This window comes from Apium graveolens, chromosome 2 (assembly GCF_009905375.1).
Source record: "Apium graveolens cultivar Ventura chromosome 2, ASM990537v1, whole genome shotgun sequence".
NCBI lineage: Eukaryota > Viridiplantae > Streptophyta > Magnoliopsida > Apiales > Apiaceae > Apium > Apium graveolens.
The window spans coordinates 29072057-29144145 of record NC_133648.1 but is presented as its reverse complement, the minus strand read 5'-3'; the positions used below and the strand labels follow the sequence as shown (position 1 = coordinate 29144145).

Genomic DNA, 72089 nt, shown 5'->3' with positions numbered 1-72089 from the left:
ATTACTCATGGTCAGAGCATTATGAAAGAATTATGTTCACATCTCCAACCACTACACTAAAGAAATTTATGATACTTTTTAAAAAAATCATCAACTACATGCTCAAAAAACTCAACACTTGCATTCAATTTTATATTTTTCAATATTTAATAAATTTAAAATTATCAGAACATTCTTCCCCGCTAATAATTAAAAATCTATTTAAATGAATTATTTTGCTCATATATTCTATTTAGTATAGGCCAACATGATTTTTTATTAGTTATGACAATACTAATATACACATTTTACAAATTTAAATCATGACTTTTTGATCAATTATAAAAATATTAATGGAGACAAATTTGTTTGAAGTAGTTGCTAAAATGGTGGATTGGTGGACAATTCGGTGATACGAAGGAATGGCCGAGGGAAGATGGTGTACACAAACAATCTACATATGTATGTATGTAAGAAGAAAAGTCATGACGATGAGGATGTACAAGCGGAGGATATGTGATGATAATGTCACTTTTGCCAAAAATGGTGTAAAAGATGGAGGTTGCGTAAGGATGAAGCTAAAGTGTATATTAGATCTGAATGTGTTGTTATGATTAAATTCTTGTTTAAATAATAAGAGTACATGATTAGTCTTTACTTTAGTTTGAGCACTTACACAAACCACACACGCCATTCTACTAACTTAATGATATATTTAAAAAAAATATGTATTATTTTGTCTTTCTACGTTACACTTTTTTCTAATTATTTACAAAATTCCTTATAAATTCTTAAATTAGAGTATTTTGTTATTATTACATATAAAATTCAAATAAGAAGCTCAAGTTAGTATCATTTTTCATAAAAATATTTTTGCAAAATATATCACACTAAAAATATATAATATTTCAAAATTTACGAGTTATCAATTTCAAAAATCAAAAATATCAAATTATATGATTTAAATGGTGCTCGTGTTTTACACGAACTATCATGCTAGTTTGAATCTAAAGATCCAAATTTTAATCCGAATTATGTAATTCTTATAAAACTTAGATCAAGAGATTATTTGTCATCACTGCTCCCCAAATTGAAGGGTTTTTAGCACATAAACGCAGCGAAAACGTAAATTTAATCTTTAAAAAAAAATCGAAACCCTCCGCAGGATCTATTCGAAAAATAATATTTAATTCGTAGTTCAGTATGTTTACCTTAAGAAGCTTTACGTTAATGGAAAGATGGAGGTCTTTAATAGCGATCCAAGAACGATGAACGGAGATCCTTAACAGCTGCTCCTCAAATGTGAAGCACTCCACCGGTATCCACCAAGAAAACGATGTAATGAAGGAGGAGGAGATAGAGAGAATTAGGGTTTTGTAAATCTTTTTGGTTGAGGCAAAATAGGGTTTATAATAGTATATTTATAGGCAAAATTTTCAGCTGAAAATTTTCCCATAAAATATTATTATTATTAACCCTTTATTATTCTCACTAATAATTAAAACACCTTTTAATTATTAATCCTTTTTCTAAACTCTTTAGAAATAATTCTCTCACTTGATTTAATTTCCAAAAATTAAATTCTTAATTAATAATATTAAGAAACTTTTCTTAATTAATTTATAATCAATTAAATCTCATTTAATCAATTACTAAATTTGCCAATTACTTATTTATTTCATAAATAAATAATTATCAGCCATTATTAATTAATTCCTCCACCATTAAATTATTCTCTTTTATGGTGTGACCCTGTAGGTTCAATATTAAGCCGGTAGTAGAAATAAATAATAATAAAACTATTTTATCATTATTTATATAAATTCTCTAATTTATTAAATATGATTAATTAATTAATCATATTTATTCTATATCGTGAGGGATACTTCTCAGCATATCGCGACTATCCGGATAATACGAATTCACTGCTTAGAATACCAAGAACCTATTCAGTGAGTAGTTACCGTACAATTAATTCCTTCTACCCTGCAATATCACGATTAAATATAAGGCATGAAACTTGTGTCAAGCCTATCTTATTTAATCACTTGCTTTCCCAGTCACTGTGCTTAGTTCTATTTAATGTAAATTAGAAACTCCTTTCTAATTTCATTCACTCTGGCCAGAGATTCCTGAACTAACATAAGTGGATCAGCATTGAACATTATCTTCCTACAGTGGAAGGGGTAGATCCTTTATTGATCATACACTATCTTCGTGTACAAATTCCTATACCCAGTAGAGCCCTTATAATTGTCCCTTGGGACTAAGAACTAAACCAAAGCATAGTTCAGTGTACACAAGATGACTATGATGACCTCAAGTCTAAGGATACTTGTACAACTATCACTATGTGAACAACTGCTGATACGTGAGTGAACTTCATCAGTTGTTCAGCTGTGTGAGTCATGTTCAGTGAACTTATTCTATAATAAGCACCTACATACTAGCTATAGTGTCACCACACAAATGTCTATGAGAACAGACATCCTTCATAATGAAGCAAGCATAGTATGTATCGATCTTTGCGGATTATTAATTACCAATTAGTAATCCTACGACCAGGAACTATTTAAGTTTATAGTTATCATCTTTTAGGTCTCATTATTATGATCTCATCACAATCCATAAAAAGCTTTACTCTAAACTGTGGTATATCTTATTTAAACATTTAAATAGATAAAACCTGCAATAAAAACAAAACAAGCCTTTTATTAATATCAATGATATCAAAACAGATTACATAAAAGTTATTCTTAAATCCTCATACATGATTGGACTTAGGACATATCTCTTTCACAAATAACTTTTGAATTTTAATGATAATTTTGGAGAACATACTGACACATTCATTAAGCTGAAAACATAAATTTTTAAAACTGCACTAAAAATTATATGTCATTTTTTGTGTTAAGTTATCAAGAAATTATTCAATTTGAATAATCAGATACTGCTCTTGCTCTTGATAAATCATTTCGTCCAAATTAAAATAAATGTCATTCTTTCACTTGGGTGAAGGACATAAAGGTGAACAAGAATACCAGTGAGCGTGGAAGAAGGCCATTAATACCTTCATATTACGCATTCTTGAAATGGTTAACAACTGATACGCAATTTTATCAATGCATATTATGTTTAAATTCTAATAAAAGTAATGTTACACATATGAAGGATGAGTAATACGGCTAATACGTATTAGCAGATGGGGTATCTTAAATATGCATACCTCAAGTGCGTATTACATTCAAATCTTTTTGGGGAAATAGGTTATCTTAAATTATTTTTTTTGAAAAAGCATTAACTGATATGTATTTTGATATGTATGTAATATTTATTTTTAATATTTTTAAAACCCAAATTAGAAATTGTTGAATCCTAAAATATTAAAAAATAAATTAGGTTCCAAGTTAAATTAGAGTTTGGTTACTAGGGCCCTAAACCCTAGATTAAATTAGGGTTTAGGCCCTCAACCCTAAATCATAAACCCTGAATTGTTGTGTTATTTTTTTTCTAAATATTTTTTAAAATCTAAAAAGGAAATTATTGAACCCTAAATGTTAAAAATTGTTTAAATAGGGCTATGTTTTAATTTTAAAAAATTAATTTAAACTTGTATTTTTTTAAACTAAAAATATATATAAGAAATTATAAAATATCAATAAAAACTAATAAAACATATTTTTAAATTATATTTATGTTGTGAATATGTTGTGTACTTGATGATTTTATTAACAAAACACCTTAGTAGATTTTACTTAGTGAAAAATGTAGCACTCGACGGATAAGGATTATAGTCCCGTCGGATGATGATTTATTATCCATCGAGTGAGTAGCTTGTGTAACAATAAGTCTGTAGCACATTTCTGCATACACATTGTTTAGATTCTGTAAGTAGTACTCAAGTCATGTTGACTTTAACTAGATATGCTGAATAGGTTGATTAATTGTACATAGATGATGTCTTATAATTCTGCATAAATGAAATGAAGTCAAGTGCTAGATTGCTACCCGACGGATAAACAACAATGCCACTCGACGGATGATCAACAAGGCAACCTGACGGAAGATCATGAACCCGACGGATAAAGAATTCAAATATCTGTTGACAGTGACAACACAGTCACATGCGTCGAGTGTATGCTAATGGAATGTGGAAGCCTATTCAACTGGGTTTTAGAGAACAAAGAAGCATTATCATTTCCATGCTATTATGAAGATATTCAAAGATGCTGGAATAGAGTAATGAAGCAGCATAGTATTAGACTTGATAGGTTTTGTTTTATTATCTTGTCTTATTACTTTGTAATCTTGGTGATATATAAACCAAGAAGTAGCAAATAGAACAACAAGCAACTGAGCAAGATAATTATTCTCAGAGAAACATTTGTAAGCTGTATTCTAAGGATTTCTCTGTAAACTTAGTTGTTTAAATTTATAAGCAGTTGTGAGCTAATTGCTACACAGAGTTCTCTTGATATAATATATATCTATGGTGGATACATTCAAATCCACCAGAAAGTTTTTGAAGACTTGTGTTTTTAATTACTTGTGTATTGATTCATTCCAAGTTTTTATTCCGCAGTTTGTAAATCAATTCACACAATTATATAATATTAAGATAGAACATTTTATATCTTTGTGAAAAAGTTTCAAGAATTCCATTCAACCCCCCTTATGTAATTCTTGTTGTATTGTTAGGGACTAACAATTGGTATCAGAGCAAGCTCTTGAAGAACAAAGAGTTAAAAGATCACAACAAAATAGCAAGATGAACAAGAAGGATGTTGGAGTCAAGATTACTTTTCTGGATAAAGATAATTACCATCACTGGAAGGTAAAGATGCATCTTCATTTACTTTCTCAAGATGAGGCTTATGTAGATTGCATAGAGAGAGGCCCTAATGTACCAATGAGAGCTGCAACTGGAAATGAGCCATTTGTCCCCAAGCCAAGGCATGAATGGTCTGATCCTGATATTGAACAAGTCAGGAAAGATAAGAAGGCCATGAATATCTTGTTCAATGGAGTTGATGGTGACATGTTTGACAACATCATCAATTACAAAACTAACAAGGAAGTTTGGGATACAATACAGATTATCTGTGATGGCACTGAGCAAGTTAGAGAAAACAAGATACAACTACTAATTCAGCAATATTAGCATTTTCATAGTGAAGAAAGTGAGTCTTTCACTGACATTTTTAGTAGGTTTCAAATACTACTAAATGCTCTGAAGTTGCATGGAAGGGTCTATCAGACAAAAGACTCCAATCTGAAGTTCCTTAGATCTCTTTCAAAGGAATGGAAACCTATGACAGTCTCATTGAGAAACTCTCAAGATTACAAGGAGTTTACTTTGGAGAGACTGTATGGCATCCTGAAAACTTATGAGCTTGAAATAGAGCAAGATGAGAGGATGGAGAGAGGAAAGAAGAAAGGAGGATCCATTGCACTAGTAGCTGAGTTAGAGAAAGAGAACGAGATGAAGATGGAAGCTGTTGAATCAACTTCAAAGGTCTGTGAAACAAGGGTAAGGGGCTGGTAGCAGAAAATGAAGATTCTTTGAGCCAAGATGACATGAAAGATATTGATGAACATCTAGCATTTCTTTCCAGAAGATTTGCCAAACTCAAGTTCAAGAAGAACTTTAGAGCAGCCAAGCCAAATAAAAACATGGTGGATAAATCTAAATTCAAATGTTTCAAATGTGGCTTGGCAGGGCACTTTGCCAGTGAGTGTAGAAAGTCAGATTCCAACAAAAATAAGTTTGAGCCTGTGGATTATAAACAGAAATACTTTGAGTTGCTCAAATAAAAGGAAAGGGCTTTCATTACACAGGAAAATGACTGGGCAGCAGATGGTCTGGATGAAGATGAAGATGTCAGCTATGTCAATCTAGCCCTAATGGCCAAGTCTGATGAAACAGAGACAAGTTCTTCAAGCAATCAGGTAATCACCACTAACCTTGCACATTAGTCTAAAGCTGAGTGTAATGATACAATAAATGACATGTCTACAGAATTATATCATTTGCGTGTTACACTTAAGTCTCTTACTAAGGAAAATGCTAAAATCAAAGAAAACAATTTATTTTTAAGTGAGAGGAATAATGTGCTAGAGTCTCAGTTCATTGAATTTGAAAAATTAAGAATTGAGTGTAAAATTGCTAAGGATGAATTAATTGAGTCCTTGAAGAAATAAGAGATCTTGAAGAAGCAACTTGAACGAGAACAGGAGGTGATTAAGGCATGGAAAACATCAAGAGATGTTCATGCTCAAATCACCAAAGTTCAAGGTATTGAGTCCTTTTGTGATGCAGCTTGGAAGAAGAACAAGGAGAAGCTAGAATCCAATTTGGTGGAAGGATTGCTAATAGATGTAGACTCGACGGATGATGAGGGTCATCCGTCGGATAACAAAAAGGGTTATCCGTCGAGTGATATAAATCCTCATCCGTCGACTGTGAGCAAGCCTGTGATAAAGCCAAGCTTGTCAAGTTAAATGAAATATATGGATCAGTTTCCAAGAATTTTGTTCCAGGAGAATCTAATCAAGTGAAAAAGGAGAAGAAGGCTAATGTTGGTCATATGACTGTCAAGCAATTGAGTGACAGACTTGAAAAGATTGAGGTTAAAACAGAGGCTAAAAAGAAAAATAATAGAAATGGTAAAGTAGGGATTAACAAACACAATAACTACACACCTGATAAATATGCTCCTAGAAAAATCTGTGTCAAGTGTGGTAGTGTAAATCATTTGTCTGTTAATTACAAATCTGTCATGCCTACTTCCATATTTGTGCCAATTCATTTTCCCAACATGAATGCCATGCCTTCTATGCCTATGAATGCTTTGTCTACACAGAATATGAATGCACAGTTTTCTAATATGCCATTTGCACCTAATCCTTATTATGCTGCATTTAGTATGCCATAAATGCCATTTAGCATGCCTTACTGGAATAACATGTTCGTTAGTAGCATGTCATTCCCTGTTAATTAAAATATGCATGATAATTCTGTTGCAAAGAATGGTTTCAAAGGTCCAACTCAAATGACTAAGGATAAATCTGATATCCCCAAGTCAAATGAGATAAAGCCTAAGAAACAGAAAAAGAAAGCTAACAAGGCAGGACCCAAGGAAACTTGGGTACCAAAATCAACTTGATTTGATTTTGATGTGTGCAAGGAAACAGAAAGAATCTATGGTATTTGGATAATGGTTGTTCAAGACACAGGACTGGTGATTCTACCCTGCTCACAGAGTTCAAGGAGAGAGCTGACCCAAGTATTACTTTTGGAGAAGACAGCAAGAGTTATACTGTGGGATATGGCTTGATTTCAAAAGACAATGTCATCATTGAGGAGGTTGCCTTAGTGGATGGTCTCAAGCATAATTTTTTGAGTACCAGTCAGCTTTGTCTTAAAGGCAATTTAGTAACCTTCAATTCACAAGCCTGTGTTGTGACTAACAAGAGGAGCAACAAAGTGGTTCTCACTGGTGTGAGAAAATGAAATATGTATCTAGCTGACTTCAACTCATCAAATACAGAATCTGTTACTTGTCTTCTCAGCAAAGCAAGTCAGGATGAAAGTTGGCTATGGCACAAGAAGCTATCCCATCTAAATTTCAAGACCATAAATGAACTAGTAAAGAAAGAACTGGTAAGAGTCATTCCTCAAGTGGAGTTTTCTAAGCATGGATTGTGTGATGCCTGGCAAAAAGGAAAGCAGATCAAAGCATCATTCAGGAAGAAGCTTGATTCAACAATTGAAGAACCTTTACAACTGCTACACATGGATTTGTTTGGACCAGTCAACGTGTTGTCCATTTCAAGGAAAAGATTTTGCCTAGTAATTGTAGATGATTTCTCAAAGTTCTCTTGGACATGTTTCCTAAAGTCTAAAGATGAGGCTAGTGAAATCATCATCAATCACATAAGGCAAGTCAATAATCATCCTGATTTCAAAGTTAGAAGAATCAGAAGTGACAATGGAACTGAGTTCAAGAATTCTGTCATGAGAGCATTTTATAAAAAAAATGGGATTTTGCATAAGCTTTCAGCAGCCAGAACTCCACAACAAAATGGAGTAGTAGAAAGGAAGAACAGATCACTTATTGAAGCTGCAAGGACAATACTTGAAGAATCTAAGTTACCAACATATTTCTGGGCTGAAGCTGTAAATACTGCATGCTACATTCAGAATATTTCTCTGATTAATCAAGCAAAATACATGACTCCCTACCAATTATTCAATAACAAGAAGACAACTCTAAATTTTCTTCATGTCTTTGGCTGTAAATGTTATATCTTGAGAAATCAAACTGATCAGAATGGAAAGTTTGATGCTAAAGCAGATGAAGGAATTTTTATTGGATATGCTGTTGGTAAAGCATATAGAGTCTACAATCTAAGAACCAACATTGTTGTGGAATCAATACATGTTGTGTTTGATGACAAAAAGATTGAAGGACTGTAAGATGGAGATTACCATGAGAGTCTCAAATTTGACAATGTGGAGATGGTTAGTGATGACAGTGATGATGAAAGTGATCAAGAAACAGTATTAAAGGATAATGCAGAAAAATCTCCTACCAATGAAGCACAAAATTCAATATCTGCCGCGTTACAAAATGCTTCATCCGTCAGGAGACAATCTGCTTTATCCGTCGGGAGACAACCAGCTTCATCCGTCGGTACTTAAGATCCACCATCCGTCGGGTCATCAAAAGAAGCTGGAAGTCAGAATAGATCACTTACAGAAAGCTCCCCTTTCACAAATCAAAGATCCATTAACTCAGGGGGATTTCTAATTATCAAAACTCAATCACACATCAAGACAACAATGAAGCCTCTTCATCTAGAGCTAATCTACCTCAACAAAGGAAATGGACAAAGGATCACCCCTTTGAGCTCATCATTGGTGATGTATCTTCTAGAGTTCAAACAAGGAGAGCAACTCAAGAAGAATGTCTATACAACAACTTTCTTTCTAAGGAAGAACCAAAGAAGGTAGAAGAAGCTTTGTTGGATCCTGATTGGATTTTAGCTATGCAGGAGGAGCTAAACCAATTTGAGAGGAATAAGGTATAGAAGCTGGTGCCCAAGCCTAGAGGAAAGAATCCAATTGACACCAAATGGGTATTCAGAAACAAGATGGATGAAAATGACATAGTAGTCAGGAACAAAGCTAGATTGGTTGCTAAGGGCTATTGTCAACAAGAAGGAATAGATTTTGATGAAACATTTGCTCCTGTTGCAAGACTTGAAGCCATCAGAATCTTCTTAGCCTATGCAGCCCATGCCAATTTCAAGGTCTATCAAATGGATGTCAAAAGTGCCTTTCTGAATGGAGACTTGGAGGAGGAAGTCTATGTCAGTCAGCCTCCTGGTTTTGAAGATCCAAATTTTCAGAATATGTCTACTATCTTTTGAAAGCACTTTATGGACTTAAGCAAGCACCTAGAGCCTGGTATGATACTTTATCAAAGTTCCTTTTGGAAACTCACTTCACAAGAGGTACTATAGATAAAACTTTATTCTTTAGAAATGTTAATAGATCTAGTATACTTGTTCAAATTTATGTAGATGACATTATTTTTGGCTCTACAGATGAAAAAATATACAAAAAGTTTGCCAAACTGATGCAAAGTAAGTATGAAATGAGTATGATGGGAGAACTAACTTACTTTCTTAGTTTGCAAGTTAAGCAAGTTAGTGATGGAATATTCATTAGTCAAACTAAATACATTTATGATCTTTTAAAGAAGTTTGATCTAATGGATTGCACATCTGCAAAAACTCCCATGGCCACTGCAACTAAGCTTAAATTAAACATTACTGAAAAGCCTGTGGATATTTCAAGTTATAGGGGCATGGTTGGCTCACTTCTATACTTAACAGCTAGTAGGCCAGATATAATATTTGCTACATATTTGTGTGCTAGATTTCAAGATGATCCTAGAGAATCTCACTTAGTGGCTATTAAGAGAATTTTCAGATATCTTAAGGGAACACCAAAACTTGGCATTTGGTACCCTAGAGATTCTGGTTTTGATCTAACTGGTTATTCAGATGCAGATTATGCAGGTTGTAGAATTGATAGAAAAAGTACAACAGGAACCTGTCAATTTCTAGGAAACAAGCTTGTGTCCTGGTTCAGTAAAAAGCAAAATTCAGTTTCTACTTCTACAGCTGAAGCTGAATATATTGCTGCTGGTAGTTGCTGTGCACATATTTTATGGATGAAAAACCAATTGCTAGATTATGGCCTGTAAGTGGAAAGAATTCCCATTTTCTGTGATAACACAAGTGCAATTGCCATCACTGAAAATCCAGTACAGCATTTAAGGACAAAACACATAGACATCAAGTACCACTTCATAAGGGAACATGTAATGAATGATACTGTGGAACTACATTTTGTTCCAAGTGAAAAGCAGCTTGCAGATATATTTACCAAGCCACTGGATGAATCCACCTTTTTAAAATTGGTAAGTGAGTTAGGTATGCTAAATTACTCTTAAATCTTTTCAGATAATTTGCAAGTTGTAATGCAGCCAGAAATTTAATTGATTTTTCAGTCTTGGATGAAATTTTGGCTAAGTCAAAATTTACATCTCGACGGATGATCATTATCCATCGAGTTTGATCATCCGTCGGTATACATTTTATTAATAAAAATCAATTATTTTTCTGGAATATTTTATAACTCGACGGATAACAGTTTATCCTCATCCGTCGAATTGTCTGAATCCTAGCCGTTAATTCCCTGAATATTATCCATCGAGTATATTTATAGTTTGTAAGCATAACACGACGGATAATTGAAGGAATTTTTACAGTTTATTTTTTAAACGGCTATTTTGGGCAATTCTTATTGGTTACTTTATTTTACTTTATTATTTTTGACAGTTATTTTTGAGATAGTAAAAAAGCTTATTTCATTTCCATTGCTTTTCTTTTATCATTCTCAAATTATCTACTCTAAATTCTCTCTCTCAAAAGCAATTATCATCTCTATCTCTGCAATTTCCACTCTCTAACAATGGCACCAGTAGTCAAGATCATGTCACAAACTGGATACATCTATGAGAAGAACAACTTCACGGCTCTAGTAAATAAGGGGATTCAACATTCAAGTGACTACCGCAAAATGATGGATTTTGTGAAGAACTGCAAACTCAGCTATGTAATGCTAGAATCACCCACCATCTTCTGTGAGGTTGTTGAAGAGATGTGGACGACTGCTACATACTACTCTACTGATAAGACCATCACACTCACTATTAAAGGTAAGAAATTTTGTATCAATAGTGATGTTATTAAAGCATGTTTTAAAATTCCTGATAATACTGTGACCTCACCACACACATATACTGATTTTGTTAATATGCTTAATTCCATGAACTATACACTCTCTACTTCAAAGTTAAGTGATATTAGGAGGTTGGGTCTTAGGAAAGAATGGAGTTTCATGTGTGATGTAGTTACCAAGGTCTTTTCTGGTAAAATCAGTAATTTTGATTTTGTCAATATTTCTATGCTTACCATGCTCCACATGCTAGTTACAGATAAGTTCTTTAATTTTAGTGATCTTGTTTTGTTCGAGTTGGGGTTTAAATTAGGGGAGTTAAATAATAGGGGTAAAAATGTTTATTATGTTAGATTTTTCATGATGTTAGCTAACCACCTCTTTGAGAAAATTGTGCTTGAGAACCCAAACAACAAATTAGATTGTTGGGTTCAAGAGAGAAGAATTATTGCAGATTTGAACAGGACAAATCATCACAAGGAGAGGCCACTCTTTTATTTCCCTGTAATGGAAGCACCTCAGGTAAGTGAGGTAAGTTCATCTATCCCTACTATTCCAACCTCACAAATTTCTTTGAATTTTAGTGTAGTTATTGAAACTATGTCAATGACCCAACAGTTGCCTACCCAAGCTGCCAAACCATCAAAAGTTTCAAAATCCAAATCAAAGAAAACCCCTTCTGGTATCTCTCAAAAGATGCCAGTTGTAAAATCCACCAAAACCAAAGAGGGGAGTGTGAAGGTGGGAAAGGTAGGTGAGGGACAGGGTGAACATAAAAGATACCCTAAGGATAATATTGGAGAGGTGAGTGTTTCCCAGCCTAGCCACACTGCAGTTTCCCAACAAACTACAGTGCTTAAAAGGACAAAAGCTCATTTCTAGCTGCATCCTCCCAAAAGGATGTGGCTATTGAACAAAGCTCTCAGCCAAGAGCACATGCCAAAAGGGTAAGGGACACTAGCTCACCCCAAACTTATGCCAGAAAGAAGAAATCAAAAACCATTGGGGATGCACAGGGTTCACACACTGTGCAAACTGGTGCTAAAGACACATTCACTGCAACCTTCACAAATTCAGCTTGATGTGGCTCCAATAAATATGGAGTCACGACCAAGATCATTAGTTATAGAAGCATCTCAAATACCAAATTCTTCCACAAACTCTCTGGATGTGGATATGATCAACACATCAATTCCTGATTCCCCTTCTTTAACTTTATTGGGGAAGCCAAAATCTAGTGCAAGTGAGCATCATCTTTTGGATGATTTGTTGGCTCCCTTGCCAATTCTTTCAGGAACTGTTGAAACATCTGTGCTCAAAATCTCATCAATCAGCACAGAGTCCACAATAGTTTCAATTCCAAGTTCATTCATTTCTACTCTCTCGATGGATATTTCTCATCCGTCGAGTAGTGATTGTATCCCGACGGATAAGCTTAACAGCATTTATCCGTCGGATAGTCAAACTGCTAACCCGATGGATATTCCTCATCCGTCGGGTGTCTCTGCACAACTTCAAATTTCATCTATTATCTCTAGTGCAGAAGACTTAGTGGTTGTACAATCACTCTTAGGATTGAGGGAAAGAGTGTTATGAGTGAGAGTCTGGGTTGCTCCCAGGAAAAAGGAGAGGAAAAGAGTGAAAATATGCAATCCATTTCTTCAGGATTGATAAAAGATAGTGAGATGAGTCCCACCTTAGATGGTGAAGGTGAGGGTGTGAGGGTGGGGAGCCAGGGTGAGACCCTGATGCAACAAAAGAGAGAACAAGAGAGAAATGCAGGTACATGAGCTATAAGGATGGATGTCATTGCTAGTGAGTTAATGAATGTCCCGGATGCAGACAGGAAGGGACTATCTCAGCAACCTCAAGCTGTTATAGATTCCACCTCCCTTGATGCTGAGACATTTACTCACCCTGTTCTATCTTATCAACTTTTAGCTGAACAGGGCAATGATAATGCAGAAAGGATGCTCAATTTGGTGCATACCACTCAGTCAATGCTAAGAGCTAAGGATACCATCACAGTTTTGCCCTCTACAGCTGGTGATGTTGATTATGAGACTGGTGGTTCAGCAGATTTCTTTGGAGATGAAGGTGGAGATAGTGAAGAAGAGCCATTGGACATAGGGGAGAAGTAGGTTCCAGTTCAAGATCAGGCATGCCATCATGGGCATTTTTAAAACATAGTGATGAACACTACTTCAAGACAACCCTGATCCAACTCATAAATCAGACAAATTCTGCTCTTCAAACCACCATAAATGCCAACACCAAGAAGCTCCTTCAAGCACATCTTGCTTCTCTACAACTATAACAGATTCAAGGCTTCCAACATGCTAGAGATGTCAACACCATCAAGGGTGATATTGATGAAATGAAAAAGGCTATTTCCGATAAGATGAACTATAAGCTTCCAGAAGCTACAATGCTTGACATCAAGAGACAACTTAGGAAAAATTCTGATCTTGCCACAAAGATAGATGCCTTGGATACAAGAATATCAGCTATGGAAGCATCTCTAACAGCCATTCATCTGCATCAATCTCAATATACAGACTTGCTTCAGAAACTGGTGGCTGCACAAACCTCCTCCTCTACTCAACTTGATGATAACAAAAAGGGGGAGAAAGGACAACATGAGGGGGAAAAACAACTTAACATTCAAATCAGTAAAGTAATTGTGCCTACAATTGGTTTTCCCAAGCCACCGGTTACAGACAACATTGATCTGATAAATGAAGCAGCAGCCAATTTAAGAGCAGCTGAAAAGAAGCAGTTGAAGCCAATAAACTGGGAGAAAATTGATGAGGACATTCAAAAGAAGTTTGGGCTAGTAAAGAAGCCAGAAAATTCAGCCATTCATCACTCTCAAGTCAGGAAAATCTCTGTGAATGAAATGAGCATGAACTATCTGGAAAGGGGACAGCCATCCTGCATCAAATCTCCAAAGGCTGAAATAATTCTGAAGCCAAGGGTGAACTATACAAAATCATCATTAAAGAACCCTTTGGATACAGTGTATGAGACACCTCAGCCTGATGAGAAGAAGTTTCTGTCAAGATCAATTGCCTTCGACAAGGATCCAGCTGATTCAGCTTTAAAAAGGAGAATTGCTAAAGTTTTCAGAAATGGTAAAGAAATTTGTGTGGTGGCTGGACATCCTCAATTTGCTCAAGCAAAGAGAGAAGAAAATGCAAGACTAAAGCAAGAAAATAAGCAAGCTGCTCTAGATACCAAAAAGGCTAAGCAAAAGAAAGAGCAAGCAGCTATCTTGGCCAAACTACAAGCTGTAAAACCAACACAACAAATTCCTACTTAGCCATCTGAAATCACTGAATCTCAAGATCCAAAGAAGCAAGTTGAACCACAACAGAAGAAACCTCAAAGATACAAGGAATTGGCCAAAAGAACCAAAAGGAAATTGGACTTTGTTGATGAGGAATTGGAGGATCAGTTTTCCAAGGAATCCACTCCAACTATAACTCAAGCATCAAAACCCTCTGTGGTATTTGAAGACATTAAAGTGGTGGATCCTTACAGGAACATTCATGGTGAACCTATTGTGCCTAAGGATGAACCAATAGACTGGGAAAGTCTACCAATTCCTGACTTCAATCTGTCAATCCTTAGCAAGCCAAAAAGAACAAAGTCAAGAGAAGTCAAGAAAGTGAAGTTGTCACCTCTCAAATCCAAATCTCTAACTAAAGCTCAATCCAAAGTCAACAAGGGAGATTGCATGTATTTATGTGACAGCAAGGAATTCTCTGATCTAAATCTCTATCTAGATGAACTAGAAGAAGTGAGAGGAATTGATGCCTACAGAAATCTACCTGAAAGGTTGGTTTTCAAGTACAAGGGAGGAAATGAGATTCAATGGCCACTTCAGAGGATCCCTCAAGAAAGCCAAGCTGTACTGATAAAGGTTTATTCATCATTCAAGAAGAACTTTGGATTAAATGTAACTGCAAGAAGACTGGTTTCAAAGAAGATTAAAGAACTGAGGAGTATTAGAGCTAAAGATGCACTCCCAAAGACTCTAATCATTCCCTACACAGGGAAAATAGTGCATCTAAGGCCCTACTGGCTGATGGAGTTCATGGATGACAAAGGAGTGAGAAGATTTTTCAGATTAGAAGACCAATTGAGCATCTCTAGCAATGAGACTCTTTTGGAAATGCAAGAAAAGCTAAATCTCTCAGAATCTGATGAACTAGAATTCCACAGACAGCTCCAAAATCAGATAGAAGAAAACAACAGAAAGCTTGGAAAGAGATCCAGATCTTCAAGGAAATAGGTTAATCTGATCAGGCTAGAGGAGCACCTTGAAAATGACTGTGAGCAAATTCTTGTACATTTTGTTAATTGAAGCACTTTACAGTTTTATCTACTTACTTTCAAAGTTGTATTTTTAGGGTGTTTTGTTATCATCAAGTTTCTCTTAATTTATGGCTACAATTCCAGTAGACATAAATTGGGGGAGATTGTTGTGAATATGTTGTGTACTTGATGATTTCATTAACAAAACACCTTAGTAAATTTTACTTAGTGAAAAATGTAGCACTCGACGGATTAGGATTATAGTCCCGACAGATGACTCAATATAGTCCTGACGGATGATGATTTATTATCCATCGAGTGAGTAGCTTGTGTAACAATAAGTCTGTAGCACATTTCTGCATACACATTGTTTAGATTCTGTAAGTAGTACTCAAGTCATGTTGACTTTAACTAGATATGCAGAATAGGTTGATTAATTATACATAGATGATGTCTTGTAATTCTGCATAAATGAAATGAAGTCAAGTGCCAGATTGCTACCCGACGGATAAACAACAATGCCACTCGACGGATGATTAACAAGGCAATCCGACGGATAATCATGAACGCGACGGATAAAGAATTCAAATATCTGTTGACAGTGACAACACAGTCACATGCGTCGAGTGTATGCAAATGGAATGTGAAAGCCTATTCAACTGGGTTTTAGAGAACAAAGAAGCATTACAATTTCCATGCTATTATGAAGATATTCAAAGATGCTGGAATAGAGTAATGAAGCAGCATAGTATTAGACTTGATAAGTTTTGTTTTATTATCTTGTCTTATTACTTTGTAATCTTGGTGATATATAAACCAAGAAGTAGCAAATAGAACAACAAGCAACTGAGCAAGATAATTATTCTCAGAGAAACATTTGTAAGCTGTATTCTTAGCATTTCTCTGTAAACTTAGTTGTTCAAATTTGTAAGCAGCTGTGAGCTAATTGCTACACAGAGTTCTCTTGATATAATATATATCTCTGGCGGATACATTCAAATCCACCAGAAAATTTTTAAAGACTTGTGTTTTTAATTACTTGTGTATTGATTCATTCCAAGTTATTATTCCGCAGTTTGCAAATCAATTCACACAGTTATATAATATTAAGATAGAACATTTTATATCTTTGTGAAAAAGTTTCTAGAATTCCATTCAACCCCCCTTCTGTAATTCTTGTTGAATTGTTAGGGACTAACAATTTAATTGTTAAAAACATAACATCAAGCATTAGTTTACGATATTTTAAGGATACCGGAGCGAGAACACCCGTATAATGTTCGTATATATAGGGGCAAGGCGCCCGTGTTAGGCAAAGTAAATTACTAGTTTAAGCATCTCGATCAGGTTGGGTAACCAAACCAAACCAAACATACCCAGTATATCCCGCTTAACGCAGGGTCTGGGGAGGGTAAGATGTACGCAGCCTTCCCCTCATTTCGAAAAATGAAGAGTCTGTTTACCGAAAGACCCTCGGCTTGTGTGTGCGTGTCAAAATACGTAATAAGTGAAAATAACAATTTAACATATACACAAGAATCAATACCAACTTCAAACAGACAAAAATCTGATCACTTAAATTGAAAAGCGTTGAGACAAATCTTAGCCCATGGTATTATTCACATGGGATTTACCTAATTATTTGTTACTTGTTGCTTTTTCGCCCACAAGTTGCAGATTTCAGATTTTGATATCCGGAATCGAAACTCAACTAATGGGACAAAGTATGTGTATTAAATATGGATAATGAAACAGTATAGAAAAGTTTATAAAATAAAGGAATAAGAAGATATGATAGTTAGAGAAAAACGGTTACAAAAATGCACGATAAACATATAAAAATAATAAAAAAATGATTGATACAAACCTGAGCCCATGGTTTTTATTCATATGGGACGTACGAAACGATTTTCTAAAATTTAAATGCTTTATATATCTGTTGGTTCGATTTTGTACCGCGAAATGGTGGTGAATAGAACGATTCATCATTCATCTTATTCTCTGTATCGAATACCGACACCACAAATCGTAATTGACAATCTCGCCTTTTTTCACATCATAATCTTGTTGTCAATGTCCTTTAAAAACAACAACTGCTAGCTGCTAGCAGAGGATGAGACAATTCGCTAAACAATAGGTTTAAATATATGTGTGATAAATGTCAAATTATTGAATTCGTTTTGAATTTAAACCCGAAATTCAAATTTCACTCGAAAACCCCATAGAACCGTTAAACACTAATGTAATAAATTCAAAAAACTAGAGAAATTTGAAAATGGTTCTCTCTACTCGATCAGGCTGGGTATTTCTTTTATTACGCATTTCACAAAGACTTATTGAGAAGGTATAATTGCCCATCAATCCTAAAAAGTGGTATTTATGTAATGGATGAGGCAAAATGAGGTAAAAATGTCATTTTTTTCACTTCGAATCATACACCCTTCCTCCACTTTCAATCACGAGAAGCAACGCGACATTCATGCGATTAAAAATAATTCAAATTTAAATTTTAAAACAGCAATTCGAAATAAAGTCTCGACGTAAAATAACTACACAAGGGGTTCAACAATTTTTTTTTAAAAAAAAGTATCCCTAGTCGCCTTCCCAACACTCCCCCAACAAATCTCTCTCTCTCTCTCTCTCTCTCTCTCTCTCTCTCTCTGTTGCCATTTGATACAATTCAACACCAGATCCTTGCCTATCTTCATCTTAATTCTCGCTCGTTAAGGTATGTATGTAGTATATACACATCTTTACATAATTAATTCTTGCTGCTTTCGATTTATGAATGGTGACTCTTTCTGCTTTTAATTGTTATTATAATTGGGAGTTTATTAACTCGGACTGAGTTGACTCGTCTACGAGTTGAGATTATTTGAAATTCGTTGAGTCTACATTTCATTTCTGTTCTTGTAATTGCGTGTTGTGTGTAGTCTATATATATGTATTAGTGTGTGTGTTTGTGTGTTTTAATTTGAATCTGACCTAGGTTTGTAATTACATATAAATTTGTTATAGTTGGAGTTTGAGTCTGTTTTTTTTACCTGAATTTGTAATTATACGAATTTGAATTTCATCGATTTCAGATGATAGTATGCCAATTGAAATTACTGGCTGTTTTTGACTAAATTTGATTCGTTCTGTTTGGAACGTAATTGTATGAGTGTGTGCGTGTGTGGGTGCGTGTACGTGCTTACTTGTGTTGATTTGAGATGCTTACTTGTTAATGTATCCAAGTTTGATTTGAATTATAAATAATTGCGGTCGAGTTTGTTGGTTTGTGCATGTATGGAAATAGTTTTTTTTAAAAAATTATTTAGAGATGCTAAAATGCCTTACGGAGGCGTTGAGTTTGTGTTTGACTATAATATTGAGTTTGTCGATTTTGAATTTTGTCATATAGTAGTTAATGATATGAGATGCTTTACAGGTGAATTTGTGTGAGCAGAGCAGATAATTGGTGAATTTAGGGGGTACTAATCTGTTTGGGATTTGGGAGAAACTTTTTTGCCTATGAAGTAGGAGTGGATGCCAGTTGTAAGAATGAGGAGTACGAGAGGGTTTAAGGTTTTGCGGTCAGGAAAGCGGGTGTGGACTGATCAACTGGAAGAGATTGGAAAGAAACGACGACGTACTAAAGCTAGGGCCAAGGACAACAAGGTGTTGAGTGAAAAGTTTGTGGAGGAGGCATCAGTAGTAAAAGATGATGGGAAGTTGGATGATGGTTTTGTTTTGAGTCTAGTAAAAGCTAAAACGGACGTTGATGAGAAAGCGGGGGGAGCTGTTTATGAGAGGATAGATGAAATGAGTACAGATGGTTCTCCGGTTAGCTGTACATTTGGCTCTTTTGGTGTCCATAAAAGGAGAAGTCTTAGGTTGAGGAAGGGTAGAATGTGTTCGCCATTGGTCATGGAGAACACAAAAGGTGCTCTGCCTAGTGGTTCGTCTCTCGGACGTGATACCATCCAATGCTCTTCTTTAGAATCTGGTCTGCAGGATATTAGTCCTGTTGTAGAAAATTCCATTACAAAAGTCAGAAAATTAAAATCTCCATTTGCCGGATTAGTAGAGAATATTGATACTTCCACCTGCTTTGCAAATATATTGGTTATTGAATTAGATAGATGTTACAGGGAAGAAGGAGCTACTTTTAACTTGGTAAAATCAGATCCAAACCAGTGGTTTGTTGCAATTGAGAAAGATGGCACAAGGAGATACGACGTTATGGTGCAGCCGGTTATGAAGACATGTAGTTTCAACAGAATTACTCATGCAGTTATATGGACTTGTGATAGTGGCTGGAGGCTAGAGTTTCCTAACAGGAGGGATTGGTTGATCTTTAAAGAGCTTTATAAAGCATGTGCTGAACACAATATTAAGTCTCCTAAAGTGTACGGCATTCCTGTTCCTGGGGTGCATGAAGTACCAAGCTACGGTCTAAGCAGTCGTGGTTCCTTCAAAAGACCACATTCATACATCACCTGTAAAGATGATGAATTGACTAGAGCACTGGTGAAGGGGACTGCAAACTATGACTTGGATTGTGATGATGAACTCTGGCTTGATAAGTTCAATAATGAGTTTTTTCAAGATAAGCAAATCGATGACGATGAGCATGTGTCAACTGTTGCTTTTGAGCAGATAATTAACTCTTTTGAGAAAGGTCTGTTCTGCAGGCAACATGATTATTCTGACGTCAGAGTTGCAGTTGATCTTTCAATGAATCTAGAAAGAAAGGAGGTTCTTGAAGCTGTGCACAATTATTGGATGAGAAAGCGGAAGCAGAAAAAGTCAGCCCTGGCTAGAGTTTTCCAGGTAAATATTGCTTTGTGCAAAATTATGGATGTAATTGAAAAATAACTTCAAATAACAATGTGCTGCACAGTGGTGATATAAAAGAATATTTAAACGTTATGATTACAGCATTATTTTACTTACATTATTTGCTTCCACATATGTTTTATAAACTCGCACATAAATCCCTCTATCTGTAGAATTTTACATGTAACTTGTTGTGTAGTATTTGTTCTTTATAAAGATTGCTTCTCGAGTCAATAATAACACAAATTAAGGTGTTGTCAAAATTTTAGTGCTATGATTCCAGAGTCATGGCATCCTATACATTTCTATCATTTAGTGCTATGATTCCAGGGTCATGTCATCCTATGAACTTCTATCATTGCGCTTGCATGTGGACCAAAATTGATCTTTGTTATGTACAAATTTGGCAAATGAGAAGATATGTGTGGGAGGGAGGATACTAAATAAATGAAGTCAAGAAAATAGGAACCTCAATCAAGTTCTTGGAACCTCGTTTTCTGACAGCAGTTAAAGATTTATATTTTAATCTTGTAGTGGATTGCGGAGGCCTTTTTTGTTCAATATAATGGAAACCAAGCTACTAGATGTCTTTTTTCTGCCTTTAGTTTTCTCTTGTATTTGCCATTATTTGCTGATTTGCTTTAGCAATTCCAACAATAAGGTAAATGAGCTTTGGAAATAGTAATTGTGTTATGGAAAATAACTTCAAATAACAATATGTTGTATAGCGGTAATGATAAATATCTTTTTATTATAGCATTATTGTTTTTTTATATCTTTTTTATTTGCTTCCCTACATGTTTTACCAACTCACACATATTATTCCCTCTATTACACGTAAAGAGTCATACTGTTTAGTGGTATTTGTTCTTATCTAATTATTGTTACACAAAATGAAAATGTGGTATGAACTTTGATACTATAATTTAATGCCATATCATCCTAAAAATTTATATCATTAATTCATTGGACGTATACGTGGACCAAACCTGAACTTTTTTATGCACGAACTGGCAAATGAGACAATCTGTGGGAAAGACGAAAGTAGTAAAAGAAACAAATATAAGAAGTTAAAAAACAATAATCAAGTTCCCCGAACCCCTTTTTTTTGCTTAGCAGTTGGAGAATAGTTTTTGATCATGTAGTGTAGGACTGTAGAGATGGCACTTTTCCTTATTTTTAGGAACACAAGGGAATTGAGCTATTGAATCCCCTTCCGCCTTCAGTTTTTGCTTTTACATTATGCCATTATTTTCCCATTTCCGATTACCTCATCTCATCTATAGCGCATGTATCTGTTGGACAAGTTGTTCTTGTCGGCTTCCTTTCGACTTGTACTATTTTATTTGATGAATGGGTTATGTTTCTCATAGAGAGGGCAGCAAGGGAGAATTTAATAGTTCCACGGAATCAGGATCTACATACAGCATACCCAAAATTTTTGTTCATGTTCAACTCTTTAAATATCTAATCCAAGACCCAGTCCCTGTTTTAGGTATCCAATGAAGTGTTTCACATATGGATTACCCATTGTCTGATCATGTAAACATCTGATTGGAAAATCTGGTGTCTACTTGTTAACCGTGAGCAGGCATGCCTCTCACAAAATTAGTAGAAAGTGGTGGTTGGGTTAGTGTTGGCATTAGAATCTTATAAGCTGATTTCTTGGGTCTTCAGTAATGAATTACTAAAAGATTACGGTGGTATTTTTGGAAAGAAATCATGATGCGTAAATTGGACTATTATGGGGAAATTTCTGAACAGAGACCATGGTCAATAACAAGTGTATAGCCTGATTAGTTTTGTTATTTATAATGTAGCTTATCTGGTCATTTGTCAGATCTATAATCTGATTAACAAATGAATCAGATATAAATCAGTATGTATATTGTCTAGATTCTAGAAGTCCGGTCCAATCTGATAAAAAGAATGGAATTGATTAACCCAACTGAAAGCCGATCCAATCCATGGACAGCCTTAAGTTGGATAATTATATCTCGTTCCACGTGTGGAGGTCAGCACCCACAAAAGGGTATGCTGTTACCAGTGACATTATGTATGTTATCTAGTTTCTAGAAGCCCGATCCAATTTGATTAAAAAAATTCATTTGGATCCTTTTAATTGAAAACCCATCCGATCTGATTGCGGACAACCTTAAGTTGGATAATCATATCACGTTCTACAGATGGGGGTCATTGCACACACAAAGGATATACTGCTACCTGTGCATCTTATTAACGCTTCCCCTCCCTCTCAAAATGAGGCGTAGTTAATTTATTGAAATGTGTACCAATATCTTTTTGTGCTACTGGTGGCTTTAAGATCAATAGATGAGCTGGGAGCCTGAGAGATAATTCGTGGAACACTGAAAACATCCATGCTTTCTTATATCATGTCTAGCACCTCTCTTTTTTTTTCCATTTATTAGTGTTCTAACTTCTGAGGTTTTCCCACGACATCTATGTCAATATACCTTACCAAATTATACATATGTTTTCCCTCTATATTTGCATGTAATTTAATGATTATTACTGGTTCTTAATATATATCTAACAAACATAAACGATCCTTTGTGACAGTTTTACCAACAAAAGGAAACACATGTTCCTGCGGCGGTTATTCTTGGGAAGAAAAAGTCATGTACTCGGCAGGCTACCAGAAGTGGAAGAGGCCAGCAAAGAACTTTTTCATCAAGTATTGGTCTACCTTTACATCATCCATTATATTGTTAATGTTAGTAAGAAAGACAGCTTGAATTTTCTCTTCGAGCACATCTGTTGTCATCTAATTAGAGATGTATTAGAGCTTTTGGTTGTTTCATAACAATATACTTGACTGGTGAACAGTAAATATAATGTATTCTGCGGTTTAGTGCGACAAACATGTTTTGTTAGTGCGAATGTTATCATGATGGTTCATATGCCTGGTTCTTTGTAGAATATTGTTTGATGGGAGGAAACCTCCTGGATGGCAGCGAAATGAATATGGTTTTACAGGTCTATCCATTTTAATTTTAACAGAAGTCGGTATCTGGCCTCTTTATAAACAAGTTTGTTTATTCATTTTACAAGTTAGCAGTTTCGCAGTGTAGCTCGTAATTGCTAAAAACTTGTATTGCCCATGAATGTTTGATGCCGTTTACAACATTTTTGACAGGGAGGAATGAAGAATCCGAAGGAATCAATCTATTTTTAATATATTGCTTCGTCTGTAGTGGACTTGATAATTTTTCAAAAGTAATTGTGTATTTATAAAATATTTGCAAACGAAATTCAAATATTCAAATATGAGAAGAATTCAAATAGTATTAAAATTTGGCGATATAATTTAATATTCTATCCATGATTGGCTGGCTCACCAAGTGACATGAAATTGGGGGAATAATTTAAATTCGCAATCTGACATTTTATGTTCGGATAAAAATTGACACAAATGGCTGTATCTGTATGTATAATAAACTCTATTTTTCGTATATCAAAAACCAAAGTACATCAAAACACCAATCGATCATCAACAAGAAGAATAAGTAGCTTATCCATGGATTCTCCTCCTCAAGGCTACAGAAGAAACGTCGGTATTTGCCTCATCAATTCCAATAACAAGGTCCAACTCTTTCCTCCCTCAGTATTTGCCACTTATCCTATCGATAAATTAATTTTCGATAAGTTAATTGTTTTAACTTGATATATTTATTAATGAAACTGTACGGAGGTTTTTATTTTGTGTTTATATAATATGCTCTATTATGTAATAATTAAATGTTTTTGTTGATATGTTTTTGTACTGGTCACTTGTGTATAATTCAAAAGAATAATATGAGAGATACAAAATTGAAAAGTAAATGGGGTTGTTTGTTAATTTACAAGAGAAGTAGCCGCTAATGTGATTTGTTATTGTTGATTTTGTAGATTTTCTCGGCTTCGCGGCTGGATATACCGGGATCATGGCAGATGCCGCAGGTAAAATTAAGCTATTTGACTGGTATTTAGTTAGAAATTTGGATTTCATTTACGTTTAATATATTTTTGAACTTATATGTTGTTGTAATTAAGTGGTCGGATCGGTACATTGTTGATTTATGTTTATGAGTTTGACTTAGATTTGTGAGTATTCTGTTTGATCACGGTTTGAATCCTGGAAGTAGCTTGTATTTTATCTTATATATATGAGCATAAAGGGATCAATCCTGAATCCACAAAGTGCTGGTAGAGGGTTATACATAAATACCTGTAACCTGATAAGTGATTAGTCTTTCCACAGAGTTCTATATGGAATCGTGAATTCTGTTTACTGAATTTATTTTCTGCTAGGAATGGAAATCATGGAGTTCACATTTCCATATGATTGAGTTATTGGGTTTCTTCAACCTTTATCTGCTCCAAAAATTAGCATTACCTTATAATATTCTAATTTACTCATTACTTATTTAAGGGCAATTTGCGGTCACATGTAATTTGAATGTCTCTGTTATATTAGACATATAGTCAAAAGTCAAAACTGTTTCATTATCGTACATGCAGCAAATAAATGGTGGTTTAAATTACAAATCTTTCAATTCTACGAAAGTGGAGTTAGCCCGAGTTCCGTTGTATTAATTTTATCTTTTTAACTGGCGATCTAAGACTCGTACCATAAATTTAAAGCAAATTTGTATTAAAATGTAAAATCTACCATCAAGGTTGTCAGGATGTCTAGACAATGGCTGGACAACTTGTTGTAAGACAAATAACAAAATTTTGAGTGCTACAATTTGTTGAGTTAAGGCAGTTTCTGAGCAAGTCAATTTTTATGCGGTGCTCTTGCAACCTCTTCTGCCATCAGCATCTGTTTTAATAACTTGATCAGTCAAAATAATGTACAGTGACGATATTTTTTTAAAAACATTCTTTGTTATTCAACAGTATGCCAATTAGTATGCCATGTCTAATGATTCCAGTCAACAGGGGGGAATTGATGAAAGTGAAAATCCAAGAGATGCAGCTGTAAGGGAACTCAGAGAAGAAACTGGAGTTACTTCAGCAGAAGTTATTGCAGAGGTTTAAAATTAAAATCATACTATTATTATGGGCCTTCCTTTCACCATTTCATTCCTTTTAATTTAGATAAATGGGCCTTCCTTAGAACAAATACTTTACAGTTCTTAATATAAAGAATTTGTATCCTTCTCATATGTTTTGTCTCACACCTACATCCTTCTCTTTACATTTCTTGTTTTAGGAAAACTTTCATACCATTCTCCCATCATTTTATCTCTTCCAAGTGAAGGGAACCTTATGATTTGGTTGAAGGTGTAACAGTTGCTTATATATATATATATGCTTTATCCTCTTGATGAAAGTTTGATGTCACTGGTTTACTGAACTCAAGGATCACAACTTAATTGATTTCCGAACGGAAAAGACATGACAAAGAATGTGTAGAAATTAGACGTATGTTATTATGTGTGATATTTCCGTAATGGATATGTACTGACAATTTCAGAACTTTTCATATCATGAGATACATCTTTCTTAAAGTTCTGTAATAGATTGACTGAAGATTTCCGTTGTTAGTGATTAGTGTAATCTAGGACTTAATACCACTTCTCACACTCACTCAGTCATACTTTCTTAATTTTATCAATTCCTGTTTAAATATGCTTGTGCAAGTCTTTGTGCATATATATAGAGTGGAGAGTGGACATATGAAGATCATATGTCCAAGTAGATGTTATGAGCAAGAGAAACTTAGGAAGGAAAATTGTCGGTGCATATCAGGGGTAAACTTGCATTTGGTAAAGTTATGATTCCATGAAACTCTTGTCAAGATTAAAATTTGTACCTTTTTCCTTGCATCAGATGAACCCTTGCAATGATTTGCTCTTCTCAATATTAAACTAACATTTGGCCTCTTTTTCAATATTAAAGATTTTTAACATGAATAATTGGAACTGCTTCAAAATTAATTTTACAAGTGCAGTTTAGAAATGCTACCTTTAAAAATTGCAAGGCAACATGATATGATCTTAATTACAGATTCGTCATGCAGGTACCACATTGGTTGACATATGATTTCCCTTCGGAAGTCAGGGAAAAATTAAATCGCCAGTGGGGATCAGACTGGAAAGGTCAAGCACAGAAATGGTGAGTTATGTGTTTTACTGTAGTGTCATAGGGCTAGCACCTTCAATTCGGTTTGGCATCGGATAAATGGAGTAGTATATTAGATCCAGACACCAAAATGTAGTGCTGAGGTGGAAGATTAAAAAACATAATTGAGACAATAAGTGCTATGTATTAATATTTAACACCCTGACCCACATCAAAACATTTGGGACAGATTACCTTTTAAACTGAAGTCCTACTAGCAAGTGAACTGACAAGTGAGCATTGACTGCTGTTTTGTTTTGTCTTTAGCTGATTCAACTATTTCATCAGATCAGCTCCATTAGAGTATACAGGATGTACATTGCCAAACCAACCCAACTCCATTATGGCATACTGGTATACATTGCCAAGCCCTTTCTCTGACAAATTAATGTTGTACATGTACTTGGGTCTAAATTCCTCTACTTTGTGCTGGCCCTTCGTCCATATGAGGAAATTTCCAGTTGTCTAGAAACACTTGATTGTTGATACAGACTCATGTTCTTTCTTGAGCAAATTTTGCAAATATCATTTTTCCATGCAGTACAGTTGATGGGGTTTCTATCCTTTGAATAGTACATCTGGTTACTACTATATATGTATTAAATTGTGTCTACTCTTCTGCTGGAGGGGCGCCTCAGATGTGACTAGTGGAATTGCGTTTCTATGTATTGTTAGCTGTGAATTTTCTCTAAAAGGAAATGCAAAGTTACAGAAAAAAGTCTGACAGGAAGAATTAGGCATAAGTGATAAAAAACTACTAAGAGGTGTAAATTTTGATCCTAAATTGATAAATTTATTCTGAAACAACATGTTTTACCTGTCAATTTCATGCTCCAACATGTTAGATGAAAGATGATTTAGCGATTGATACCTTTCAGATTTCAGCTGGTACACTTCACATGGCACAGATGAAATGACCTTATCTTAACTGTTATTCCCTAGACTAGAATTATTTCATTTTCAAGAAGAGTCTTGCCTTTGTTTCTTAATGTTTTTGTATGAGTAAATGAATGTCACATTGTTGGACCAAATTATTTCCAAAAGACCGATCATATGATAATTTGAAAGGAAGTTCGTAATATACCACACATGCATATAACATATGTTTGAAAACACAGAAGGCTTTTTTGCTTGAAAGCACACACATCTGTCATCATCTTGATACAGTTCTCCACTTGAAATTCTTAAGGTTCCTCTTTAGATTTACTGGAAAGGACGATGAAGTAAATCTCCTGGGTGATGGTACTGAAAAACCTGAGTTCGGAGAATGGTCATGGCTGTCACCGGAACAAGTACTTGATGGAGTGGGTTCTACTTTCCCTTGAAACTTTTGATATGGATTTGGTTATAAAAGCATTTGTTATTCCAGTTTACCTTTTACTTTGCATTTTTTCTGCAGGCAGTGGAGTTTAAGAAACCAGTTTACAAGGAAGTTTTGACAGTTTTCTCCCCTCATCTCAACTCAAACTTATGAAGAAGGTTTGCATTGCTCCAGCATGAGTCCTCATTCTTCTGTTTTCTGATTTTAGTGATTTCTATATCTGCGTGTTCTACAACCAGAGATAACACAGTCCATTTGCATTATCTTTCATAAGTGAACCCTTGATCTCAGTTTTAGTTGAAATAGAGCTCAACATTGATACATTCAATAAATTCCCATTCTTATGACAAATTGTTGTGCAGTTTGTAGAACACCACTATATGCCATTTCCTGTATTAGTGTATAATTGTTTATAATAGAGTATCTTTCTAGTATGATGAACTTTGGTGCTATGTCAATTTCTAAAAATCAACAGATTTTGTTCGATTTCAACAAAATTATGAAGAGATTTTGTTCCCTGTTAGTTTAGAAAAGAAACTTTGTATTCAACGGTAGTTCATTAGGTTCCAGTACCAATTAATACATCATATTTTGGAGTTTCTAATTCTAACAACATAATAACCTCCAAATATTAAAAACACCTCTCAGCATTTATTATTTAATGGATCATTCAATAGATCACTCGCTATCAGAGCCCCAATATAAATATATATCTAAGAAAAAAGTACATATTATAGGGTCTTTTATTGTTGAGGCCCTCATCCTTGCCACCTCTTCTTAGAGTAGATCTATTGAGTTATTCTTGTTATTCATCTGAGAGGATGCCTATAAATATCAAGGCACAACCAGAATCGGCACAGCACGAAGCGGATGTAGCTTTGCCAGAGTGATCCCAAACTTCTCTTCCATGTCCAATTCCTCTGGTGCAATCCCACCTTCAAGTTTCCAGTCAAAACAATTTATCAGTGAGCCCAACATGACTGGTACCATCCTCATCGCCAATGGCAATCCAGGACACTTCCTTCGACCTGCACCAAATGGAATTAGCTCGTAGTTATGGCCATTGATGTCAACTTCGGAGTCCATGAACCTCTCCGGTTGAAATGACAAGGAATTCTTCCATATCAAAGGATCATGTCCGATGGTCCATGCATTAACCAGGACTTGCGAGTTCTTTGGAACAGAGTAGCCACAGAGTTCAACTTCATCTTGTACTTGGCGTGGTATTAAGAAGGGAGCAGGAGGGTGTAATCTTGTAGTTTCTTTCACAATACATTGCAAATAAGGCAACCTAGATATGTCTGCTTCTTTTATAATCTTGCCTTTTCCAATCACTTGGTTAAGCTCAGCTTTCGCCTTCATCAATACCGTTTCCGAGTGTTTTAACACCTCAGCCATCCCCCATTCCACTGTACTTGAAGTTGTATCTGTTCCTGCAACAAACAAGTCCTGTCATTGTATATTAGTACTCTAATGATTTTGGATTTTTGACAATCCTAGATTGCTGGGTATTATTGCCTCATGAAAATGATATGCATCCTAACCATCCTTTAATATCTTAAAGTGTTGTAGAGTCATTAACTTAAGAGGTGTCACAGAGCTCATTCGACCCAACAATCTCGGAGTCAGAGACGAGTCCTAGTTGGAAGTTGTGATATTCTCTTCAGTCTCAAACAGAGCCTTTCAAATAAGGGGACATATTTGTATATTAGCATGATATTCATACTGAGGCTCCCGGTAACTTAATGTTTTAGTCGAGCCGGTAACCTAAAAGTTCAAGACGATATATAGTATACAGATAATCTGTTATTAGGTACTATGAACACCAAGGATGAAAGAAACGATTTCTCTCTAACAAACCAGTTAGGGTTTTAATTGTGTGTGTGTGTGACTTACCACCAATAAGTGTTGAATTTGAGTTTTGTCAATCTCATTTGTTTGTACTAATGTTAGCAATTCTTCAAGCACGTCCACTGTACTATTCTCACTAGAGTTTCCTGATCTCTTCAGCTCCAAACGCTCATTTATCAAACCATCAAATAACTTGAGTAGCTTCACAGTATAACCAGTAAGTCGCCGATTAATACCTTGTGGATCGATCCACCGAAGAACAGGAAAGTAATCTACCAAATTAGGCGTACCCACCTCAACCATAATATTCCACACCAACTCCCTGAACTTTTTACCCTCCTCCGAGTTTTGATACGGATCTATCATATCCTTTGAAAACATAGTGTTTGACAAAAGATTGAGTGAAGTTAGAAATGCAGCGCGACCAATATCTACAGCCTCGCCACTTTGGCTACACTTCTCACAGTAGTTAACTAACTCATGCACCTTCTTATTTCGTAGATGCTGATTTGCATCAAGCTTGTTAGCTATAAATATACACGAGCTCATAATTTTTCTTAGACTTCTCCACCGACTACCAGAAGAGGACGACCAGAGAAGGCAAGATCTTGCTTTTGGAGGACTTGTTGAGCTGTGCTTGATGAAGAAATGACTATTGTGGTTACACGGCCTAATTTTAAACGCATGACTGGACCGTAAACTTGAGCCAGGTTAGATAAGGATAGATGAGGCTGCTTGCCTAGTTTGTGTATATTTCCAATGATGGGCAAGGGGTAAGGTCCTGGAGGAAGTTTGCCTCTAATTCTCGGAAAGAAGAGAGAAAAGGCTAGCAGTAGGCAGATGAATCCAGTGATTAGTACTGTATCCATGTATCCTGGTGGAATTGTGGTAAGAGAGTTGGAGATGCAGATCAATTGTATAATGGTAGGGAGGGAGGTAGAGATATTATTGTTGATGAACAGATAAACTGCAAGCAAGTGTTGAAAATGAGAGGTCAAAAACTATGGCCTCACTTTAGAACGTACCTGAAATTGTTGCATTCAAACTTTTGGATCCCAGTAAAACACTAATACATATAATTTTTGTTTTTTTTTTCGAAAAATTAGTACCGAATAATGGTTTATATGTGATGGTCACTAAAATTAAAATCCATATTCTAAAATGTCCAAAATTGATTTCTAAATAGTCTTTTTTTAGCAACTCATTTCTAGCAACAAAATGACCGGAAGAAGACTATTTTTGTGAAATATAATTGGTGGGGAAAAGTGAAATCCCGGTTTCATAATTATTTTTGGTGACACAATTATATATACAATGAAATTTATATTTATTAATCATATCAATTTGATGAACATTAGAAATAGATAATAAACACAAATAATAAATCATTTGAATCAAAACAATACTCCCTCCGTACCACTAGATTATTAACATATAAAATTGAGTGATCGACACGTATTTTAAGATTTTTATTTAATATAATTTCACAATTCATTTTTATTTTTTTTTTCTAAATAAAAATTTAATGTTAATATATGAACTTTTATTCAGATAAAAAAATTAAAAATAAGTCATGAATCTATATTTAGGGGTCGTTTGGTTCAGAAGACGGTATGAGTTTAGAATAAGGAATCGGTTTAGGCTCATGTGGGGTTGAGAAATCATTCCTGATATCATGTGTTTGATTCAGTGCTGGAATGAAATTTGTTTAATTTAAATACTTTTGATTCATTGATTGAATCAAACTTTTATATATTATATATGTCAATTTTAAGTTATTATACAACTTATAAACAAAAAACAATTAAATATAAGTGATTAAAAAATTAAATTTTTTAATGTTAATGTAAATTTATAATTTTTAAAAATAAATAAAATAAAATATTACTATTTTGTATTAATTAAAAATAAGCACAACTTACCTAAAATTAAACATGATAATTAAGATATATCTTTTTAAGATTGTATTTAACTTTATAAGTAATGAAATAATGAAATTTATTTTGATATCTCATACCCCTCTCTCAAACCCATCTTTTTAAAAACAGTGAACCAAACACATGTATAGGTTTGGAATGAACGAAACCATACCTGATACCAGAATTAGCCGAACCAAACGACCCCCTTGATAAGAACTTAAAATACTCGCTGCGGAGTACATTTTAAAAACTAAATGGGTCAGAGTGAAATTGGCGCTAGCCCGGCCAGCAAGGCCCAAAAAGCTAAAATGGGCTCACGTTTTCCACCGGTGATCCTATATATGTTTATATATGTGCAACATGAGATAACTCGCCCAGAATTATCATTTTTATGCAGCAAACGAGGAATCAATCAGCTTATTCAATTTCATAAGTAAGTTTCATTTGTATCTTTTTATGATTACACCTCTTTTACATTTATTTGATTAGTTTCATCTTAGTTTTTTCTTGTGTTTAAACACTGATATTATTATATGTTTGTGAAATTATTTGATGTTTAAATCGTTTACCAACAATTGATGTATATTTGTTTATTACACATACTATTGTAGTATTGTTAATGAAAGCTATGTTTATGTTTGTTGAAAAGTTTTTGATTATTATAGATTATTACAACATGAATAAAACCTTCCTGCTTGTGTTTGTGAGTATGCGTCTTTCTTGCATACTATCCATTTCTAGTCTACTTGTGCAACTTGATTGCGTTTTACATGTGTGTTTGTAGATGCGGTGGCCGTCCGAAACTGTTATTAAAGGGTTTGGTTCTTATTTTCGACTTTTAGATATGATGTGCTCCGAGAAATTCTCGAGTTGAGTGAGAGTCGAATTATTTAGTAAAGTGAAATGAGATCTGACCAAGCATTTTACGTATTAATTAAAGACATGGTCCCATTAAAACCTATTTTAGAAACTGACACGATGTTAGAAATGCGCATCTCGTATAAAATAAATCATTCTAATATGTATTTAAACAAAAAATTTCTCTATTATTTTTACCACTGTCCCATGTACAGCATTCTAACAAATTGAGGTAGGTTATTTTTCACTTCTTTTCTCGTGACACGCATCCCAAAAACCATGTATTCGAGGAGAGGAGCAACATACCATTTCTTCGAAATTGAATCTGTCACTCTTTTAAGTTTAAAAATATTTCTGGGAAAAAAACCTTGCAACTTTCCGCTAGAGACCAAGGGCCTTAACCACTGGGTTATGGGAACAGTTGGTTATAATATCGATAATATGTATTTGCTGTGGCAAATGGCCCAAAGTTTGAATTGTGGTGTCCAGGGCAATTTCTTTATAATGTGGTTAACATACCTGTGTAATTTTTCGGTTGAAAGATGAAAAACTGGTCTCTTGATTTAGGAATGAAATGAACCGTTAAAAGTGAAGTTTCATCACTTTGACACTCACAGCTATTTATTAATATCCACTTAGCAAAAGAAAAATATATACACATATCAATCCGAGTAAAACTACACGTTTCAGAAGTAAATTTTTAAAAAGATCAATTGCAATTAATAGTTACTTAAAAAATGTAGTATTATGTATTGTCTCTTTCCTTATAAGTTTAAACCTCACGTGCAGTTCAACTTAAGTTGGAAGATTATTTAAACTATGACCTGTCAAGATTTTTACTCTTTAAAACTTAGGATGAGTACAAGTTGTGGGTCCAAGTTAAGTTGTTAGAGCTGAAAACATTGATAGCGAAACAATTGACCTGCCAAAAGATTTTCCAGTGCTGTCGCGTGTATTGAAAGTTGCAACACTTGATCCGATATTTGAAGGATTGAAAAAAAATGGTCACTTAATTTAGGGATAAAAAGAACGTTTGAAATTGCACTTTGCTTACTTTGACCCCCCCCCTCCATTTTGCCTCATCTTAAGACTAAGCCGAGTTGTTTCTTTTTCCTATCTTTTTAGTCCAAAATGACAAGATCAATTCTGAATGTATGTTGTCCATTACCAAAGTTTTTTTATTGAGACAGTAATTTTAGTTATTTCAGACATGAATACATCAAGGAATACTTTGAACTGTTAAAGTCTTAAAATGACCAAGAGTAGTGGGGAAAAAGATGCAGTTGGGTACTTAACGCTGGTGAGCCAAATTTGGTGTCTATTAAAATTGTCGCTGGGAGGATTTGGTACTCTGCCTCATTTTGGGGTTTTAATCGGAAAATGTAAGGTATGTATGTTATTACATTTGAAAATTTAGTGATGTTTACTTGATAGTTGATATAGATAAACGTGTTTGCTGCTTTGTTTTTATCTGTAGCTAGATATCGCATTCCTGTTAAAAAAAATTTGTAGTCGATCAATATCCCATAAAGACAATGCATACATACACATCTAAATATTCACATCACCATACTGCTTTTATAAGTTCCAACATATTTACTTGGTTAATGAGCTGATATGCAGAATTTGTTGCTGATTTTTTGTGTTTAGGCTGTCATTGATTGACCTGTGTATGCTTTCTAGGTTCTAGAAGTAGAACCATCACAGTAACTATTCCAGATTCCTGAAGTACGTATAACAATCACAATAACTATTGAGAAAGACTTTTTTAACAGATAAACAAAAATAGGAAACGAGAAAGGTTTATATCAGAATACCAAAATGAACAAATAAAACTATAACAAGCAGGAGATCCTGTAGTCAGTACTGACCAAGTCATCTTCCTAATTATTTTATAAGTTTTCCCCGAGAATTGGGTTTTAAAGCTTGAAATGGTACTTTTCCATTTTCAATCATACACTATTTTTAATCATACACTTCCTTGACCTCAGTGGCCACGGTTATGCTTCCTCCTGCCACCCATTCACGTCCTTTCAGCACCCGTAGCTCATAACTTGCGTGCTTGTTGAAATCATTGTTTTTCTTGAATGGAATCAAAGTTCGAGCAACTAATACCTTACCTGTGGAAGTACTTGCACCATCCGATGAGGATCGGTAGATTTCAAGACCCAAATAACCGGAGCCAACCAACTCATCCAATGGCATGTATATAGGTACATTCCAAAGGAGGTCTGGTGAACCATGAATAGTGTTTGTTTCTATCCAGTTCCTGGGCCCTATCCATACGAATAAACTGTAGAATCTTTTGGCAGGGTCAATCGTTTCCTTGTCAATATCTTCAGCTTTACAGATACCTATGTTGACCCACAACTCGGAATTCTTCTCAAGTTTTGGAGACTTGTCAGTTTGTCGGGCCATTGGAGCTAACTTGAACTGCATATAATGTTAAACCTTATTAGAAAAGTGTTAATACATGAGACTATTAATTGCATTAGACTTTCAAAAAGTTGACTGTTAATTCTATTAAATTAGTCATCTACCAATGAAACATATAAAATATCAATTAAGCCAAATGATGAAAATATATGAAAATGGCGCTTACTAGATGCATGTAGTTTGTTTGTCACGAAGATTTAAGTAAACAACTAACGGGGTCTCATGTTTAAAAGTATTGATTTAAAGATTATGATAGTTAATTTAAAGTGCAATCCATGCATAAACAATTTGAAACATAAGTGAGATTCCCCACCTCTTCGTGTTTGTATCTGATAATATATACAAACACTTATATTGAGTTTGTTTTTCTAATTGTTGTGCCTTGAATTTTGGGTCCAGTGAATGAGAGTCATAGTTGCAAAAATTAAGTAGAAATTAAAAAAAAATTCCTTTAAACAATGATATCAGTTGTAACTATGTCTTGGGCACCTGAATTTTTTTTTTGACTTCTCAACCAAATCGTTTATAAACATTTTTCTTTCCAAGAATCTTTTAACCTTCATTTACCAAACAAAATCCAAAAAAATATTAAGTTTTTTGTTATTACTACTTATTAAAATTAAGTGTCTTTCTAGTGAAATTTCCTTTGGTAAAGGTTAGAACAAAATTTCACTACAAATATTATTTTAAGAGGTGGGTATCATGCCTTCGGTAAAATTATATTTTTTATTTAAAAATGCAAAATAAATTTGAGCCTTGTTGGGGTATGATAGATGACAAGAACCATAGAGGTAATAGTTAACCAAATTATATGTATGATTTGCTCTTTTTTTTGCGCCATCTTTGACATGTCTTTGTCTTTGTTTAAGTACACAATTCCTTGTATGCAAATCCTCCTCATATGTAACTCCCAAAAATTATAATGGATTTAGAATTGTTTTAACAACGTTAACAATTAGGATGACTTTTTTCCCCAAACTAGAAGGTTGTGATAATATGCGTAAATAATAAATTCAATTATGTAATAGTTATAAATGCCTTATACATAAACAATCAAGCACATAAAACAATCAAACACATAAAGGTCATTAACGATATATTTATAATCTATGCGCTTCTATGAAAAAAGAGTAAAGAAAAGAGGAAACACGAAATCACACATGGCAAATAGAGATGATAGAGATATGGAAATGGAGATATGTTAGATGGTCCGTACCTTGTTATCTTTACGAGAATTGTCCTTCTGCAACTTTGGTTTTTTGAAGTCTTACGGAGAATAGTGAGAATTATAAATCGGATTTCTCCACAAATGATATATATGTATGAGATATTTAATATTATTTGATTACTTTTTAGCAATTTGCTGAAAATGCGAAGGATAAATGATTCTTAAAAGATTTTTTAAATTTCTTTTATGGGTGTAGATTCAAAAAAGTTGTCGGTGGAAGAATCTAGTTAAAATTAATGTGAAAATGTGAACAAAATTTCATTAATTTGTGAATATTGTTAAATTTAATTAAAAAAGTTATGAATGACATTTAATTCATATTCTAATATTCAAGGTATGTTCGACTGTTCGTTGATCTTATTATTTTTACAATATGGATTCTATTAGTAATAAGTATCGTTTAAAGGTCACAACAAGACAATTTAGAAATAAAGATATCTTGAAACCTTTATAGCCATCATTTTCCCATCAAGGGTTAATACTGCTTGATATTGAACTTCCGTGAAAATATAATAAGATGATATATAGGCCAAAACTCCACATTATATTTATTTGGGAAGGTTCACCACAATAGCTTTATCAGGATTTTCACTTTTATGGGTCGCCCAAGTGCTGTGCTATTTGCCTTGTTCTAGTACACTCTAGTAAAAAAATGAAAATGTAGAAATATGAAATTTCATTAAAATTATCAGTTATTTAGATAGATTTATTATTTAGATTTATTATTTGACTGCTAGTCTCTCTATTTGCTTCAACCCAAAAGTCCAACTTTTTGTCTAGATACAAATTTTTCAACATTTCTAGTTTGTATTTATATTTACTTATAAAACTCTCACTACAATCCAACGTAGATATGTAAGTTTTAGTTCAAAAGTTTGGTTCGTTAAAGATGGGTGTGTTCAAGCTTAACTATGTTTAAAATCAGATCATTAAGGTTTGTTGAACAAGTTAGCCCATAAAATTTCTATGTACAATTTGCTTGCAAACTACAATTCAAGAGCATACTAGTCTGTTTGTGAATGTTATAATCAAGTTTCTACATACATGAGTTATAACAATTGAGATTTTGTTGGGAAAATGATGGATGCGAGGTTTCAAGATTTACTTATTTTCATATTTTATTGCTGTGTCCTCCAGACAACATTTTTATTAATAAAATCCAGATTGTAACAATAATAAGCTTAATGGACGTACAGTGAACATTATAATAATAAGAAAAAATGCCATATTTTATTAAAGTTACTATAAACATTCACATACTAGTGACATTTTACTAAAATTCACATAATTTTTAATTAGATTCTTGAGTTAAAAGTAAAAAGGTGCTAAATTTTTTTAAAATTAGCAAAATATTGGCCCGAGTTAAAAAATAACAAATTGGTGGCCACATTTTACTCGCGCCTATTAAAATCGTGGCCGGCACTTTAACCATATGCCGTTCAATTTTAAAAAGTGAAGTCTAAATTGCTGAATGGTGGCTAAATTTTAAATTTATTTTTTAAATATTACTCCCTCCGTCCCCCTCATTTCTTTACATTTCTTTTTTATTGCTCGACACGCATTTTAATGATTCGATATACTATTGTTCCATAACTTTTTTTAAGATTTTCTTTTTCTAAATAAAGATTAAATGTTTGAAGTTTAATTTAGAAAAAGAAAATTTTGAAAATAAGTTATAAAACTATACGATATATAGATGCCTTAAAATGCGTGCCCGAGTAGTAGAAAAGAAATGTGGGGGACACAGGTAGTAATATATACGAGTTTAAAATTTTTTGAAACAAAAATTGATATTGTATCTTATTTTATACATAATATTGATGAATGTGTATCCCTAAAGTTATGATTTATTAGAAGATAACTCGTGTAAATTACGGGACCAAGAAAATTATTATATTAATTAATTATGAAACAATCAGGGTAATCTATTTATTTGTTATTTCAATTATAATTAACATAATCTATTTATTTAAGTTTACAAAAGAATTGCAAATTACATTACTACAACCATCTTTTAACATTTTGTTAAATAATATAGAATTCTGCGGGTGATAAAGATGTATTGTAATTATAGTATGATTTTACTATAAATAATAAAGAACTCTACGAAGAATAGAATTATTGTAATTACTAATTATAATAAGATATGGACACTTTTATTATATAATAAAAATGAACAATTTTTATCATTTAATTAAAAAGGAATTTTGCATTTAAGTTTTTTTGACAAGTATCCTTTTAGGGTTTAAATTTTTCATATTTTTTCTCTTTTTTAATTCCTATTAAGTATATTAATTATAGAAAAATTAATTTTTCTGTCCGGCCAATAATTTGAAAAGTGGGGTAAAAGTTAGCCACCACTCTGTGTTTTAATGTAATTTTATTTAGTTAACGAAACTTGACGGGTGCTACCTATTCAATATTCGGGAGATAAGTTCGGCCACCAACCTGTCATTTTTAAACCAGGGCCAATATTTTGCTAATTTATGAAAATTTTAGCCACCTAGATGTCTTTTCAATATTTTTTTTTAAATTTCACCACAAAATCAATGATAAAACTATTTCTTACAAAAATCATTTATCCTAAACAAGGTTAACAAAATGATGAAAAGCAATCAATCACATTAAATTTTTCACTTGCATATCATTTTCGGATCTCATTTTCGGATCTCGGATTCAATGGAGAACCAAAAAATTGTAAAAAAACATTGTGCACCATAGAGGTTCTGCAATTTTTTGTTCTACAAAAACTTTGGTTCTCAGGCTATAACGGTTTTAGTCATATGAAAAAAATATTAAAAAATTTTGAAATTCATCTTGCATGTCAGAATTAGAAAAATCTAGTAAAAGTACTACTCCCGACAATGAGACTCGTTTTTGATGTACAAGATTAATTTTTAAAATGATTTTTTCGACGATCCAACCGCACAGATGTTAAGATATATCAATTTTATTCATATGAAAAAATTATTAAAAAATTTGAAATTCATCTTGCATATTTCAGGATTAGAAAAACCTAGTAAAAGTACCACTCCTAACAGCGATACTCGTTCCTGATTTACAAGATTACGAGACTCGTTCTTGATGTACAAGATTAATTTTTAAAATGATTTTTTCGACGATCCAACCGTACAGATGTTAAGATATATCAATTTTATTCATATGAAAAAATTATTAAAAAATTTGAAATTCATCTTGCATATGTCAGGATTAGAAAAACCTAGTATAAGTACCACTCCTAACAACGATACTCGTTCCTGATTTACAAGATTAATTTTTAAAATGATTTTTTCGACGATACAACCGTACTGATGTTAAGATATATCAAATTTAGTCATATGAAAAAATTATTAACAAATTTGAAATTCATCTTGCATGTCAGGATTAGAAAAATCCGATAAAAGTACCACTCCCGACAACGAGACTCGTTCCCGATTTACAAGATTAATTTTTAAAATGATTTTTTCGACAATCCAACCATACGGATGTTAAGATATATCAATTTTAGTCGTATGCAAAATTTATTAAAAAAATTTGAAATTAATCTTGCATGTCAGGATTAAAAAATCTAGTAAAAGTACTACTCCCGACAACGAGACTCGTTCCTGATGTACAAGATTAATTTTTAAACATATGCTAGGTGTTTATTTTAAACTTATAGCAAAAATCAAAAGAATAGCATGAAAACAATAATTTATAGACATCCCTTGTTAGAAACTAGATGTTGTGAGTCTTTGTAAATCATTTAGAACTATATTGCTGAAAATAGAAGTGTCCGGTTTTTATTTGAAGGATCCGATTCGTATCTCAAACCTTCCCTTACCTTCTTACCGACACCCATGTCATGTTTAATAACAAAATTAAAGTGTCTGGGTAACATAGTTCTCAGGGTTCTTACGCTTTTCATGGATTTCAATTGAATCAAGTCCTATATAGAGATGCATATATGTTTGATATTATCTTGTGATTCGTCAACACACTGTCTATATCTTCTAATACCCACAATCTACTATGTTTTTCATGCTCATCAAGAGAGTTGTTACGTGTAATTTTCCTTCCCATATCCCAAAACAGATCATGCATCCCCAACTTATCTTTATCACTGATCGTTATTAGACATCTTTTCTTTAGAATTTCAATTTTACAATTGACAAATGTGTAACAAGTGTTAGGTTCCGAATTATCGTAGAAGGGGGGGTTGAATACGATAATCACTAAATTAAAAATTCTTTCGAATCTTTAGTGGATAAAAAATTTAGTGCTCGGTTAGTAGTTCCGTGTTCTTAGGTGAATAATGTTTGGGAATATAAAACGAGGAATACAAGATATTCGGGGAAGTATATATTCGTATATAAATCCTCGAGGGGTGTTGTTACACTCCGGTAAATAAATTAACCGGCTACAATCTAAGAACAACAAAGTTCCTAGCTTCTACAAAGATTTACAAATTAAATCCTATACAATGATCTAGCTTTTGTTTGTCTAAGGATTTAATTACCGGGTAACGATTATAATGCCCTTATGAATATACAAGAATTAAATCGGGCATTATAACGTTACTCCGGTGAGAAGTTAAACGGATATATAAAAAGTTTGAGCTTCTCTGTAAATTTTTGCTGCCATTTCACTGCTCTCTTGGGAGAGAAGATGAACAAAAATTAATCCAAAATGAATGGCTCTTATCTTTCTGCTGCAATGTGTAGTCTTTATATCCAATAAAATTGTGTGGCTGAGGAGAGGAGCTTGTTATGTGGCAACATAGTTCCTCTGTGGCGACCAGGTAAATTATTTGCTTGTAAAATTATTTGCATTTCTCTGTGGCGACAGGGGGAGGTACAGGAGGATTTATTTGCCTTGAATTTCCTTTAACTCAGTACACCTATGGCGACCAAGGAAGTGGAAAACCTGTGGCGACCATACTCTACTTAAAACAAAACAAAACAAAACATGTATATGTAAACTATATTTTCTAAACTAACTAACTGGTTCTTTTGTTTTTGTTTTTACTTTTATTTTCCTTTTCTTTTTTATTGTTTTTCTTTTTGTTTTGTTTTGCTTTTCGTTTCTTTTCCTTTTTTTGTTTTCCTTTTTTTTTGTTTTTCTATTTTCTTTTTCTTTCTTTTTGTATTTTCTTTTTCTCCTTTTTTTGTTTTTGTTTTTCTCTTTTTTTTTTCTTTTTAAGTTTAAATTGTAACTAAATTAATTTATAAAACTAACTTAAAAATAACTTATATAAATAAACTAATTTAGATTTATAAAATAAACTTATTTAAAGTTTATAAGATAAATTATTTAAAGTTTATAAAATAAATTATATTAAAGTCCACTAAATAAATTTATTTAATTTAACAATTAAACTTTGAGCTTCGCCAATCCCCTGAGTTGTTTAGCTGTATACCTCACACACCTCTTCTCGTACTTTAACAGATATAGGTTCAATCCAAGTACGTTTCTCAACTTAACAATCCTTCTATAAATAATACCCAGATTTTTTCACGAGTTGTTGACGCCTTGTGCAACTGGTCTGGTTCACAGACGACTGACCCCGATTCAGGTCTTCGTATTATGGCCTTGATTAAATTGTTAAGCTTACAACAACTTTATCGCTTCAGACACTGACTGTCAATAAACAACTGTACATTCACTGGAATCCTTTATGGAATCCTTTATGGTACTTTAGACAACGTCTTCATTAACCTCTATCTATACCCTGTCTTACTTCTTCAGATTCCTATGTTTCGAACACTGTCTATTTTCAATCAATGCCAATACACTGAAATCTTCTGGTAGCACTTGTATACTGAATCTTCAACATTTCTGAAACCCTAAAAGTCTTTAACCTTTGTTCTTCACTGAGGCATGATCATATTAATAAATTTCTTTTAGTGACCTGTAGACAGACTTCAGGCCTTCTTCTAATCTTCTGATTCTTTGTATTTGTCTTGTCTTCGTTCTTCCTTTCGTTCTTCCTGATTTCTTTTGTAGACGTAGTATTATTAACCTGTCCTATTCTAGTGTTGTTATCGTGTTGAGTTATCACGTAACTGTTCATACAACTACGCAGTCTCATCAACAATCTCCCCCTCTTTGATTGTTAAATCTAACAAACAAATTAAATAGAGAGGATAACTCAACTAACAACTAAAAAAGGTAATGTACCAGGACTTGTAAATAATGCTACTGGTTTCCTGGATCAAATACCGCATTTCCAGATTTCTTGAGTAACTGAAATGAAAGATGCTTGTTCCTCTAGCACTGAACTGATCTTCAAGTAGTTTCATCTTCATTTCCTTGATTCTTCAAATCTCTGCCAGATAATACTTCTCAGTCTTGAAGTAATCATCAGCAGAGTACAACCATATTTCCTGTTGAGAAGCGCATATCTCTCTTGCTTCTCCCCCTATGAGAATCAACTGCTTAAAGTAGATCACCTTCGTCTACCACCTCTCCCGTACAATAGAATCCACAGATAAGAACTAATGGTACTCCCCTTTGGAAAACAGCTTCTTCCCTTATGAAGAATAGTGATAAACCAAACCACTTCTTCTGATTACTAGGAAATCACCTTGTGTTTTACCACCTCTCCCGTACAATAGGATCTGTAGTTACAAACAACAATGGTGTGGTGTAGTATACATGTGCTTTACCTTTTTCATCCTCCCTGCTATTTCTCCCCCTTAGTTGAGGAATCCTCCAAACTATTATATAAGCTTTTATCTCCCCCTTAGAGAAGGAATGTATGCTGTTGTCTGAAGGAGTTCTCATATATTACTTGGTTGGAAAAGAAATAACAAGTCAGAGTCTGATCAACCATGTCCCTTTAAATGCTGCAAGAATGACTTCACTGTTGATCATCATGTTCACCAATCTTCCCAACTCCTTATACCTCCCAAAAGTGAGATCACCAATTGTTACCAATTGTTACCAATTGTTAGCTCCCAACTTGTTAGGTCTCGAAGTATTCTAATCCAATCTGTAAATGTTAGGTCCCTATGAGTTAGGTTCCAATCATAAACAGATTCGAGACCTGAAGTATCAATAACCATCTTTAGGGATAGGGAATGGGATATGGTGGTTCTCTTATAGATTCGAGACCTGAAGTATCACTCCTCTCATAGCTCCAAAATCTAGCTGTACCTGCAAGGAAAATCACCTTAGTCATCCTTAAGGAGGTCACAGGTGGTGCAATGGGAGTTCGCAAATCCTCATCCTTGTTAGACTCGTCAGATAAATCTGAGTCATAATCTACAAGTTGTTAATTTCCCTTTTAGGGTCCAGATTTGAACTCTTGGAAGGTAATTAATGATCCAAAGAATTTAGCATAAAGATCAAAGTTTCCTTCTAATGTCTGTGAAGACATTTTCTTGTGACTCATCAGGTAATATCTGAATCATTGTCAACAAGTTGCCGATCTGCACCTATGTCAGATCCACTATCCGCAAATGCATCCAGGGGATTTAAGCCTGGGGAGGTAGACACTGACCACTGACATATGGCTATTAAATCAGTATCCTCTCCTAACACCTGTAAGGGCAATTGATCCATTAAAGAACCTTGAACAATCGAATCTGACCTTAAGTGGTTGACACTTTTGTTTTCGTCAACTCTTCCTTTATGTGTGTAACCTATCTTTGTGCATCAAGAATTGTTTATGTTTGTGGTGGTGACACTACACCGGATACCTTGGCCGACAGGCAAATTTCAATAGACGCACCCTGTTGAGAGGATGAATCTAATAACTGTTTTTTTGTCTTTTCGGCCATTATATCTTTTTAACAAGATGCATGGGGCCTAGCAGTTGTCTCAGTTTTAATATATCTCAACTTTGTAGGAGACAGAGCTGCTGGGTTGACTTCAGCTCCTTCCTTATGTGGTGCACTAAGGCACTTTCTCCCTCACGCTCATTCATACTTCATTTTAGGGGTAAGAGAGTGTTGGTTGGTTCTATTTTTGTGTTTGTCTTTACAGTTTGGGATAGAAGACGTGAGTTTTCAACCTCAGGACTATCAAATGAAAGAATGCCATTGGAGGCTGAACCTGCATCACAGAGCATGTGGCAATATAGAGATAAAATGCACTTAAGATCTATAATGAATGAAAATTATGCATTTAGTCTTTTGAGAGAAATGATGTACAATAGTGATTTCAAAAGATTTTAATGAAATAAGCAATCGCTATTGTAGAAGGAAGTTTGATTTTCTCCTAAAACTGTTTGAGTGCACAATATGTTTTTATGCCTAAAAAGATAAATGATTTGATAAGACACAGACTGATGACCTGGCAGTATTAAGAAGAGAAAGAAAGATTTTGTCTTTTAATATGAATGAGTTTTTGTAAAAGTATTGATCACTTAGGGTAAAGTCTAAGCAATTCTCATTCATGTCAAAAGATCCATAATCTATCTTTATAAGATTATAATCAACAAAATTGTTTATTGATAAATATCCTTAATAAGTCTGATTATGCTGTTGATTTTAAGTTGAAGTGAATCTTTTAGATATAGCAAAGCATATAAATCCACTAGAACTTAAAATCTCACAATTATCTGCAACAAAATATTAACAATATATCATTGTCTGATACTTGTCAAGTACTTTGGATACCAATAATTATGTTGCATCTTATTTCAAATATTAAAATAAGATATCAATGAATTAAATACCAATTATCTATCAAAAAGACAGCAGCATTCAATTTCATATATCATACAATTGTGAATTCCTAACAACTGTAATATCTCAAACAATATTGGATCGATAAATGCCACAAATACTAATACTTCACAATTAGTTCATACTTGAACTCTTAACTAAATATCATTAGCTGATACAAGTCAAAAATTAACATACAACTAATCATGCTACAATCATGATTCTGATCTCAGTGAATTCTTGAGATGTAACATAGCTAAATTCACTAAAACCAAAATCTCATAATTAACTTATATCACATAAGTTACAATCAATATACTAGATATCAATTGTTGACAGATTTAGTTATAATCAATCATGCTGCTTATTTATTTTAAGTTAGTTTGAATTATGGAGCAAACAAAATCATTGAATTGCTTCAATTTCCATAATCCAAATTACCCAAACTAAATATTAAATAAATAAATACTAAATATCTATGAGTTAGATACTAGCACTTGAATATTTATAATTATTCTTGAATAATCACCAATAAAATATATGACTTATATACATGGCAATCACTCTCTGGATAATTAGTAATTTTAGAAATACTTTCTAAGCATATAAAATATTGAGAGTTTTATACACATAACTTGGAAAATACTTCAACTTTCAATATTAGTGATTTTAGAAATAAACATTGATTACTTAGAACAAAAAATCTAAATAATATCACTAATACTAAAAGTACCACAATTATTCATACATGATACAAATAACCATGCTGCATATTATTTTAATATAATTCAAATTATGAGACTGATATGGAATAGAACTGTCTACAGTCATAATTTAAATCAATTAAAATAATATTCTAACTTAATGTTATAATACTTAACTACCACAAATGTATATGACATTGTAATCATGATAATCAAGATAGTAGCACTAAGTACGAGGTACTGGATTACTGATAAATTCACAAGTCCTTTAAATATTGAAAATTTAATACTTGTGAACTTATATTAAGAATTCCTTACAGATGGGATTTCCAACTAATGTGCAATGAATGATATCCCACACTTACAAACCAGTCTTGAAAAATTAACTTTATCAATTGATTTAATAAATGTTTCTGTCAGTAACTCTTTGACTAAAAGACATGCTCTCGAAATAAATGATACCTGGTGTGGAGGTGTCTTGTCATAGAGTGTTCACAGAGTTGTTGGGATTTGAGGTTGTTTCTTATCATAATAAGAAATCAATCTTCTTCCACGAAGTTGACAGCTTCCTGAGATGCTTCTCTTGTCACTTAGGTTGACAGCTTCAGAGATGCTTCTCCTGTCTTTCTTACAACATGCATAATTTGTATCTATATAGCCAAACATGTTAAGCATAATATCTTTAGGGTACTTTACTCCAAGAGTTGGTAGTCCCTTAAGATATCCAATAATCTTGTTAATAGCTATACGATTGGATTCTCTAGGATCCACTTGGAACCTTGCACATTGGCATCTTGAGAACATTACATGTTGTCTATTAGCATTTTTGAGTAAAAGAGTGAGCTCGTCATACCTCTATAGCTTGTCATTATACCTGAGTTGCACTGATCAAACTTTAGTGGCTTATGTTGGTAAGTAGTCTTGGCATGTTCAGAATCTTCCAAATTTTGCATCTTCAAAAGATCCTCAACTTGTATTGCCATCATTCTTTTGGTTTACTTGAGCTTTTAAAGAAATATTATTTTGGCATGCTTGTAGTAATTCCAAATAGAATTGCAACCTTTCCAACATGCTACTCCATACCTACTCTACAATAACTTAGCAAATAATCTTGCACAAGTCTTTGTTAGTAGATCAACATATAACATTATCATGATATCACTGCACATATAAAATAATATGTTTGTATCACTGCACATATAAAATAATATGTTTGTGCCTATTGATACGAGAGTTATTAATATAACGACTCTACTAGTTCATATTTAACTGTAACTTCAGTTAGAGTGTCATACCATGTTCTTGACGATTGCTTAAGTAGTATACTAGTTCATACCAACCTGAAGTGGGCTTGTGAAGAAGAGATATACATAGTCCAACAGATCTGCAACTGCAAAGTCCATGAACGGTTGTGCATTGACTTCCTCTGACTCACCAACCAGGAGTACATTTGTACACATCTACTAGAGTCCAATTCCAAGTGTAATGTGTATCAGGTGCCTGATATGTCGTAATATCCTCAAGTCTCGTCACTGGTGCTTTCTGTTAGATACTGCTTCCAGATAATAACCTAGCATCCAGTTTGGCCTTGTCCCTCGTAACAATGCCATTGTCATCCAGTATTGACTTCTGGTTATCCTTGTACCAATTACAAAATTGTCATTTGGTTTGGATACCAGCTTCCTTCAATCTATTTGCTGACTGATTGAGCTCATCTTGCTTTGCAATCACCCAACCAATCCGGATCTATCAGAGATCTGTAACTTTCTTAATTTCTTCTTCAGATAGAAAACTAGAGAATTAATTATTCGCTCCACCATCTGGATCACTTAAGAACTAGACTCTGGGAATAGACTTGACATCAAACCCTTTGTCTCAGCAAATATGTTCTTGTTGTGTCCTCTGATTTTCAATGTGGTGTTGTGTCTGACTAGTTGATCCTTCTTTTGCTTTCCCTAAGCTGTTGCTGTGATTTCCTGAAAATCTTTACCCTTGCTGACTGATTTTATTGAAATAATGAGTTGTGTAGATACACTGCCATTCCACTGCTTGGATATGAATCATCAATGCCTTTAATTTCTCCTTTAACAGCTTGGAGCATTGAGTTGTTGAACTGTGCACTTAGACTTTCAATCATCTTCTGTTGATCAACCACAAATGCCCTGTAGGTTGTATACTCCACTGAGTAGCCATGGAAAATATCCTAACTAGTCTTAGCTGCAAATGCTAAGATCTTCAAACAACTGAAAACATTTCATTGTTTGCTTCTGTAGAACATTCTCTCCAAACACTTTCAGGTTATCCAGTGTTTGCTTCTGTTGGCCATTAACTCATTAGTGGTCTTCATGTATACATCCCGATCAAGGTTTGATCTTGTTGTAAACTGTATTGACTGCTTCAGCCCTTTGGTATTTAGAAAGTCTTGATTAGCTTGATATTTCCCTTGTAGCTTTAATCAAGTTCTGGTTCTTCCTTTGTACCACTCCATTATGACACGGAGCTCCCAGTGCTGAATATTTTTCAAAATATTCTTGATGTTACAGATATTAATCAGAACTGCTTCTTGAATTCAGTCCCATTATCTGACCATAAGATCATTTCTTTTACAGTTGCCTCCAGCTTGATATTCTGATATGATTAATCACCATCTGTGATGTCTTGTCTTGAGAATGCACGAACAACAACTTTGTTTATTAAAAGTAGTCAACTACCATTACTAAGGTATATCTTTACTTTGATGTGATGTTGTCTTTGACTCCTCTTTCTGACACGCCTCACATTTATCATCTTCTGAATTCCAGATGAGGCAGTCCTCTCACTAACCTTTTTTACAAAAGAGTTTCTTGAGTTGATGTTCAAGGGTGAGAGCTTCCAATGCCATAGCTAAACTTTTGTCAGATGAAGCTTTACAGTAGAAACCATTGACTTCACCTTTCTTGAGATTCCAGTCTAGCCATAAGCATATCCTTTCTTTACTCTAACAAGAGCAAGCTTCTCAACCTTCCTGCTTCAGATGAGACACTAATCCTTCTTTGAATTGACATTTTGTCCTTTGATGCAGAACTGTCTGATAAGAGGATTTGTGCCTTGATTATCCAGCAAGAAAGATGCTTCAATTTTTATCAATGACTCCAATAATTAGTTGTTATCAGTGATAGCAATTGTTGAGTTCATGATGACATCCCTTTTCGGTATAGCTTGTCCCGTAATGAAAACCTTTGTTGTCATCTCCAAAGATTATTGACGGAATAGCATTTGTCACTCATATTTGATTGTGAGGCTCTTTCATTGATCATATGCCTTGAGTATGAATTACCAAGAATACATATGAATCAATTAACCTGTTAGGTTCCGCACTCACAAATGGATTAACAGTTCTTGGTACCCTACTTATTAGTTTGGGTCCAGTTGGATTAGAGATTTTACTATAAACAGAGATACCAATAGCTGCAACCTCATCATGCTAATTCTTATCTTTGACTGACCATTTTCTTCATTTTAATACCCTTGACAAATTTGTCTCTAGGCTAGGGGAAAATTGGTTCCAACCTTACATAAGGAGGACTAGCAGTCTTTGCCCTATTGTAATCCTAAACATGCTTTTTCTATAATTAATGCAAATATTAAGAGATGCATTCATGGCATAAAGATAAGCAAGCATTGCATTGGGAAGACATGGCATTCATTCAGAAATATTACGCATAAGAATTAAGCAATACAGGCATGATATGAAACAAACATAATTAAAAAAATAAATCAGTAATTTTATCTAGTCCAATCCTGTTGATGTATCTCATCTAGCTGTCTCAATCCAATTATAAATTAATACATCTTAACAAACAATTAATCACATTGTAATAAGATACAGAGAGTACGCATAAACAAAGGTCTTATATGCTGAAAAAACATATACCTCACTAAAGCAATTAATCATGTTCAACAAATATTCAAACACATATTTAAGATCATCTAAAGTAACATGCACAAGTAAACATCAATCCTAGTTACCAGAAAAATAGTCTAGTGAACTAGTTCAGCATTATCTATGTGTGATGCTATCATGCTTGTGCGAGTGTTAAACATTTAAACATTATGATCTTATCATGCATTGAATATTGAGAGCAAAGTATTGCAGTGGTTCAAGAATTTGAAACCTGAGATATGTGAGTTGGACCATCTTCAGAGATTGCTATGAAAGCAAGATATTCATTATTCTCGTCATCTGATCCATCCCACCTCTTTCCCGTGCATTATAAGTTTTGACTGGCTGCTTCCCTAAGAAAACATTCCACCTTTGTCTCAACTCTTCAACTGAATCCCTACTCATCCTTGTTTGTCAAGCTTCTTGTTCTGTTGTAGCAAAACCCCTGATAATTACTTGACACATATTGCTTGTCAAACCTATAGCTATCAAATTTTGTTTATGTCCCAACCTCAGTCTTGTAATCACCCCTTGAACTGAATCTGTAAGAATCTCTGCTACGGAATAGATAGGCTTGATCCTTGGATATAGCATAAGTACTCCTTGTGAATCTGATGCGACTAAACTTTCCTGACAAGTGAAACACTGCCCTGACGTTCAGTCCCTCAAGTACTTCTACCTGAGCTTCCTTTGATTCAGCTATCAGTAACTCTTACGTTCGGTCCTGAGGATTCAACTATACTGCATGTAACTGAGATGTTTGTTTGTCCCCACTATTCTCTCTGACATCTACAATTCCTGCTTGTATGATCTCATTAATTCCTGGATAAATATAGCATTGGTACAAACCACTGTGTGACTGTATAATCTGGAATCATAGAGTTGTCTTAAAATCTTCGAAAAAAATTGTACCCGTAGAAATTTCATTCATTTCCTGCGTCTGAAAACCTAGTGGTATCCTATGAAGTAAACCTTTGAGGAAGTTCTACAATTTTCGTCTGTAGGTCTTGAAATTAGTTCCATTGGAGTAGGAGTTTTCTTCAAAAGATTAAAATCCACTTTAAAAGCCCGGAGAAATCCTGAGTCTACCAATCCTTGAGTACCCTTAATTTAATATTTAAGAGAAATAAAATTTCAGTATTTTTAATTTTCTTAGAAAATAAATTAATCAAAAATAATTATATACGTAAAATCTAATTTTCAAGAATTTCGAATTTTCTTAAAAATTAAATAAAATGTAAATTATTATTTAAGAAAAAATTAAATTTAAGAATTTTAAATTTTATGAAAAAATAAATAAATCTGAAATAATTATTTTAGGGTAACAAAAATTTGTTAAGTGTTGAGTGGCGACCAGGAATAACAGACAATTCTCTATGGCGACTTGATACAGATGTGCGCCGTCTTTGCCTTAGTTTAATTCGTCTCCTACGACTCTAGCTCTAGCTCTAGGAGAGCCGACTTCTATGACGACCTTGGGTTGTTTATATCTTATTTTTCACTCAGGGAGTTGTCGCAACAGAGAAGTTGACTGTTTGCACTACTATTTAATTCATGCGCGTGTTCTCAAATGAGCTAGGCTTGAATTTTCCGCGCGTGGCTTCTGTTCTGGCACATGTACAGGCGAATTCTGTTTACTGCAGGCGCGGGTATCTTCCCCGTGCGTGGGCGCGTGTACCAGCTTCCTGTCAACCACTGCTTGATTTCTCACGATTCACGTGGCAGCTAATTAATTTGCCGCCAACTTAAATGAACCAAGAAATGGTGCCACATTTGAATCTGTACACGTTTTCTGAGCTGCTTTTTCTTTTGTTTGCATCGCGCATGCCAACAACAATTACCCTTGAACTATTGCCAGGAAGAACTAAGAAAAAAAAATGGCAGCAAATGAAAAAGAATTGCCGAAGTTAATCACAACAAAACTGGCAGCTAAAACATCTGAAAAATAGATTAAATTACAAATTCTTATTTACGATAATTTAAATAATAAATTAATTTAAATCAAATTTATAAAATAAATTTATTTAAATAAAGTTTATAAAATAAACTTATTCAAGTTTAAATAATAAACTTACTTAAATTAAATTTATTGAATAAATTTTCTAAATCAAATTTATAAAATAAATTATGTAAATTCAAATTAATAAAATAAATTTATTTGTGGATCCTGATTTGTGTATCAATCAGTCAGCTCTGATACCAATTGTTAGGTCCCGAATTATCGTAGAAGGGGGGTTGAATACGATGATCACTAAATTAAAAATTATTTCAAATCTTTAGCGGATAAAAGATTTAGTGCTCGGTTAGTGGTTCCGCGTTCTTGAGGTGAATAGTGTTTGGGAATATAAAACGAGGAACACAAGATATTCAGGGAAGTACATATTCGTATATAAATCATCGAGGGGTGTTGCTACACTCCGGTAAATAAATTAACCGGCTACAATCTAAGAACAACAAAGTTCCTAGCTTCTACAAAGATTTACAAATTAAATTCTATACAATGATCTAGATTTTTTTGTCCAAGGATTTAATTACCGAGTAACGATTATAATGCCCTTATGAATATACAAGAATTAAATCGGGCATTATAACGTTACTCCGGTGAGAAGTTAAACGGATATACAAAAAGTTTGAGCTTCTCTGTAAATCTTTGCTGCCAGTTCACTACTCTCTTGGGAGAGAAGATGAACAAAAATTAATCCAAAATGAATGGCTCTCATCTTTCTGCTGCAATGTGTAGTCTTTATATCCAATAAAATTGTGTGGTTGAGGAGAGGAGCTTGTTGTGTGGCAACATAGTTCCTCTGTTGCGACCAGGTAAATTATTTGCTTGTAAAATTATTTGCATTTCTCTGTGGCGACGGGGGGAGGTACAAGAGGATTTATTTGCCTTGGATTTCCTTTAACTCGGTACACTCATGGCGACCAAGGATGTGGAAAACCTGTGGCGACCATACTTGTACTTAAAACAAAACATATACATGTAAACTTTATTTTCTAAACTAACTAACAACCACAACATGGTCTGGTTCTTTTGTTTTTGTTTTTACTTTTATTTTCCTTTTTTTTTCTTTTTTTTTTTGCTTTTCTTTTCTTTTCCTTTTTTTGTTTTCTTTTTTTGTTTTGTTTTTCTATTTTCTTTTTCTTTCTTTTTGTATTTTCTTTTTCTCCTTTTTTTTGTTTTTGTTTTTGTTTTTTTCTTTTTCTTTTTAAGTTTAAATTGTAACTAAATTAATTTATAAAACTAACTTAAATGTAACTTATATAAATAGACTAATTTAGATTTATAAAATAAACTTATTTAAAATTTATAAGATAAATCATTTTAAGTTTATAAATAAATTATATTAAAGTCCACTAAATAAATTTATTTAATTTAACAATTAAACTTTGAGCTTCGCCAATCCCCTGAGTTGTTTAGCTGTATACCTCGCGCACCTCTTCTCGTACTTTAACAGATAGACGTTCAATTCAAGTACGTTCCTCAACTTAACAATCCTTCTATAAATAATACCCAAATTCCTTTCACGAGCTGTTGACGCCTAGTGCAACTGGTCTGGTTCACAGACGACTGACCCCGATTCAGGTCTTCGTATTATGACCTTGATTAAATTGTTAAGCTTGCAACAATTTTATCGCTTCAGGCACTGACTGTCAATAAACAATTGTACTTTCACTGGAATCCTTTATGATACTTTAGACAACGTCTTCATTAACCTTTGTCTATACCCTGTCTTCACTTCTTCAGATTCTTATGCTTCGAACACTGTCTATCTTCAATCAATGCCAATACACTGAAATCTTTCGGTAGCACTTGTATACTGAATCTTCAACATTTCTGAAACCCTGAAAGTCTTTAACCTTTGTTCTTCACTAAGGCATGATCATATTAATGAACTTTTTTAGTGACCTGTAGACAAACTTCAAGCCTTCTTATAATCTTCCGATTCTTTGTATTTGCCTTGTCTTCGTTCTTCCTGAATTCTTGTGTAGACGTAGTATTATTAACTTGTCATATTCCAGTGTTGTTATCGTGTTGAGTTATCACATAAATGTTCATACAGCTACGCAGTCTCACCAACAACAAGTTTCCAGTATCTTAGCGACATCTTCTTTCTTCCATCCAATGTAGAAACAAGCAATATTAAGAAAAATATCTTGCAGATTAGGGTCAACCGATTTCAATGCAACAAAGCAGATCATAAGGTTTTTCTCGACATTGTCAATGGGGGATCGCTTTAACTTGTCTATGAACCATTTCCACCCATCCTCAGATTCATTAAGCAAGGTCGAGCCAAAAACCTGAAGAGCTAATGGAAGCCCTCCAGTATGGTTTAGTATTTCTTTGGACAATTCAGTGAATGTGTGTGGTACTTTATCTTCATCAAATGCATGTTGGGTAAAAAGACGGTGCGACTCCTCTTTATTCATTTCATTTACCTTGTATTTTGCTTTTACTTCAATTCTATCCAACATATCTTCATTTCTCATTATTATGACCATACTCCCTAAAACAAATGATCCTTGTAAATATTCTAGTGGTTTCGGGTCATCTAAATCATCAATAACAACAAGAACTTTTCTTGAACAAATTCTATCTCGTATCAACTCAATTCCTTGGTCAACATTACCAATGCTAATGTTGTTACGTTTAAGAACGTCAGCAATAAGTTGCTGCTGCAAAGATACTAGGCCATGTCTCATTCCTGAAACCTCCCTAACATTTGCTCGAAAGCAACTTCCCTGAAATCGTTGATAGTTTTGATTATACACAGCTTTGGCAAGAGTTGTTTTGCAACACTCCACCCATACCATGTATACCAATCTTAGTGACAGCTTCTACGCCAGTGTTGAACAATGTTGTTACGCCCTTAACACGAGTATGCAACCTAGCTGGATATTTGGAAACATATGAAGTTGCTGGATTTATCTCCAATAGAACCCTTTCAACGACTTCATTGACATTATCAGCTTGAGACCTGCAATGTAATCATTGTCATAGAGCATAATGACTTTTGGAGTATTTCTTTCAATTGTTTCAGAAAATTGTATAAAATGTGTTTTGTTGCTTGTTTGATAACAATATAATTGAGGGAAAACATTATTGTAATGGAGCTGAATGACACATGAACTAATTACCAATTAAGGAGAGTACAAACATGAATGTAGAAAACACGTAAATGATTCAGCTTGTTTGAATCAAATTATTCTTGACTTGCAAGCTAAAATTCACTGTTTAAAGTTAAGTTTGCTACTTTTCTCGACTTGGAACTTGTAAAAAGAGTTACTTGAACAGGTCCTGTTTTGATCCAATCTCTCTGTTGAATAACGAAAGGCAATATAAATGTTCTTTATACCTGTTTTTAGATATATGGAATACTGAAAAGTTCGCAACTTCGTTTAATGTAAGGCGCCAATTATTCAATTTCTCCACATCATATCGATTTTGATGTTTATCAAAAGCTTCTTTGACACTTGCAGATTGGTGACGCGCACAACACATGGATGAATGTTGTAGAACACAGGAACAACCAATCTCTTCATTGTTTTGGAACAACGGAGGATCTGTACCAGCTCCTCGAGGCACCATGATGAAGAAGCATAGTTTCCCGAGAGAACAACAATGTAAGTTTTGGATTCCTGAATAGCTTGGATCAATGAATCTGAAATTACGTCTCCGCTACATAGTTGAGGATCATCCTTAAAGGTTCGAATGCCAGTGCGATGTAAGTCTTTGTAGAGATGATCAGTAAATGTATATCTTGTATCTGTACCTCTAAAGCTCAAGAAAACATCCCACAGTATAGGAGGTGAAGTTGAAAATGATGAAATTTGATTATAACTTGTGGAAGCAGCCATTATTTCAAATGTGAAGATCTGATTAAACTACTGTATGTTGTTTAACATGTAGAATGAGGGTAATGAAACTACTGGTATATTGTGCGGATATGAGAGAGTCTTTAGGCAGATATTTGCCAGTCAACTTTTACAGGAATGAAAACTTTTGAAAACGAAAATTTAAGAAGGAAATATTACAATTTGTTGTCATATAGAAAAACATTTAAGAAAAAAATTCTATATAATCCGGAAGAAACCATACATTAGGCACGAAGGTCAATAAATATAATCATAGCTCCCCGGTAACATTTAACAACAATTAAGTGTACTAGTAGTTGATAACTTGTGAGAAATATGGGCTCGAGATTATAAATAATGAATTTTTGAAACTAATGTCAACATAAAATTGAATCTCATAATATGTGCGAAATACTTATTAAATTAATATCAAATATTAAATTTATTAAATTAGTATTTGTAGAGAATTGAACATGATGAGAGTGTATGATTAATAAATATTATTAAATTGTTTAGTTATAGGAAATCGAACCAGTTGAACTTGTAGAATTTAAAATTAAATAAATAAATCTTATATTAAATTAAATTAATAAATCATAAGTCAGGTCTTTAAAAGTACACAGTCAACATATGCCAAGGACCAGCTGGTTACTCTACAATTGATTTACTGTAGACGCAGATAGTAGGAATCTTGTGTTATTGGCAAATTCTAATAGCCGGAGAAATGAAGGTGGTTTTGGTCAATCCTTATACACCGTAAATTATGTGAGGAGGTCTAACCATATCCATAATACTCAAACTGTTTACCTTCCGCAGAGGGGACAAGAGCTCATCAACTACACCAACCATTTGTCGGCAGGTCTAATCATATTACATTCTAAAAGGAACGCACAACGTATATGTATGCATATACAAACATTAATGACCAGGAAGAGTTTTAGTTCTGATATGAGCATACTGGAATTGATCACACTAGGTTCGTGAGTGTTATACGGCTATCAAGACATGTGGCCTTAATTGTATCGTCGTCTATAGATGTAAAGTGGAGGATAGAAACTGAGTGTGATGAAATTGACTGTGTTTGAGAATTGCAACTTTAGCGACTGTCATGAAAGTGAAGAAGATAGGGATTTGGAGAGGTCAGTGAGTAATCGAGGTTTGAGATGTAAATTGTGGATTTGGAAACCTCAAACCATCTGCTAATTCTGCATCAACCAGAAATGTAATATGGCATTCAGAATTAAGTCACCATAATTATCCAGATTTCACGGTGGTGCTACTGCTGCCAAGAGACAACCACTTCTTGTTACTTTCCAAGTCGGTGTCTGAGGGGTTATTTCTTCGTTCTTCCACATTGACAGTGGTGCTACTGCTACTAAGAGACAGCCACTTCTTTTTACTTTCCAAATCACTACACAAAGGGTTGCTTCTCTCATCTTCTACATTGTCGGTGGTGCTGAAATACTCGCTTGCCATTGCATTCTCCGTTTTGGTTTTGTACAATAGATAAATCTCACAGATCATTTTTTGATCTGATTTTAATTCAATTTTATCCCCTTCTCTGATTGACAAGATTGAACTTGGGACTATTACAACTAAAGAAGATTTACTATCTCTACTTGATGTAAAAAGAGGAACAAAAAGAGTATCACTCCATATAAACCACGTGTGATGTTCTTAACCGAATATTTAAATTCACAAGCTATATCTTCAAAGGCTAAGATGATCGCCAGGAATTTGTGTGATGCGTTTGGCTGCAAATCTAATGAAATTCTTGACCCTAATTCCCACTGTATGCCTAAATCCAAACAACAACTGACAAATCCAAACACATTTGGTAAATACTCTTTTCGCCCAATTCAAATTTCGACTTTGTGCCCAAATCCAGACAATATCTGTTACAATATATTCAAATATATTACAATATATGGAATGTACTCGCTGGATAATCTAATTAGGTGATAAATGTTTTTCAATCAGTCATGAATCAAAATAGAATAATATGAATAATACAATATTTGTAGTTTTTTATTAAATACTCCCTTTGTCCCGAATTATATGAGCCACTTTGACCTGCACTAAAAATTATGTAATTGCCCAGATCTTTATCAGTATTGAAGTTCTACCAACTTTAAATTATTATATTAAATTCTAAATTATAATCTGAAACATCTACAAGACTTTAATCGTAAGGAGTTTTAGATTAACCTCAAAGAAACGCTTTGTCAAAGTGCGTGTCTGAAGAGATGAACTGCTGCCAAGTGAAGTTCTCGTAAAGAAGTGAGTTCCTCCAGGCCTTGAATCTCCGTCAAACCACTACAATTAGTAAGGAACAATCCCTTCAACTGTTTCAAATTGGATAGATTTGGTAATCTTGTTAAAAAGACTTACAACCTTCTGCGGATACCCAATCCAGATTAGGAGGAAGTTTTGAAAAGGATAACAAATTACCACAATAACCGAACTCAAGATATTCTGAGGAAAAGAGTTCCTCCAAGCCTATAATATCTTTCAAACTATAACAATGTGAAAGTTCTAAACCCCGTAAATGTTTCAAATTGCATAGATTTGGTAATCTTTTCAAAGACCTACAACTATAATGGCAAAGATCCTCTAAAGAAGTGACTTCTTCCGAGCCTGGAATCTCTTGCAAAGCTACACAATTTGAAAGGTCCATCTTCTTCAAATGTTTCAAACCGGATAGGTCGGGTAATATTTTTAACGACGTACAATCCGTTGCCTCTATCCATTCCAGGTTAGTAGGAAGTTCTGGTATGGACACCAGATGATGAAAACCATAAAGATCAAGATCTTTTATGTTTGAGAGCTGACTAATATCAGGGATCATTCTTAACATAGTATCCTCTAATTTTAGCTCCCTTAAGCATGTAATAAACCCCAGTTGATCCGGCAATTCTTCTATCTTTCTACACCCAATAATATCTAGAATTTCCAGTGATCTAAGCTTGCAAATGCTGTCTGAAAGAGTTTCAAGGTTCTTGTTACAACTTAAATCCAACTCGACAAGATTACTCAGACATCCGATCGAATCTGGTAATTTTGAAACACTTAGTTCTGATGCAAAGAGCGAAACTAAGGATTCAATGCTTCCCAGTTCGGAAGGCAATGCTTTCAGCCCAGTGCAACAGCTAATGGTTAGAACTTCCAGTGTTCTCAAGCTACAAATACTGTCTGGAAGACTTCTTGGTTTTTTACAGTTCAACGAGACTCGCCAAATTTCCAATGGATACATGGACCTCCTCCAAACTACTACAATCCTCAAGATTTAAAGTTTCAAGACACGGTAAGCTAATAAAGTCTGGTGTTGTTTCTAGTTTTCGAGAATTTGACATGTTTAGAGTCTTTAAATTTTCAAACACCTGCGGAGCCTGTAAATATCAGTGTAACAGGAGGAAATTAATTCAGACAATTTTGTATAATTTGTCATATATACAAGCTACCTACTCAGTGTACCTACCATGCTTAGCTCCCATATTCTTCTAATATTGCTGCTAGGCAACTCAAGGGTAACCAGTTTTTTCGTCAGAAGGCAAATATTCCAGAGGAAAAAGTATCCAGCAGAGCCACTTCAAATCTTTAAATGTTTGTTTAAAGCTTCCGGTGAGATTTACGTTGTTAAGGTACAGAAATTTTAATTCACTCATCCTTTTGAATGACTCCGCAATGAATGTTACTCCATACATTCTATACCCATACTGGTAGTCTCCAGAGATAATACGAATTGCTTCTGTTCCCTAGGAGACATACCATGAGGAAAAGTTGATGAGTTGATTGATGATATTTTACATAGAAAGTGACATAAATGGAAGATCATTTTTGGATCTTAGAGATAATGGAGAAGCAAAAAAATTGTAAAAACCATGTGAACCAAAGAGGTTGTGAAATTTTTGTTATCTTGAACATTTGGTCCTCAGGGTGCTCACGCTTTTCGTGGATCTCAGTTTAATCAAATCCAATATAGAGATGTATATATGTTGAATTGTAGATATTACCTTGTGATTCTTCAACAGAGTGTCTATATCTTCCGATACCCACAATCTACTTTTTTCAAGGCTCATCAGGAGAGTTGTTAAGTGCAATATTCCTGCCCATTTCCTGAAGCAGATCATGCATCCCCAAAATCCCAAACTCGTTGATTGTTATCAGACATCTTTTGTTAAGAATGTCAATATTACGATTGACGTATGTATAGCAAGTTTCCATTATTTTAGAAACCGTTGTTTTCTCCAATCCAACGTAAAAACACGAAATTTCTAGGAAAATATCTTGCAGATATGGAACCGATTTCAACGCATTAAAGCTGATCATAAGATTTTTCTCGACATTGTCAGTGGGACCTAGCTTAAATTTATCAATGAAGCTTTTCCATCCCTCCTCAGATTCATTAAGCAAGGTTGTGCCAAAAATCTGAAGAGCTAAGGGATGCCCTCCAGCATGCTTGAGAATAACTTTGGACAATTCAATGAATTTGTCAAGTATTTTATGAACTCCAAATGCATGCTGGGAAAAATGTTGAAGTGACTCGTTTTTATCCATATGATTTACCTTGTATTTTGCTTTTACTTCAATTCTGTCCAACAGATCTTCATTTCTCGTTGTTATTATGACCACGCTCCCCAAAGTTCCTTGGTCAACACTACCAACGTTAATGTTGTTACGTTTAAGAACATCAGCAATAAGTTGCTGCTGCAAAGATACTAGACCATTTCTCATTCCTGAAACCTCCCTAACATTTGCTAGGAAGCAACTTCCCTGAAATCGTTGATAATTTTCGTTATACACAGCTTTGGCAAGAGTTGTTTTGCCAACTCCACCCATACCATGTATACCAATCTTAATGGTATCTTCTACATCACTGTTGAACAATGATGTTATGCCTTTAACACGAGAATCCAACCCAACTGGATATTTGGCAACATATAAAGTCACTGGATTTATCTCGAGTAGAGCCCTTTCAACAACTTCATTGACAATATCAGCTTGAGACCTGCAATGCAATCATTTAAATTATACAGCATAATGACTTATGGAGTATACTATTTCCTATAATAGTTGTTCAGAAAATTATATATACAGTGCTTTTTGTGTGGTGTAAAACCGTAACATAGTCATTTATGCATGCCTCATTTTTAGTAGAGAGAAAACTTTAGTGTAATGGAGCATAGTGACACATGAAGTAATTAGCAATTACAGAGAGTATGAATAAAAATGATTCTAAGTCATTTGGTTGAAATTATTCTTCACATGTAATTCATAAAAGAACCATACTCAAACAGGTCCCTGTTTTGATCTAATCTCAGTTGAACAACGAACAACAATATAATTTGCTAATTTTTACCTGTTTTTAAATACATGGTATCCTGAGAATTTCGCAACTTCATTTAAAGTAAGGCACCAGTTGTTCAGTTTCTCCGCATCATAACGAGTTTGATGTTTAACTCTCAATTTGGTGTCTAACAACATACGGATCAATGTAGTAAAATAAGGAACAACCAATCTCTTGTTTGTCTTGTAACAACGGAGGATCTCTACCAGCTCGTCAAGGCACCATGACGAGGAAGCATAGTTTTCCGAGAGGACAACAATGTAAGTCTTGGATTCAGTAATAGCTTAGATCAATGAATCTGAGATTACTTCTCCGCCACGTAGATCAGGATTATCCATAAATGTACGAATGCCGGTGCAATGCAAGGCTTTATATAGATGATCAGTGAATGTATATCTTGTATCTTTACCTCTGAAGCTCAAGAAAACATCCCATACAGTAGAAGGTGAAGTTGGAGGTAAAGATGGTGGCGTTTGATTATAACTTGAAGAAGCCATCTGCTCAAATCCAAATGTAAAATCCTAAAAAAGAAAATGAAGAGAAAGATTAAATGTTTAATATGAACTGCTGAAATGATAACAATTCCATTAATTCAGACAAGAACTTCAATTATTAAGATCCGAAAGAATCAACTGGATTAAAAACACAAAAGCTCTAGTTTAGAATTAGTAAAGGTTTTAAAGGCAGAAAAGTTAGTGGCGGTATTATTAAATTCCAGTGGAACCATTTTTTTCAACTAAAAGTTTTTATTTTTATGCGTTTGCATCACTTGGAACACTTTGAACTTGCAACGTTTCTGGCACCCAAAGTCAATCCAGTAATCATATCATTACTACTCCTTTTTGCATTCTTTCAGTTAATGCCCATATAAGGATTGAAGCAAGACAATAGGCTCTTGTTGACAGAGCAGCCCTGCAATCTTTTTTTACGTTTTACCGCGATAACGCCAGAAATTATAGGTTTCCCACGAGCTACCGTTCTATGACATGGTCCCTTAGTAAAGGAATGGGTCGGGCTCTCGATCAGCATAGATGGGCGGTGTGGATAGGTTAGAAGCAGTGTTTCAGAAATCGTTAGGCGGTGAGGATACCTGTAATCGGCAAGTCTGAGATTAATCGGACCGATTAATCGGAACATTTATCGGAAGAATATAAATATTATTTTTATTGTTTATAATTATATAATGATTAATATGTCAAATATTTGTATGAAAAAAGAAATTAGAATGGTATTAAACAATATCTACACATTTGACCGCCTAGCCCGCCTAATCCCGATTTTGACCCGATTTTTAAAAAAACGCCTAAATCACCGTCTAGGTCCGAGTCGGGGCGTTTTACCAGCGCCTAGCGCCTAGCGCCTAGGCGCCCGCCTAGACCGATTTTTTAGACATTGGTTAGAAGAGAACCGTGCATTACTTCATAGTTCATACTATGCCTTCCACTACGGAAGTCCCACAGAGTTGTCATCCATTACCAAATCATCATATATTGTTGGATATATTTGAGATGTCATGTCTAATATGTTTCATGTTTAGTTTTCAGATCTTAACTAACAGGAAATATTAGTTCTTACTGGAATCAGGACTTACCGGAAGTCAGGACTTAAGGATATCATGACTTAGATTATCACAAGATAAGATCAGAAGATGGATATCAGAACTTAAGTACCGGAGGACTAACAGTTAAGGAAGGAAACTGATTTACAGGAAAGAAGATCGAGACTAATACAAGAAGAAGATATGCATGAAAAGAGTTAGAGGACTAGAAGAATTATATAAGATATCCGATTGATATATTTTAGGAGACAGAATTATATTCTATATCAATTAGAAGTTATCTTGTAACTGTGTGTCTATATAAACACAGACATAGGTTTACTATAAAAGAGTTACGATCATCTAGAAGATCATACAATTGTAACCTAGCAGCTCTCGTGATATTTGTTCATCAATGAGAGAGAACAGTTCCATTGTAACAGAGTTTATTATATCGAATACATCAGTTTTCTGTTACTTGTGCTTTAAATCGATTTGATTGTATTCTACAATGTATTCAACCCCCTTCGACAGTGCTGTGTGACCTAACAAGTGGTATCAGAGCCTATCTGTTAACACACATACAGTAAAGATCCAAAACAATCATGTCTGAAGTAGCAGAAAATCCAACCAAGCCCCCCAAAACTGAAGAAACTCCAAAGACTCAAACCCATAGTCGATATGAAACTATCAGGGTTCCCATGCTGAGACCTTCTGAGTATCCCATATGAAAAGTGAAGATGGCTATATTTCTGGAAGTTACAGATCCAGAATACCTTGACAGAATTTATGAAGGACCGCATAAGCCAACCAAGCTCTCTGTTTTAGTTGCAGATCAGCCAGCAAAGACCATACCAAAAGAGAAAAGTGAATACACAGCTGAAGATATCTCATCTATTGCCAAGAATACAAAGGTAAGGCATTTGCTGCATAGTGCCATTGATAATGTCATGTCAAATAGGGTAATTCAATGCAAGACTGCAAAGGAGATATGGGATGCTTTGGAGACAAGTTGTCAGGGAACTGATGCAATCAAGAAAAACAGGAGGACTATACTCACTCAAGAGTATGAGCATTTTGACTCAAAAAGTGATGAGTCATTAACTGACTTATATGACAGGTTTGTCAAACTCTTAAATGATCTGTCACTGGTGGACAAGGAATATGACATTGAAGATTCAAATCTAAAATTCCTTTTAGCTCTTCCTGAAAGTTGGGATTTGAAAGCTACTATTATAAGAGACAACTATGCTCTTGATGAAACTATTCTTGATGAAATTTATGGAATGCTCAAGACTTATGAACTTGAGATGGATCAAAGAAGCAAGAGACATGGGAGAAAGTCAAGAACAATTGCTCTTAATGCTGAGGAGGAATCCCCCAAAGTGGCTGTCTCAAAGAAAGGTAAAGGAAAGGCTCTCATCATAAAGTCTGATTCAGAATCATCAAGTTCTGATGATGACAATTCAGAAACTGAAAGTCTACCTGAAGTAGATGCTGATGAAGAGATGATGAAGCTTTGTGCTCTTATGGTGAAGGGTATCACAAAGATAGCCTACAAGAAATTCAGAAGGGGAAAGAAGTTTTCCAGGAAAGGTAGAGTTCTGATAAGAAGGGCTTCAGAAAATCTGAAGGCAAAGGAGGAAAGTCTGACAAAGGAGATTACTCAAATGTCAAATGCTACAACTGTGGTGAGAAAGGCAACATATCTCCTGACTGTAAGAAAGGAAAGAGTGACAAAGGCAAGGCTCTTGTCATAAAGAAGAAAAGCTGGACAGACACTTCAGATTCTAAAGATGAGGAGAACTATGCCTTGATGGCAAATGCTGATAGCAATTTTGATGCTGCTGAGTTAAAGGTACCTCAAACAACTTATGTCTTTCATACTGATGATATTACTGAGTTGATATTATATCTTAAAACCATGTTTATTAGCTATAGAGATCAAACTTTAACATGTGAAAGATTAACTTCTGAAAATCTTGCTTTTAAAAAGAGGAATGATTATTTAGAAAAAGAGTTAGTTATGTTCCATCAAACTCAGAAGGATAGAGATGATGCTTTCTACGTTAGAGATGAAGTGCTAAAAATGAATAAATCTCTAAAAACTGAGTTAGAAAAGGAGAGAGAGATTATCAGGACTTGGACTAACTCTGGAAGAACAACTCAGGATATACTAAGTAGTGGGAACTGGAAAGAGGGCTTAGGTTATGGAGATGAGAAAAGTGAAAAAGGAACTGAACAAGTTAAGCCAATTATTGTTAAACCGACTACTAAGCCAAAGGTAAATCCTGTTAAATTTGTAGCTAAAACTGTAAACTCTGATTCTGAAAAGATGAAAGATATTGAGACAGAAGTGATAGCAGAGTCAACTTCTGACAAATTAGAACAGGATAAACCAACTGGAGTTAACATAGGCTTAATGACAAAAAAGCAGCTTAAACATAAGCTGAAAGAGATTACCAGTGTAAACAAGGTAAAGGTAGCTAGGAAAAATAGGAATGGAAAGGAAGGTGTGAATAAAATCAATAATTATATGCATGTTCCTAATGCTCCTAGAAAGAAATGCTATAAATGTGGAAACTCTAACCATCTGGCTTCTTTTTGCAGGAAGAATAAGAATATAAACTCCTTACCTTCTAAGTCAAGAGTTAATATTCAGTCTGTTAGGTTTAAGTCACAGAATCCTTATTTTCATTGTGGTAGTATATGGCATTCCATTTATACTTGTAAGGAATGTCATAGTTTGTACTATGATTATTATCAGATAAAACCTTCTTTGAAGAAAGTTGCTTGAATTCCTTCTAGTGTAAAGTATGATGCAAAGTCTGATACTGTTAATACTGATAAGAAAAATGTTAGCATAAACTCTGATGTTAAATCCGCTGCAAATGTTAACAAACTTTAAAAGGCCAAAGGATCCAAGCAAGTTTGGGTCCTTAAAACTAACCATTAGTGGTCTTTGTGATTGCAGGGCAACAGAAAGAACATCCTAGTTCTGGACAGTGGATGTTTTCAGGATATATGACTGGAAATAAAGCCATGCTATCAGATTTTGTGGAGAAAACTGGCCCAGAAGTTTCTTATGGAGATGGCAATTTGGAAAAACTCTGGGATATGGCAAGATCAATCTTGGGAATGTCATCATTGAAATAGTAGCTCTTGTCTCAGGACTTCAACACAATCTATTGAGTATAAGTCAAATCTATGACAGAGGTTATCATGTGGATTTTTTTGAAGAACACTGTGAAGTTATAAGTAATTCTACAGGTAAAGTGGTCTTGAAAGGATACAGGCATGGTAACATTTATGAAGCCAGACTTTCAACAAGTGTTGATGGTTCTGCAATCTGTCTGTTGAGTAGAGCATCAATTGAAGAAAGCTGGAATTGGTACAAGAAACTCTCTCATTTAAATTTCAACAATATAAATGAACTTGTAAAGAAAGATCTTGTGAGAGGACTGCCAAAAACAGTATTTGCTCCTGATGGCCTTTGTGATTCATGTAAGAAGGCAAAACAAAGAAAATCTTCTTTCAAGAGCAAAACTGAGTCATCAATTCTTGAGCCTTATCACCTACTGAATTTTGATCTATTTGGTCCAGTAAATGTTATGTCTATTGTAAGGAAGAAATATGTTATGGTTATACTGGATGAGTTCACAAGATACACTTGGGTGTATTTCTTGCACAAGAAGACTGAAACAGTATCTACTCTAACTGATCATGTCAAACAGCTAGATAAATTTATCAAAGATTTTGTTAAAATAATAAGGAGTGATAATGGCACTGAGTTCAAGAATTCAATCATGGAAGAGTTCTGCAAAGATCATGGAATCAAATAAGAATTTTCTGTACCTGGAACTCCACAATAAAATGGATTTGTAGAAAGAAAGAACAGGACTCTCATTGAAGCTGCACGAACAATGCTTGATAAAGCAAAGCTACCAACCTATTTTTGGGCTGAAGCAGTGCAGACTGCTTGTTTTACACAAAATGCTACACTTATAAACAAGCATGGAAAAACACCATATGAGATGGTGAAGAAAAAGAAGCCAAATCTAAAATACTTTCATGTATTTGGTTGCAAGTGTTTTGTTCTTAAGACTCATCCTGAACAGCTGTCAAAATTTGATCTAAAAGCTGATGAAGGAATTTTTGTTGGATATCCACTTTCCACAAAAGCCTTCAGAGTCTACAATTTAAGAACAAGAGTTGTCATGGAATCTATCAATGTCTCTTTTGATGATAAGAAGATTACTGGACTTGAAGATTTCGATGATCATGATCAGCTGAGATTTGAGAATGAAGATTTAAATTCTGATTCTGGAAATTCTGATGACTTAAATCCTGATCCTGTAAGTTCTGATGGATTAAGTTCTGATGTCGTTGAAACTGTGGTAACAACTCCAAAGGATTTTGCACCTGTCCAGGGGGAGCAAGCTGAAGAACCTACCACATCTCAAGACTCTCGAGAAGCATCAAAACCTGTCACTAGCTCTTCAAGTTCTGATTCATCTAGTTCTGATGAGCCAAATTCTGATAATTCTGGAAGCTCCGATTCTTCAACTCCTGAAAAATCAAATTCAAATTATGAAGTCTCAGAGAGCATAACTACAGGGGGATCATTAGAAAATACTGATGGAGACAGCATGGAACATGGTGGAGGATCCAGTTTTAGAGATCAACTTCCATCTGCAAGGAAGTGGACTAAAGCACATACACATGATTTAATCATTGGAGATCCTGAAGCAGGTGTCAGAACTAGAACTGTAACTTCAAATGAATGTCTCTATCATTCTTTTCTATCTCAGACTAAACCAAAGAATGTGGAAGAAGCTCTTCAAGATGCTGATTGGGTGCAAGCAATGCATGAAGAGTTAAATGAATTTGAAAGAAATAAAGTCTGGACCCTAGTGCCAAGACCAAAGAACAGATTAGTTGTTGGTACAAAATGGGTGTTCAGAAACAAAACTGACAGTGATGGCATAATTACAAGGAATAAAGCAAGACTGGTTGCTAAAGGCTACTCTCAACAGGAGGGTATTGATTATGATGAAACATTTGCACTAGTTGCTAGATTAGAAGCCATAAGGATCGTTTTGGCTTATGCTACTCACAAGAAGTTTAAAGTCTTTCAAATGGATGTGAAAGGTGCTTTTCTCAATTGAGAATTGGAAGAAGAGGTATATGTTGAACAACCTCCAGGCTTTGTAGATCCTAAATTTCCTAATCATGTCTACAGGATTGACAAAGCACTTTATGGCCTTAAGCAAGCTCCAAGAGCATGGTGTGAGACTTTAGCTCAATTCCTTCTGGAAAGTGGATTTCACAGAGGCACAATTGACAAGACTCTATTCTACCTCAACCATGGAAAGGACTTACTTTTGGTACAGATATATGTTGATGATATCATATTTGGTTCTACTAATTCCAAACTGTGTGAGAAGTTTGAAAAGCTAATGCAGTCAAGATATCAAATGAGTATGATGGGAGAACTGAGCTATTTTCTGGGCCTTCAAGTCAAGCAAATTGAAGAAGGCACTTTTATCTGTCAATCCAAGTATACCAGAAATTTACTGAAGAAATTTGGAATGCAAGATTGTTCAACTGCATCCACTCCCATGGCCACTGTAACCAAGTTAGATAAGGATACTGGTAAATCAGTAGATATTACTAACTACAGAGGTATGATTGGCTCCTTACTCTATCTAACTGCAAGTAGACCTGATATCATGTATGCTACCTGTCTTTGTGCAAGATTTCAGGCTGATCCAAGAGAACCTCACTTATTAGCTGTGAAAAGAATTTTCAAGTACCTTAAGGGTACAGCTGATCTAGGATTGTGATATCTTAGGGAATCAGATTTTAAGCAAATTGGTTACTCAGATGCAGATTTTGTATGATGCAAAATAGGCAGGAAAAGCACTAGTGGAAGCTGCCAATTTCTTGGAGGCAGATTGGTTTCTTGGTTTAGCAAGAAACAAAAGTCAATTTCCACATCAACTGCAGAAGCAAAATATATTGCTGCAGGAAGCTGTTGTGCACAGATTCTTTGGATGAAGAATCAGTTACTGGATTATGGGTTAGAATTTTCTAAAATCCCTATTTACTGTGATAATCAAAGTGCTATTGCTATGACAGGTAATCCAGTTCAACACTCAATGACAAAGCACATCAGCATTAGGTACCATTTTATAAGGGAACATGTGGATGAAGGTACAGTGGAATTGCATTTTATTTCAACAGATCAACAACTAGCAGATATCTTCACAAAACCACTATGTGAAGCTACTTTTATAAGATTGGTAAATGAACTTGGAATATTTTCAGGTTATTTCTCTAAATCTGCTTAATTTTTGTTCTTATGTATCAGACTTTATGATCAGTGTTTACAGATTGTATTATATATATGTAATATGTGCTTAATTTGAAAATTCATTAAATGTTGATTGTTATCTGATGTGGATTTATATACTCTGATAAGTGTTTTGAATGTTCTGTGGCTATTCAATCCAATGAGGATAACTGTGCTAGATGCTGACCTAGTAGTCTTTAACATACTAGAAATCCCATGTTTGAATTAGTTGTTTATGTGGAAACTCATTAATACAGGCAGATCCTGATATTGAGCTTAGTCAAGTTTACTTTGTATATCTTATTACTAAGTCACAAACTAGATTCTTGTTTCTTATCTGTTAAATTCTGATGTCAGTAAATCTTAAGAATGAACTAAGTGCTGATAAGCCTCACTTATCAAAAGAAAAGAAAAGAATAAAAGTCAGGTACTCCTTTGAGATCTAGAGTAAAAATGTGGAAGGGAAGATTCAAGTGCATTGCTGATATTAAGTAATATGCATTAGAAAAGCAAAAAAAATTCTTGGTGACTTTTCAAACTCTATGATTACTGGAGAAATACTTTGATAACAGCATGAATTCTGATAAACAATCGTGACTCACTTACACTGAGAAGCCACTGTAAAAAGGAATTTCAAAAGATGAATAAAATGAGCACAAACAGTTGAGGTGGACTCTTGCATAAATTTGTTCTATAGTAGACATCATGACTGATGACAGATTTTAAGCATGTTAGTCCCTTAACAAAGTAACAAGAATTACAGAAGGGGGGTTGAATGGAATTCTTGAAACTTTTTCTTTAATAAAAATGTTTTAACTCAAATATATATATAAGTGTGAATTGATTAGCAGAATGCGGAATAGTTACTTGAAATGAATCAAAACACAAGTAATTAAAAACAATAGTCTTTAAAAACTTTCTGGTGGATTTGAATGATTCCACCAGAGATATATAATATATATCGAGAGAACTCAGTGTGCGAAAAAGCTCAAAGCTGCTTTGTTAGATATATTTGATAATGTCATGACTAATATGTTTTATGTTTAGTTTTCAGATCTTACTTAACAGGACAAATCAGTACTTAACTGGGAATCAGTACTTATACTGGAAGTCAGGACTTAAGGATATCAGTACTTATATTATCAGGAGATAATCATCAGAAGTTGGATATCAGAACTTAAGTGTTGAAGGACGATTAGATAAGGAAAGTAGCTGATTAAAGGAAAGAAGATCGAGATAAACATAAGAAGAGATATGCATGAAGAAGGAGTTTCGTGAAGAATGGAATACTTGAAAGAAAAGATATCTGATTGATATATTTTAGGAAGCAGAATTATATTCCATATCAATTAGCGAATATCTTGTAATTGTGTAGTATATAAACACAGACATAGGGTTTACACTATAAGTGTTATCATATTCGAGAAGATTATTTATTGTAACCCTAGCAGCTCTCGTGATATTTGTTCATCACTGAGAGGTAATAGTTCCATACTGTAACAGAGTTTATTGTTTCAATAAAGTTTGTTTTCTGTTACTTACGATATTAAAGTTCGATTTGATTGTATTATACACTGTATTCACCCCTCTACAGTGAGTGTGACCTAACAAGTGGTATCAGAGCCTATCTGTTAACACACATACAGTTAAAGATCCAAACACAATCATGTCTGACACAATAACTCCAACTAAGCCTACCAAAACTGAAGAACCTCCAAAGACACAAATTCAAAGTCGGTATGAAACCATCAGAGTTCCCATACTGAGACCATCTGAATATGCTATATGGAAGGTGAGGATGACCATGTTTCTGGAAGCTACAGATCCATAATATCTTGATAGAATCAAGGAAGGGCCTCACAAACCAACCAAGCTCGCTGTTGCAGTTGCAGGTGAAGCAACAAAAACCGTACCAAAGGAAAAGAGTGATTATAATGCTGAAGATATCGCATCAATTGCTAAGGATGCTAAGGTACGACACTTACTGCATAGTGCCATTGATAATGTAATGTCAAATAGGGTAATTAACTGCAAGACTGCTAAGGAGATATGGTATGCTCTGGAAACAAGGTGTCAGGGAACCGACACAATTAAAAAGAACAGGAAGACAATACTCACTCAAGAGTATAAACACTTTGATTCAAAGGCTAATGAATCATTGACTGATTTATATGATAGATTTGTCAAACTCTTGAATGATCTGTCACTGGTTAATAAGGAGTATGATCTTGAAGATACAAACCTTAAATTCCTGTTAGCTCTTCCTGGATGTTGGGATTTGAAGGCAACAACAATAAGAGACAACTACAGTCTTGATGAAATCTATGGAATGCTCAAGACTCATGAACTTGAGATGGAACAAAGAAGCAAGAGGAAAGGAGGAAAGTCAAGAACAGTTGATCTTAAGGCTGAAGAAGAATCCCCCATAGCAGCTTCCTCAAGGAAAGACAAGGGTAAAGCTCTTTTTACAAAGTCTGATACTGAGTCATCAAGTTCTGAAACTGATGATGACTCAAATTCTGAAAGCTTGCCTGAGACTGATGCTGATGAGGAGATGATGAAGCTGTGTGCTCTTATGGTGAAAGGAATCACAAAGATTGCATACAGAAAGTTCAGGAAGGGAAAGAAGTTTTCCAGGAAAGGCACAAGTTCTGATAAGAAGAATTTCAGAAGATCTGAAGGCAGAGGAGGAAAGTCTGACAGAGGAGATTATACCAATGTTAAATGCTATAACTGTGGTGAGAAATGTCACATATCTCCTGACTGCAAGAAAGTGAAGGGTGACAAAGGCAAGGCTCTTGTCACAAAGCAGAAAAGCTGGACAGACACCTCAGACTCTGAAAGTGAGGAGAACTATGCTTTGATGGCAAATGCTGATAAAGAAAGTGCTGAGAGCAGTTTTGAAGCTGCTGAAACAAAGGTACCTCAGACTACTTATGCTTTTTATACTGATGATATTAATGAGTTGAGAAGATATCTTAAAACTATGTTTGTTAGTTATAGAGATCAAACCTTAACATGTGAAAGATTAACTTCTGAAAATCTTGCTTTTAAGAAAAGAAATGATTTCTTAGAAAAAGAGTTAGTTATATTCCATCAAACTCAGAAGGATAGAGATGATGCTTTTTATGTTAGGGATGAAGTGCTAAAAATGAATGAATCTCTAAAAACTGAGTTAGAAAAGGAAAGAGAGATAATCAGGACTTGGACTAACTCTGGCAGAACAACTCAAAATTTGCTAAGTAGTGAAAATTGGAAAGAGGGCTTAGGTTATGGAGAGGATAAGAATGATAAAGGAACTGAAGAAATTAAGCCTGTTATTAAGCAAAAGCCAAAGTTAAAACCTGTTAAGTTTGTAACTGTAAAGTCTGATAATGAGAAATCAGAAGTTAAAGAGGAATTAACTTCTGACAAACTAAAACAGGAAAAGACAGTTGAAATAAACATAGGCTCAATGACTAAGAAGCAGCTTAAGCATAAGCTGAAAGATGTTAAGAATGCAAACAAGGTAAAATCACCTAGGAAAAATAGGAATGGAAAG

At 34.3% G+C, this 72089-nt stretch overlaps 2 protein-coding genes, 2 long non-coding RNA genes and 1 pseudogene across 5 annotated transcripts; 3 read left to right on the top strand and 2 right to left on the bottom strand.

Moving 5' to 3' along the window:
• The first annotated feature begins 18138 nt into the window (after positions 1-18138).
• Positions 18139-23353, top strand: LOC141707203 (uncharacterized). The gene is made up of 3 exons (XM_074510245.1): positions 18139-18341; positions 19044-20428; positions 23015-23353. The coding sequence occupies exons 2-3, from the start codon at positions 19142-19144 to the stop codon at positions 23165-23167; spliced, it is 1440 nt and encodes a 479-aa protein (XP_074366346.1). The 5' UTR covers positions 18139-18341; positions 19044-19141; the 3' UTR covers positions 23168-23353.
• A 461-nt stretch (positions 23354-23814) lies between these two features.
• On the top strand, positions 23815-28318 carry LOC141707205 (nudix hydrolase 26, chloroplastic-like). Its single transcript, XM_074510246.1, has 6 exons — positions 23815-24038; positions 24344-24394; positions 25379-25471; positions 26463-26557; positions 27753-27867; positions 27963-28318. The coding sequence occupies exons 1-6, from the start codon at positions 23868-23870 to the stop codon at positions 28035-28037; spliced, it is 600 nt and encodes a 199-aa protein (XP_074366347.1). The 5' UTR covers positions 23815-23867; the 3' UTR covers positions 28038-28318.
• A 125-nt stretch (positions 28319-28443) lies between these two features.
• On the bottom strand, positions 28444-30777 carry LOC141707204 (geraniol 8-hydroxylase-like; annotated as a pseudogene).
• Positions 30778-31939: 1162 nt separating this feature from the next.
• On the top strand, positions 31940-55343 carry LOC141707202 (uncharacterized). Of its 2 annotated transcripts, none has more exons than XR_012569012.1 (3): positions 31940-32087; positions 33721-33899; positions 54935-55343. It is a non-coding gene; the product is annotated as an uncharacterized LOC141707202 (long non-coding RNA). The 2 variants fall into 2 exon arrangements; XR_012569011.1 differs by having other exon boundaries at positions 33712-33899.
• A 3226-nt stretch (positions 55344-58569) lies between these two features.
• LOC141705879 (uncharacterized) lies at positions 58570-60025 on the bottom strand. Its single transcript, XR_012568518.1, has 3 exons — positions 59323-60025; positions 58788-59064; positions 58570-58698 (listed from the first exon to the last, which is right to left on the bottom strand). It is a non-coding gene; the product is annotated as an uncharacterized LOC141705879 (long non-coding RNA).
• Positions 60026-72089: the final 12064 nt, after the last annotated feature.

Coding starts and splice junctions, on each gene's coding strand:
- LOC141707203 (XM_074510245.1), top strand. CDS start 19,142: ATGCCAGTTGTAAGAATGAGGAGTACGAGAGGGTTTAAGGTTTTGCGG. Junction 20,429..23,014: donor CCCTGGCTAGAGTTTTCCAG/GTAAATATTGCT, acceptor CCTTTGTGACAG/TTTTACCAACAAAAGGAAAC.
- LOC141707205 (XM_074510246.1), top strand. CDS start 23,868: ATGGCTGTATCTGTATGTATAATAAACTCTATTTTTCGTATATCAAAA. Junction 24,039..24,343: donor TCATCAATTCCAATAACAAG/GTCCAACTCTTT, acceptor TTGATTTTGTAG/ATTTTCTCGGCTTCGCGGCT. Junction 26,558..27,752: donor AAAGGTCAAGCACAGAAATG/GTGAGTTATGTG, acceptor GAAATTCTTAAG/GTTCCTCTTTAGATTTACTG.